This window comes from Passer montanus, unplaced genomic scaffold (genome assembly GCF_014805655.1).
Source record: "Passer montanus isolate IOZ18808 unplaced genomic scaffold, ASM1480565v1 scaffold27, whole genome shotgun sequence".
NCBI classification, from domain to species: Eukaryota; Metazoa; Chordata; class Aves; order Passeriformes; family Passeridae; genus Passer; species Passer montanus.
In genome coordinates, this window is record NW_024367372.1 from 3929 (window position 1) to 74922 (window position 70994).

The 70994-nt window shown below is 45.6% G+C and overlaps 3 protein-coding genes across 8 annotated transcripts; 1 reads left to right on the forward strand and 2 right to left on the reverse strand.

Moving 5' to 3' along the window:
- Positions 1-2527: 2527 nt before the first annotated feature.
- Positions 2528-4114, reverse strand: LOC120503868 (inositol 1,4,5-trisphosphate receptor-interacting protein-like 1). The gene has a single exon (XM_039712905.1). It carries the CDS (start codon positions 4112-4114, stop codon positions 2528-2530), a length of 1587 nt encoding a protein of 528 aa, XP_039568839.1.
- Positions 4115-8876: 4762 nt separating this feature from the next.
- On the reverse strand, positions 8877-10340 carry LOC120503869 (inositol 1,4,5-trisphosphate receptor-interacting protein-like 1). Its single transcript, XM_039712906.1, has one exon. It carries the CDS (start codon positions 10338-10340, stop codon positions 8877-8879), a length of 1464 nt encoding a protein of 487 aa, XP_039568840.1.
- A 5733-nt stretch (positions 10341-16073) lies between these two features.
- Positions 16074-53690, forward strand: LOC120503847 (potassium channel subfamily K member 16-like). 6 transcript variants are annotated; one of them, XR_005627860.1, is made up of 7 exons: positions 16077-16394; positions 18380-18500; positions 20201-20367; positions 21912-22080; positions 25435-25595; positions 33843-33975; positions 49970-53690. XR_005627860.1 is itself a non-coding variant. In XM_039712868.1 (6 exons), the coding sequence occupies exons 1-6, from the start codon at positions 16200-16202 to the stop codon at positions 33876-33878; spliced, it is 849 nt and encodes a 282-aa protein (XP_039568802.1). In that variant the 5' UTR covers positions 16077-16199; the 3' UTR covers positions 33879-34011. The 6 variants fall into 6 exon arrangements, 3 of the variants coding, with proteins under 3 accessions (XP_039568801.1, XP_039568802.1, XP_039568800.1); XR_005627861.1 differs by having other exon boundaries at positions 50013-53690; XR_005627862.1 differs by lacking the exon at positions 49970-53690 and adding an exon at positions 36014-36571.
- The last annotated feature ends 17304 nt before the right edge of the window (positions 53691-70994 follow it).

Below are 70994 nucleotides of genomic sequence, written 5' to 3' on the forward strand. Positions count from 1 at the left end.
CACCCCCCTCTCCTGCCACAGCTTGACTCTGCAAGGGTTCTGCAGTAGGGTAAGGTGGCATGTTGCCAGTGGCTCAGCTGCCGGCACTGGTGCTAGCCAAGGTGGGAGACTCATCTGTGTGGCTGAGTCACCTCACAGCTGCCAGCATCTGGGCTGTGTCCCGCCCCACATTGTGTCTGTCATCAAGTCAGAGGGCACGATACTGACACTGACAAGTCCACCTGTAAGCTATGTCCCCAGGTGCTACCTTCAGACATTCCTGAAGTGCCTCAATCAATGACAATTCCACCAATTCCATGGGCAGCCAGTGCCAGTGCTTGACAACACTTTCAGAGAAGAAATTTTTCCCCAATACCCAATCTAAGCCGACCCCTGGCAGAACTTGAGGCTGTTTCCTCTTGTTCTCTCCCTTGTTTCCTGGGAGCAGAGGCTGACCTGCACCAGGCTCACCCTCCAGTCTGGGAGCTGCAGAGAGTGAGAAGGTTCCTGTCTGATGCTGCCTGTGACTGCAGCCGTGTGTGCCCCGCTCTCACTGTGGCCGGCACTGGCGGCCCTGCTGTCCTGCTCCCGGAGCCCTGTCCCCGGGCAGAGCCGTTCCCGGGCCGGGTACGGCCCCATGGGCTGCTCCCTGCTGCGGCCTGGGCTGGCCCCAGAGCAGGGTCCCCGTGCGAGTGGCCCCAGGCCGGCCGCGTGTCCCCAGCCGGCTGTGCCCGGGCAGCTGCCTCAGCCGTGAGGGCCGCAGAGCTGCGGGAGCCCACGGCTCTCTGCCGGCCGCCCTGCAGAGCTCCCAGCTGCAGCTGGCAGGGCCTGAGCGCCCGCCCTGCGCCCTGCCGCAGGCACGGACGGGCCAGGCCCCGCTTGCTGCCCTCATGGCGGCACTCCTGGCCCCAGCGCTCTCCAGGGCCTTCTCCAGGGGCACCTTCCTGCGGCCTTTGAGTCCCTGCCCGGGAGCCAGCAGAGACCTGCAGAGGGGCTGTTGCCAAGGGCCTGCAGGGACAGCGCCGGGGCCAGCGGCTTCCCAGCGACACAGGAAGGGCGGCCTTAGGCTGGAGATGGGCAAGGAATTCTGGCCGCGGAGGCTGCTTGGGCCTGGCCCACGCTGCCCACAGAAGCTGTGGCTGCCCCATCCCTGGCAGTGTTCCAGGCCAGCTTGGATGGGCCTTGGGGCGATGTGGCCTGGCGGAAGGTGTCCCTGCCCTTGGGAACAGGGCTGGAACAAGACCATTTCAAAGGGCCCTTCCAAGCCAAGCCATTCTGGGATTCTATGATCAGAGGGGCTGGGGGCAGCTCGGCTCAATTTCTGTATAGAGCCAGAGTAGCACTCTCAGGTTGATTTCAAGGAGTCTGTTCATGAGCCCAGGTTAACTGTGTGTGGCATCTACCACTACTATAGGCCTGGCTGAGGTCAATAAAGTCTTGCACACTCCAGATTTTGCAGAATTGCATTTTATTGAAACAAGAGGAAAGCAGTTTCAAGCTTGCCACTCATAAATGCCCTAACTCTAGAGAATTAATATGGGTCGCAACAGATAGCGAGACTAAATATGGCTTTTCATGTGTATAAAAGTTATATCATATATATAATATATTATATGCATTGGGTATATAGTACATATTAAACAAATATATAAATATATAATGTATACAGAATGTATATATTCTATGCATGTTATATACGTTATAAATATATCTTCTTAATGAAAAACCTTCCAGATATAAATGCACAAAGAAATCGAATGTGTCACAACAGGTACTGACACTAAATTGATGTTCTACTGTTACTATTTAAATGTAATTACACTTTCAACTCTTCAAATTTACATTTTAGCATGCCATAAATAACTAAATATTTCATACCTTTGACATTATCCATATTTCTATATTATTTTATGAAAATTAACAAGAACATGTAATTTATAAAACTTATAGTATATAATAATTATACACTAGAAATATATGAAATAAGCATCTAGATTATTATGTCTGGCAAATTTCCGGAGTGCTCCATCACTTTTTCCAATGCACATGCAAAGGTGTTCCGTCCACAAACAAGGAGAAGCTTCATGCATTGACTCATCCCGGCCCAGCAGTATTGATTTGTCCTCTTGGTTGTTTTTGTCCTGTTTGTTTGTTCTTCTTTCGCTCCTACATTCCCACTTCTTCCATGCTCTAAATTTTGCCCCTTTTCAAGGGCCAGGAACAGCTCCATTTTGCAGGTCAGGTTGCATGAATTTGGCCCTGAATGTACGGCACGTCTTCTATTCATATGCTTTTTCAGCACTGGCAGAGTTCACACGTAAGCAGGGGGCTAATGACATCCTTCTCTTGGAAAATGAAACTATAAAAGGAGGTAGAAAAACCCCTCCTGTAGCCCTTCTCTTGCTGACATAGCAGGACATGCTGTGGGACCTTCACCAGAGACTTTGCATGCATCCTCTTCTCCTTAAAGCACCAAATGAGCACTGCAAGGTGGCTCTCTCCTGCCAGTAGCGCGGCTGATGCCAGCAGCACAAGCACAGCTCTGTGCTCATAGCCATGACTCCTCCCCTTCATTCGGTATATCCACACCACGAACGATTCTTTTGAACCACTTTTCTAGAACGTCGTACTCATAGAGCGCATGGGTGTGGGCATCCGGCTGCTGCTCCAGGCGATGGAAGAGATTGTATGGCTCAGCCCTTTGAACATCAGCGGGTAACTTGATGTCCTGAGGAAACCTCTGGTTGCCCACAATGAAGTGCTGGAGGCGTTTTTCTCTCAGACATAAGTGCAGGTGTTTGATGATATCCTGCAGTCGTTCCAGGAGGTTCCTCCTGCGCCACGCTGAGACGGGTGCGACACTGAGCAGGTGCATGACAATGGTCTTCATGGTGTAGGTGGAAAAGCCAAAGCCCAGCGGAAGACGGGTGAAGAACTGCAGGCATTTGAGGTGCAAGCTGTCTGGGGGTGCCTGCCTGGCAAAGTGCTGGAAGAACTCAACCTCTGCCACAGCATACGACTCGGGCCAGGTTGTGCTTGCTGTGTAGGCTTCTCTGGGCTGGCTGCACACAAAGACAGCTGAGTCACCTCTCCGCACCCCGAAGAGCATCTCAATCCGGAAGATTTCCTTGCCGTAGGTCACCTTGAGCTGGCAGGAGCGTGTGGAGGGCAGCAGTGTTAAATGCCAGTTGTGTGACTGAGGCAAAGCTGCCCAGACTGCTCTCACCAGCTGGTGGAACCAGCGGGCAGTTTTCTGCACGTCGAGGTAGGAGCCGGTGCACAGGGTGTCTAGGAGGCTGGGATCCTGATTGCTCCTCAGCTCCTCCTCGGGGTGGTGCAGGAAGCACAGCATGTCCTCAGCCTGCTGCTCCCTGCTGCAGGTGCACTCCAGCTGCACGCGGACACGGAAGTTCCTCACGTGCCTCTGCTCTTCACTCTCCAGCTCCAGGTGGAAGCTGTGGCCTCGGGGAGGAGTCATGGGGATGAGCACGCTGTAGACGACATCCTGCTCACGGGGACTCCAGCCTTCAAAGGCACTGCCCACCCCGATGGCTCGTTGCAGGACTGGGTAGAAGCTGTTGGACAAGACATGCCCAAAGAAAATTGTATAATTATCCATGAGCTGAGTTGTCCATTCACAGCCTCTCTGCAGGTCCTGTACAGGCCACTGGATGCGCTCCATTATAACTTGTCCAACATGATCATGCGAATCATATTCTAGGGCTTCATTTGCAACATTATGGTTGTGTTCTGCAATTGCAGCCGCATTGAAATCTTCATTTCCGATATTGTCTTCTTCATTTGCCCCAATGTTGCCCACTTCCTCTTCGTTGGCACCACGGTTTCCTTCTTCAGCCTCCTCTCTTCTCTGGCTGCTTTTCCACCCAATGAACCACAGGTACAAGACAAGGGCCAGGAGCACAGCAACAGCTAAGAGCTGCAAGAGCTGCACCTGCTTCACCTGCTCCTGGGTGAGCTGTTCCACCTCCCGCTGCAACTGAAGCCTCTCCCATTCCAGGTATTTGGAACGCGCTTCCATGCGTAGACGTGTTTCCTCATCCAAACCGTCAGCCACGGGCTGTGGGTACTGGATGAGGCTTTTCAACACCACGAAAAGGAATGCCATGGGATCCATGGTCTGCAGGAGGAGGGAGAGAAGGCCGTGAGTGGGATGGAAATGCAGAGAGCTACTGGCTGCAGGGGGGAGGAGAGGATCCTCAGGGAGCTGGGCGCAGGAAGGACAGGGCCCCACACAGACAGCATGCAGGCAGCAAGGCCTGTCGCACTGCCCCAGCAGCTCCAGCTCCAGCCCTGTGGCCTGCCCAAGCTTCTCCTAGGAGGGGCTGTCCCTGCATGCAGAGGGAGAAGCCAGACCCAGGTGCAGCGTTTCTGCCCCAGCCCTTGTTCCCAGCCCAGCCTCCCCGCCACGTGTGCACTCACCGCTTGCCAAGGCAATGCAGAGCCACGTTAACCTGCTGGAGCCTATTTTCAGCTGCCCCCATTGTGACACGTCCCCCATGATGTCACACGTGTCACAGCACGTCATAGTCCAACCAACCCCACCCTTTTTTCGCTGAGCTAACTCCTGGCTCAGGCACAAGAGTGGCCCAGGTGTTCTGCTTAGGGCTGTCTGCCTTTGACTGAAGCTTTTCCAAACAACTGCCATTCTTGTCTCTTTTGCCATTATTTTCATCTGCCCTTCCTTGGCAAGCTCACTGATATCCCTGTGGGAAGGCAACGTGGAGGGTCGTTGAATCTAACCTGTGACTCCTAAGTGGTTGAGCTACCCTTAAATCTGGAACTGAGTGTGGTTGGAAAAGTCGCTCACAATCCCACCGTGCAACTGCAAACCTAAAACTTCCTACGCCATTAATCAATTGAGTCCCCAAATATTCCATGCCTTTTCAACCTCTCCAAGGGAGGTGACTCAGCTATTTCCCTAGGCAGCCTGTTTCCCTGCTTGGTTTTAGTTTTCATGAAAGCATTTTTCTGAGATCCAGTCTAAATATCTACATTTGATGCAACTTGAGATCATTTTTCTTGGTCTTATTTGTTGTTTCCTTGAGTCACTGATCTCCAAGGGAGGTGACTCACCTAGTTCCCTAGGCAGCCTGTTGCCATGCTTGATATTATTTTTCATGAAAGTATTTTTCTAAGATCCAATCTAAATATCTGCATTTGATGCAACTTGAGGTCGTCGTTTTCCTAGGTCTTATTTGTTGTTTCCTTGAGTCACTGGACTAGTGGAATCCTCAGACAAGTCCCTCCTTAGCCTAAGGTTTTGTCAACAGCTCATATTTAAGAAATCTCTCTGGCCTGCAAGGTCTAAAGATCAAGTCTATTTCTAAAATGAATTATTTCTTAAACAGACAGGAGATAAGAGATAAACAATCTCCGTCAGAGTTGCTTACTACTCAATATAAAACTAAAAGGAACTAGAAGTTGATTACAGCATAACAAACAATGCACAACATGAAGGTACCTATATTAAAGCTTGGCAAAGAAACAGCATTGATCAGGAGTCAAATGTTACACACCACAGCGTTGATAAGAATGCGGATTCCTTTCACTTAACCTCCACGGCAGTAATTGCAGAACACGTGTCCTTGTCCACAAGGGAAACCCCACCCATTTCCAGAGAAATGTATAGAAAATTTCTGCTTTGTGCAACTTCGATATGGCTTTTAGGAGCTCTAAAGTGAGGTGCCTGTCAGTCAGAAATCCAGCTTCTCTTTCCAGATCTCACTTCAACAGTAAGATGTTTCCTGGCAGCTGGGAGATGCCAGCCCACTGTTAGCCCCACGGCGCCAAAAGAGTTCAAGGCAAGACTGATGGTCCTGTTTGAATTACCCGAGCGGTTAACAAAGCAGGGATCAGCTCTTGAGCGGAATGAGATGCCCCTGCCACACCAGGGAGAATAAATCCACCCCCATCTGGCTACAACCTCCCTTCAGGGAGCTGTAGAGAACCAGAAGGTCCCCTCTGAGGCACTTTTCCTGTCTGCTAAACACCCCACTATTGCAGCGGGCGGTGTTAAGGGTGCCGTGACCTTCCCAAAGAAGCCTCTTAAAAAAGGCACCTGGCCGTCTGTGCACACGCCGGGTGATTTCAGCTCTTTTATGATCCGAGCGACGCAGAAGAAGAGATGGGGTCTTTGTGTGCAGTTCCAAGGGGGGCCTCTATTGAGCTTCTTCCTTGAAATGGTCCAGGGATGAAGAGCCACTCAGGCAGGGAAAGCAGGCATTTCTACAGGGATCTTGAGCAGCGGGACAGAACACTAGGGTCAACAGGACGAGGGCACAGGGGTGGAGCCAGGGGGAAGGGCCAATGGGATACATTGGATCTGCATGTCACAACAAGGCCTGCTGGGAGAAGCCTTTTTCCCCACCCTGACAGCTGGTTATGGCTTTAGGGGGTTTCCCTCCAGGGGAGCACAGTGGATTCTCTCCCTGTTGGCCCAGCAGCCTCCAGACCCCACCTACCTCAGCCCTTCTTCACCAGACTTGCGCTCTTATAGAAACATTTCTGATAACAAGGACTAGCATTTGTGGACATCAATACCCTTGAAACTACATGCTAACGGGCCCTTCTTAATTAGTTCCTTGAGCTTGCTCTCCCACAAGCCTGGGGAGTAGCTCCACAGACAGTTTTTTCCATAACACCTAAGATTGTTTACTCAAGCATTTCTTGATGACTGTGGCCAAGACAGTAGCAATCAGCACTTCACCCACAAGAGCATCCCTGTGGACAAGCAACAGCTCTAGGAGGGCACTTTTCTGGGTCGGCTCCCACATACCCATGGCAAAAAGCTATTTTCAATGTGGACTTCAGGAATTTTCTGGGCTTGTTCAGCTCTTCTCTCGGATGTCTCTATTTGCAGCTGCGAAGGTGAGGTGCACCATGAGTATGACTTTGTGTGACTGATCAAGAGATTTCCTTTCATTGCCTATCGCATCACCCACCAGTGTCATCATGCTGGCTCCGTGATCCATTAGAGACTGGGTGGAGCTCACCGAGGGAATAGATCCTCTCAGAAAAGGGAGGGCAGGCAGTGTCCAAGTGGTCACGGCTCTCTCTCTCACAAGCCCCCTGGCCAGGATCTCTTCAGCTACATCACCTTAGTCACCATGAGAATGCTTTTACTCTAGAGGAAAGGTGTGGCAGCAATTCCCCCTGCCCATTGAGCAGTGCCTTCTCCGTGTCCTGCATTCTCAGATCTGTGTCAGCTTTTCCTCAGGGAGTGTCTAAGGATGCCTAGCTTGTCCACGCAGACCCCAGTGAACACAAGGAGGAATATCAGCAATGCCTCTTGCATGGTCCCTGACCAGCTGGAGCTGCCAGCGAGAATTTCTGGGTGCATCGAAAAGGGTCACCCTGGCTGTGACAGTATGAGAGGAAAGGGGGATGAAAGTCATCTTTGTAGCCACTGTAGTGTGATGACCCATCCTTAAGGGGAAGGAAGCACCAGTGATTTGTAAATGCTTGTGATGGAAAGCAATAAGAAAAGTCAGAGGGTCCCCAAACAATCAGTAAAACTTTATTAACTGCCTACACACTGGGCTTGGGAATGGATATGGTAGTCCCTGGCCTACTATACAAGCACAAGTCAGTTAGGTTTGGATAAAGGGGTAGGATTAAAGGGAAGAGAGGAATTAAAGAGGGAGAGATGAATTAAAGAAAGAGTTAGAAAAAGACAAAGACTAAATGAGAGAGAAAAAGAGAACACCAGTCCTGTTTACAGTGTTGATCTAGTTAATGGGATGTCAGTCCTGGCTGTACTGCCAATCCAGGTGATAATCCTGAGTTCAGCATCAATCCGGCTGTGCCGTTCTCATCTATGAGTTATCCAGGATCCTGAGGGCACTTCCCCGGCTTGGGGGTTACTTTTTATCAACAGGTTTCTCTGCACTAAAGACAGTTTTACCACTTTCTATATTAATTAATTACCATGTACAGTCCTTTCTTTCAGGCCTTCCTCTGGATGGGTCAGAGGTTTTTGGTGGTTTTCGTGGGGTCTTAATTCTACTCTGTTGTCCATGCCCTCTTCTTGGCCCTATTATTGTGCTTATGCTGTACTGTGGTGTGGCTCTTTCTCACAGAAAAGTGCTGTCATATTTCCTCCTGACCCCGCTTCTCCAGCCAAATCTTGGTCTTTCTCACCGCATGTTAATACCAGCAGTCCTTGGCTATTACTAAGAGTCCCTGGTTGGCTCCACTGCCATGCAATTATCAGTGTTAGAGATAAACACATTGGTCCCTTATATTCTGGGAATCAAGCACTCAAATGGTCTCACTTTGGACTGCTTTAAATTCAGAACAGAGTAGGTTTTAGTCACAGGAATTTTCCACCATTCAAGTATTTTCTCTGTAACTTTATTTGAAGGTTTGTCAACAAAAATATTATTGTACTTGGGTTCTTAGTTAGAAAAAGTCAGGAAAGAAAAATAAGTCAGGAAAGGAAAAATAAGTTTCCAAGGCTGTTCCTTGAAAAAAAAAAAATGGTGCTACTTAGACATCTGTTAGTTCCTGGGAGCAAATAATGTTTCTGGTACACTCAGAAGGGGCTTAGTACAAATGAAGTTTGTTAAGGTTAAGGCCTAATGAGCATTTCTCAGACTGTAGTGCAGCCAGGGTCAAGGGGAGTGCATCACCACAATCCACCCTGCAATGGAAGTAAGCTTCTCTGGGCCTTCACACCCTATCATCACTGGATGCTGTGCTGGGGAGGCTGTTGAGACAACACAACTGCTGCTGATGATGGCAGAGTGATGCTGCAGAACATTTTACCTTCTTTCTCTGTATGTCATATTCTCCTGTCTTTTTCTCAGCACTGTGAGGTGGTTTTTTGCTACTGCCTGCAAGGCTGACCAGCACAGCTCTGTACATGAGCACGTCTTTCAGTGACCATGGAGCAGCACACTTGCGAGCCGACGCTGAAGATCCTGGTACTCACTCATTGCCTGGGAGTGGGCAACTGGACACGATGCCAGATGATGGAAGAGATTGGGTGGCTCAGATGATGCAATGTCCAGTGGCAAGCTGATCTCTTGAGGCAATCTCTTGTTGCCAACGATAAAGTGATTAAGGCATTTCTCCTCCAGGCAGCAGCGCAGGTTGTCACTGATATCTCCCAGGCGCCGCAAAAAATACCTCCTGCACCATCGTGACACAGGAATGGTGTTCAGGAGGTGCATGACAATGGTTTTCATTGTATAGGTGGAAAATCCTATGCCCAGCTGAAGATGGGAGAAGAGCTGCAGGCATCTCAGGTGCAAGGTGTCAGCGGGGGCCTGCCTGGCAATGTGCTGGAAGAACTTAATCTCTGCCACATCATAGGTCTCCAGCCACAGAGTGCTTGGGGTTCCAGCATATCCTTGCTGGCTGCTGACAAAGATGTCAGAGTCACCTCTCCGCACCCCGAAGAGCATCTCAATTTGGAAGATTTCTGTGCCATAGGTCACCTTGAGTCGGCAGGAGCGTGTGGAGGGCAGCAGCGTTAAATGCCAGTTGTGCGACTGAGGCAAAGCTGGCCAGACTGCTCTCACCAGCTGGTGGAACCAGCGGGCAGTTTTCTGCACGTCGAGGTAGGAGCCGGTGCACAGGGTGTCTAGGAGGCTGGGATCCTGATTGCTCCTCAGCTCCTCCTCGGGGTGGTGCAGGAAGCACAGCATGTCCTCAGCCTGCTGCTCCCTGCTGCAGGTGCACTCCAGCTGCACGCGGACACGGAAGTTCCTCACGTGCCCCTGCCCTGCACTGTCCAGCTCCAGGTGGAAGCTGTGGCCTCGGGGAGGTGTCATGGGGATGAACACGCTGTACACGACATCCTGCTCACGGGGACTCCAGCCTTCAAAGGCACTGCCCACCCCGATGGCTCGTTGCAGGACTGGGTAGAAGCTGTCTGACAAGACATGCCCAAAGTAAATTGTATAATTGTCCATCAGGTCTAGTGTCCACTCGCAGCCTCTCTGCAGGTCCTGTACTGGCCACTGGATGCGCTCATCTAGAAGCCATCTCAGATCATTGTCAGAAACATGGTCTTCGTCTTCCTCACTACTGTTCTCTGCCTCATCACTCCTTTTCCTCCAAAAAAAATACAGTCCCAAGACAAGGGCCAGGAGCCCAGCAACAGCCCAGACCTGCCAGGGCTTCAAAGCAAACCAGAGCACTTCTCCCCAGACTCCTCCACTCTGCTTCAGGGTGAGTTGCTCCACCTCCCGCTCCAGCCGAATTCTCTTCCGCTCCAAGCGCTTTGCACGCAGCTCCATGCGCAGATGTTTCTCCTCATCCAAAACATCACCCACGGGCTGCAGGTACTGGATGAGACTTTCCAGGAGCATGAAGAAAAATGTTATGGCATCCATGGTCTGCAGGAGGATGAAGAGCAGGGTTAAATGGGGCCAGCAGGGAGAGAATTTACAATGAGGGCAGCAGGGATGGGAATAACAGGGATCTGAGGACAGGAAGGACACAGCTGGCAGGCAGCAAGGGCTGTACTGCTCTCCCAGCAGCAGCAGCAGTAGCAGCACTGTGGCCTGCCCAAGCTTCTCCTAGGAGGGGCTGTCCCTGCATGCAGAGGGAGAAGCCAGCCCCAGGTGCAGCGTTTCTGCCCCAGCCCTTGTTCCCAGCCCAGCCTCCCCGCCACGTGTGCACTCACCGCTTGCCAAGGCAACACAGGGCCAGCGTCAACTGCTGGGGCCTATTTTCAGCTGCCCCCATTGTGACACGTCCCCCGTGATGTCACACGTGTCACAGCACATCACAACCCAGCCAAGCCAGCCCCACCTTTCATCCCCACCCCCACTCAGGCATTCAGTGTAGCCTGAAGCCATCAAAGTCTGGATACACACAAAGTGCACACCAAACTGCAGGTTAAGTTGTGGGACTACAGGTGTGGCTTCTGTGAGAACCTTCTAGAGGGTTATAGGTACAACTTGAGCAGCTCTCGTGCTGACACAATTCACAGTAGAGTGGAAGATCTGACTGTGGTGTGTCCAAGTGTGTGGTACCAGTAAAGGTCCTCTGAACCCTCACTGTTGTTTCGGAGGAGTGTCCACTCATCCTTGACTCCCTGGGGAGTAGGTGCCACATTCCTGAGCACACAGGACATGGGGAAGACGCTGCTTTGTCAGTGTTTGTAATTTTTGCTGCACCATTCTCTGACAGCAAAAGCTCACTCTGGGAGTCAGATCCAAAGATGAAGAGGGTGTGGCAAGGAGCCTGGAACTAGAGACCACATGGACAATGAATGCGGTCTCTTTTTGAGACAGTCCAATCCCTCTGGAAGTTTTACCCTGTGCAAATATGCCAATAAATGGCATCTTGAGCAGATGTTTCCTATGTTGAGTGTCTGTGCCTCACTTTGGTGGGGAATGCAGGCACTCACTGTTGTGGTTGGTTGACCTCAGCTGGACAGAGAGAGAAAATAAGGACCAAAGACTTGTGGGCTGAGACAAGAACAGAGAGATTGTTCAGGCTCATCTGAGGGAAGCATATTTAATTTGCTATCAACTGAATCAGAGTGGGATAATGAAAAATAAAACCAGTTTTCTTAAAATATCTTTGCCTCACCTCTCCCTTCTTCCTGGGCCCAACTGATCACTGTGTCCAATGCTGTGAGCCAGGACTCACACAGCAGTTGGGTAGTTCTACATGCTCGGTTGCCTGACACAGCAGCCCTTACCTCCTGAACACCAGAGGTCTTAGCCAGCTACCAAAGGCAAGTGACCAGCTTCAGCACTCAAGAATATTAGCCCATTTGCTTGACAGCTGATAGCTATCCACAGGAATTTGGCTTTGCAGACCTGAAATAACAAACTAGGAAGTAGGAGGATCTCCGTGGAATCCAGCTTTAGACTAAGTATTTGATAATCTGGCATAAGATCACAGCATAAAAACCAAAATGAGCCATGTTTGAAGACTGAATGTTCTGACCCGCTATGAGGAATAGATATTTATAGGAGAACTGTAAGAAAGTGTAAAAAAATACAGATCATTTAATGGTTTTAGCCCTAAGCACAACAGGAAGTACAACCACAATCACATGGTAATTCCCATGGAAACTGATAATATTTTCCATTAAACTGGAATTTATTTTAGGCTATAATCTTCTTAAGGACACAGAATGTATAATGCTGCAGCAAGATGCAAAAAAAAGAAAATGGCTACACTGTGGGTATGACTGGGGTGTGGAGGAGGAAAGGACACACTGAAGACAGAGGACTCAGTGTAAGAAAACCCTGTCCCAGCACATCATGTTACAGGCAGGAAATGCCCTCTGTTCCCTGCCCTCTGTTACCACTGGATCTCACTGCCTGGGTTTCCTTGCAGTGGACTGGGTAAATAATGCAGGTGAAAAAAGTCAGCATGGCTCCTCCTTCCCTGTCCCTTAACTGTGTCATGGATCTCTCCTGGCTCAGGAACAAAAAGTATTAACTGCCTTACCAGACACACTGCCTCCATGTCTGCCAAGGCTATGTCCAGCCCACCCAAGCTTCCTTTCTATCTTCAGTGGCCCAGAACCCATCTCCAGCCCAAACTAGGGCTGTCAGTCTGTGTTCCAGTGCCATTGCAGGATGCCCATTCCATCTTGCCCAGCCCAGCCATGGGTCCCAAAAAGTCAAGCCCACCAGGAGATCCTGCCTGGCCCAGTCACCACAGCCCTGCTGAGCTGCAGGATGATTTTCTCACTTGAGCTCATCCTGTCTCATCACCATGAACTTGCTCTAAGAACACTCAGCACACCTCGCTGAACCTGCTGAGAACCTCCAGGTCTGCCCTGCTCCCTGGATGGGGGCAGTGGAACAGAGAGACCACAGTGTTAGCATACTCAGCTCCCAGCTCCTGGACCCTGAGGGAGCTGCCAGCCCTCACAGCACCTGAGCACAAGGTTTGCAGGGCCATTATAGCCACGTTCTACCACCACTCCTTGCCAGGGAACTACACCCCAACACACCACAGCCTCGGGCAACCTGGTGGATCTTGTTGCTGTAACTACAAGCCACACATTGGGTGGCAGTGGGGCAGTCCCAAGGGAACTGGACCCACAGAAGTTCTGTCAGTTTATGAGTAGTGGAGATATTCTTGGTAACTGGATCTATTGGTTTCCCACAACTGAAAGCTACAGAGATAAGGCCTCACTTCTATTTCTTCAGCTCCTTCTTGAGAAACAAATGCCATTGAATAGGTCTGTCAGAACTTATGGCACCATAAGGGATTGGGGTGTCAAGAGAAGAGATGCTGCCAGCAGAAGCTTGTTTTGATTTACATAAATAGTTCTATTAGATTGCCTGGCAGTGTTGGATAGGGCCCTGAGCGTGGCTCTTCCTGACATAGTGGGTGGCTTCCTTGCCCACAGCAGCGGTGTTGGAAGTAGACAATTTTTAACATCCTTCTTTCCAACCCAAACTATTATATGACTTCTATGATAACTTGCATCTAGATGGCATGTATTCATGATCTCCCAATGGACAAAGGTAATGGTAGCTGGTTCACCAGGGACAGTGTTCCCCTTTACCTTCCCAGCTCTCTAGACAGGTTATCAGTGTGGTTATGAAGCAGTTGTGAGATGCCAGCATCAGCCTTTGGATGAGGGTGTTGTATCTACAGCAGCTCCCAGCACTTGGGAAGTGCTTTGTTTTCATGACTGGGGTGAATGGTGTCAAGCTAACCCAGTACCCAGACCCCTGTGGGGAAACTGAGTCAGTAATGGTGCTTTGTCTCAAGCCTCTGACACTCAGAAGCTATAACAAGCAGTACAGCTCTAGCAGCCTCCACCAAGAGCATGTTTTTCAGTTTTTAATCTAGGCAAAATAAGGAGAGGAGAGCAGTCAACGCTAATGGAAAGTACTCTTACCTTTACAAGGAATGGCCTCAAGTAAAGCATTCCACTGAGTGAATTCCCCCTTCCTTTCTTCCTCAGAGCAACTTATCTACAAACATCCTAGCAGTGAACTGTGTTTTCCCTCCCTTGTTGCCTGTGGAAGTGTCAACCCAAGTATGAACAAGATGCTGTGTGATGGGACACTCCTCTCACATTCAAACAATCTGTAGTGATTATTAAAGATACACAGGCAGGCTATTAAAGATTCTTTGTATGAAGAAACAGACTGAGAAAAGTTGGTGTGTATTCCCTGTTCCAGACCTAGAGAAAAAACAAGGTCACCAAACTTCCTTGCAATCAAAGGTTTCTGGAGATGCAGGCACAAATAGCCCCTTTGGAGAGGGGCTTAGAGGGAAACCCAACTTATTATATATATATATATACAGACTGGAGGAGACAGCATAAGAAAGATGAGGTTTCTTGACATCTTACGCACACAATCAAACCACTGCAGCTGTCATCAATATTGAAATTCTCATGATCTTCCATGAGTTTCATAATTTTGTCATCCATTTTCCCCTCAGATGAACTGAGGAAATAATCCAGTTGTATTATCTTCCTGTCTGTTGAGAATGATGAACACATGTTGCACTTACACATCTAAAGGTCTTTATCTTATCTTATGGGGCTGGGAGACTGAGAGACACAAAAGGATGGAGCCGTGGTTATCCTTATTTTAGAGCAATAATTTATATCTGAGGAAGAAGCACACCTTTGACGTGTAGCTTCAAAAGAAGTTAAAGGAAATACGGCACATCCTGTTTCAACAAATCCTTTTCCAGTAACCCTAAGGAAGATCTTCAAACGTGCAAGGGTTTTGGAAGCTGCTTACCTTCATTCATAGTCTTCCTGTTTTCCTCTAAGGTCAAACAGATTTATATGTGAAAGGACAACCTGCAGTAGACAGAGTGAAGCCATGTGTCGCTTCTTGTTTACACCAGTTCTGCAAAGCTAATCCCAGAGTCTCTGCCTTTTCTTGGTGTTTTCAAACTCAATAAAACCACAAAGACTTGAAGAACAGAATAGGTGGTACATTTTAAATGCTTTTTCAAAGGATGATTTGCTTCAGTGTGTTCTCATTATTAAAGTAGGGCATCTGCTGAAATAAAAAAGAAATTGTGCACAAAACAAATTAAAATGCTGGGAAATATAAAGTCAAGAAAATTAATGAATCTTAACAATGTCCATGGTGCAGCCAAGCTCAGACCTGTCTGCTGTCTGTTCCAAAACAAACATCTTCATTCAAGAACTTCCCTCTCTCACAAATTCTTCTCAGTGACACCCAAACTCTTCTTGAAGCTAATGGGAACAGGCTCTCACTGTTATATAAATGACTTCTAAATGCATGAGAACCATCTTTCTGAAATCAGCAGAGGCTACATTGCTGTAGGTAGCAGAGAAACAAAGTAATTTAGATTGGAAAAGACCCTTAAGGCCACTGAGTCCAACCATTAACCCAGCACTGCCCACCACTAACCTGTGTCCCTAAGCACCATGTCTGATGATCTTTGAGGTCTTTTCCAACCTAAAGAATTCTGTAATTTTATGACTGCACTGATCTGATGGCATAGCTACTTTTTTTATCCATCTGACTGTGCACCCAGTACCAGTGTAATGTATTCCCTTGGATACACTGCAGAGGAATTGCTGGCAGAAGAACCTGTTCAGATTTGGCACATATGCAACTCACAGCCATTTGCATGTGTGTCCAAGGGCTTGCTCTGAGCTGTTGAAGCTCTGCAGGGCTGCATGACCCTGCCCTGTGCTGCAAGCAGACAAGTGAAGCCCAAAAGATCAGTCCAGCTGCATTTCCCTGAGGCTGCCCCTGAACATGGGGCACAAAGGAGCTCCTGGGATCAGAGGCTTGCCCTGGAGTCCTGTTCTTGGACTCAGCAGGAGACACAGGAGGGCAAACAATGGTTTTCCAAGCAAACTCCCCTGTGAACCCCTTCCAGACTATCCCCACCTGTCCCCAGAGCCTTCTGAGCAGGAGATGGCCACCTGCCAGCTAGCTGCTCAAATCCTGACCGACTTTTCCTGAGAACTCAGCAAGGGAGAGTTTCACGGACAAGAGGAAATCCCTAAACAGCATGCAGCCCAGAGAATGGAAAGTTTTTTCTTGGTGGGGGGGGTTGGGTTTATTGTGGCTCTCCCCCCCACACACCCCTTCCAGCTTCCCAATGAATGCATCTGGCAGCACACTGTCCCTGCCAGTGCGGGATCCCAGCGGAAACCAGAGGTGGGAGGGCTCTTCCTGCCCAGGGGAGGCTTCCCAGGAGTGTGAGGGATTTACAATCGCCTCCTCTCGCTCCCTGTCCTCTGCAGAGCTGCTCTGAAGGCCATGTGCAGTGGCAGGCTGCAGACAGCTTTGCTGGTGGCTGGCTATTTTGTCTACCTGCTGGTGGGTGCTGCCGTGTTCCAGGCCCTGGAGAGGACTGCTGAGAAACAAGAGAAAATGGCAGCTGCCCAGATGAAGGAGGCTTTTCTGCAGAACTTCACGCAGCTCACGGTGGCTGAGATGGAGCAGTTCATGAAGGTGAGTGGAAGTCCTTTCTCCCTCCTGTTTCCCCATCAGATGTTGTTTCCTGCTCGTCCTTGCTGCGCAGGTAACTCTCACTGCTTTCCTTCTGATTGTGGTCACCTGGATGCTTCCAGCAAACCCCTCTCGGGTGTGAGCTGGCAGCTCAGTCTGATGGTAAATACAGCTTGTGTAGCTGGACAAAACTTTGTGTGTGCTAGCTATTAAAAATCCCCATCCCACAATATCCTGGGTTTTTTGGGGTCTTGCCTCCTGTTGATTCTGCTTTTAGTGGGGCTGTGCTCTTACACAATGGGTGACATGGCAAGAAAAATGAGGCTGTCTGAAATGAATAGGTGTGGCTGCCACTCGGAACAGCGTCACGGATTGTGCAATATAGAAACAATAAGGAAAGGTCTGGATGGAGGAAAAAACCCCAAACAAACAAAACTCAAAAAAACTACAAGGAGGGTAGCACGATCAGAGTTTAGTTTTTAGATGCTGAAGAAGAGAAACAAGTGGCTTGGCCAGAGGAAAGTATTTCTGGTCATAGCACAGGAAGGTGAAGATGAATATGGCTGTCTCTTCAACCTGGGTTTCTTAGAGCTCTATCTGCTATAATGCAGGAGAAAATGAGGAGTTAAAGCCTTGCTGGAAGCATTTCCACATGGAAAACTAATGGAGCTCTTAATGGGCCACTTCAGAGAATAAAGAAATGTGGGGAAGAACTGGTGTTTCTAATAGCAGAACCAGCAATTCAGACCCTGTTTCACCCATGCATGCATCCTCTTCACCTTGTTTTTTATGGGTAGGAAAGAAGGTAAAAAAAAAGAGAGCTTTTCAAGAAGGGAAGGGAAAAAAAAGATGAGATTTTAAGACAAACAAATCTTTGTGCAAGGGCTATGGAAATTATTTTTGTTAGCCTCAATTTTCTGAGACATCAGCAAAAAACATAATGAAGGAAGAAGCAGGGAGGAAGATTTTGCTGGTGCAATTTATTCCAGCATGCATCCTGCTTCTGGCAGGGCTCTGTCCTGGATTTTATCTCAGTTGTTTCTGTACAAACCAGCCTGCTTTCCAGATGTCCAGTCTAATGTTCTCTGCTAAACACAGGGGCAACTGGATACTGTTTGTTTTTAAAATTTCCTTTTAACTTAAAAAAAAACAAAGAGATAAAAAATAATGGCACTTAGAATTAAAACCAAGGAAGAGTCTGAAAATGCATAAAGTGATAAATTATAGCACTGGAGAGATGTGGAAGAAATATTTAGTCAAGCCTTGTGTGGCAGGGCAGTCTCAACTCACCCCAAACCATCTCTGACAGATGTTCCTCCATCCTCTTCTCAAAGGCAACTTTGCAAACGTGTGTAAATGTATAAATGTGTATTCATGCACACAGTTTGGAGAAGAATGTGTATGTCAGGCTTTGCAAATCAATGGACCTTTTCTGATTTTAATTCTGTGACACTAATCAAAATACAGACTTGAAATAAAATTCTCGGTGTATCTCATGTGTAGCCTGGCACAACTCACTGATGCACCACTGGGAGGGATCAGAACCACTGCTCATACAAGTGGGTGATCAGATCTTGGATCCACCACTGCCATCTCAACTGCAAGTCCAAATCAAACAATCAGCCACCCCCATCTCTTAAACCAGTGCTCTGCCACATCCTAGTCACTACAGGATTGTGATTTTCCAAACTACTTGGCCTGAAAGAAACAAGGCCCTTGGTCACACTGAAAGAAACAATTTCTCTCCAAACACCCACTGGAGCAGTCAGCACAAACAGGGCAGAAGTTGAACACCCAAACCCACTGGATAATGGCTTCCCAACCTTGGAGGTGAAGGTGTGAATAGTGTCAGACAATCTCTGAAGTGAGGTGAGTGCTACTCGCAGGAGAGGAGCAGTAGTTGGCTAAACCTCTAATGGTTTTGCAGTAATGGTTTTGCACTTGAGAAAAGCAGTCATGATTATACCAAACTTTGCTTTCTCTCCCAGAACCTGATTGAAGCCATTCAAAATGGAGTATACCCTGTTGGGAATGAATCACAGTTTGAAGAGAGCAACTGGGATTTCAGCAACTCCTTCTTCTTTGCAGGCACAGTTGTCTCCACAATAGGTAAGTCTAATGGTTTCTATTTATGTGTGCTTGTGTGTGAGTGATGCTTATTATGTCTGGTTATTAGGACATGAATGGATAATACTTTCCAGGATGAAAACTCCAGCCCTTTGCTGTCATGGGTGACAAGCAGGCAAGGACTAAGTCCTAAGACCTTCCCAGTGCACAGTTTTTCATGCTTTATTTTGGCTTGTCAAATATCAGTGGCCTTTCCTATTATTTCCCACTTGTTTCTTCTTTTCAAATCATCTGTTATAATGGTCACTCTGCTGATATTTGTAGGTGAGAGATAAACTTCACTTTCCTGGTGTTTATTCCAGGCTTTAAATCTGAGAGTGCTGTAAAACATAAAAAATATAAGGAAAAAAGTGAATCCTGCTGGGGCCCATCTCCATAACCTGTTTTGAGTTGCTAATTCATATATTCAATTAGTAACATGCCAGGAGGAAAAAAATGGGAAGGGGTAAAGGCAAATGCTGAGAATTTTACACTGCTGCTTCAAGCTGTTCTGACCTTTACAGGGCCTGCCTGCCCCTACCTGCTTCATCCTTTCTTTCAAATGTACATCTCAAAAAGTGCAGGCCTGCCAAACTTAAGGATAAAATCCATACTGTTGGCACCTTCTTCACAGTCACGCACTGGAAGTCAAATGTGTGTTTTTACAAAGTGGTGCTGAGGCCTCACTCCCACCAGATCCTAAACACATCTGATTTGTGAGTGTGACATGTCCCAAGGGCCCCAGTAGTGTCCCAGCACCACGGGAGCTGTGTAAGTGCTGCCTGAGCCCACAGGAGATCTCCTGCTGTAGAAGGGGAGGGTTCTCACCCATCATTGAAATTGGAATATTTCTGCAACAGGGAGCACAAGACAGCTCATGCATTTAGGAATCTAGTAGCACAAAATTCATTCAGTTGTTTTGTCTTTTCCCCCAAAGAAAACATTGCATTTTCCAGGTAATGGATGCCTTGACATGAAATGTGCATGGCAAATGCAGTTTCCCAGGGTCATTGATAGCATAAGGACATACAAAAAGTTCAGTATTCTTGCACTCAGGCATGTACCTCATAAGGTCCAAGAGTCTTGAGACTAAAGGGCATGTTTGGGGTTGTTCCACTACTTAGATAAATCCTCTCTTAGTAGGACCTTAAGGCTAATGTCTCTCTGTCATTAATAAATCAGCTACCGGCAAGGTCTGGGCTAATGAGCACCATCTATTCTAATGCACACTGCTGCCTTGGGACTGGAGTCAGTATCTGGACATAGCAACTCACTGGGATGAAGCCAGGGAGGTCACTAACACAGGCAGATCAGCAAGAAGCTGGAGATGGCTGCATGTGATCCTGACAGCCTGGGACTCCAGCTCTGATGTCTTCCAGATCCTCAGACTTCTATTTTCTGACTTTCCATGTATTTGTCACAGGACAGAGCATGTTTCCCATAGTTACATCTTGATTGAGGTTTTGTTCCCACTAAGGCTGGGTTGGGAACACACAGTGCTTCTGCATTCCTCCAGACATGCAGGGTGAACCACTTCATCTGCTAACTGCCTTTTTCAGAGGAAAAAATAGTGCATTTGGGCTGAGAAACGCTAGCCACATCTTTTAGGGTCAAAGGCAGGCTGGATTGGAGTAAAGGTGAATATGACTGTGAATTGCTGCAGTTCTTTGGAATATCTCCTCTGACCCATCTTTTTTTTATAGGCTATGGCACATTACATCCTAAAACTGCTGGGGGACAGATCTTTTGTGTGTTTTTTGCTCTTTTTGGAATCCCTCTGAACATTGTTTTTCTGCACCGTGTTGGTAAGATGCTCTCACTGCTCTGTAAAAAGCTGGGGAAATTCCTGTACGAGAAAGGAATGAGAAAGGTAATTGGTTTTACCTACTCAGGCACAATTATATGCTCATTTCTAGTGTTTTTCTCAAGTTTTATGCTGCCTTATCCTCAATTGTATTTGTTTTTGTGCTGGGTTAGATGTTGTTCTAGGGCAGAAAAAGAGGCATTCTTCACTTGCAGAGCTAAGCAGACATGTCAGCCATAGAGGAGATATTCAGACAAAGGCATGCATTTTGTCTTCCCATCTGATGGGAATGGCAGAAATCCAGCCCCCTTCAGCAATCAGTGGAGAGAGTGGGCATCCCACCCCACTTCTTGAGACACATCTCAGGAGCCAACACCCTAGGGAAGTGCATGCATCCCGTTAAAACCAGTAAAAGTGATTAAGCATCACCTTAAGGCAGCAAAAAGCAGGTGAGCTGTGCAAAGCTGTAAAAATTAGGTGAGGTGTAGAGGTTAAAATGGATTTTAACTCAATGCATGGTGGGTTACTCCTCATAGTAGTGGGATTACCCAGTCCTTAAGTCTCTCTCCACCCTTAACTCTGAGAGAAAGGAAGCATCAGGCTGAAGTTGTCCATTTGAGCCTAGTTGCTGAAGGATGAGGAGACACCTGTAACAAGCTACAGACAGGATGTCTTTTATCTGGTTTATGCCCCAATTTATTTTCAGCTCCTCCCCTTCTCTCAGCACTGCTGAGGCAGTGAGAATAGCTTTTCTGTGTCTCCTACTATAATTCTCTTTCAGGACAAGGTATGATTGCTACAGATAACCCTGTTCAGATTGCTGAATTTCCTGTCATATATGGCAAACTTAAACAGAAGATAAGGCTCAATCAGATACAGACTCAAGCATGTACACAATACATGAAAACATGAAAAGTTACCCAGCAGTTGCCATTAATTTCCAGGCAATCTGGATTTGGAAAATTCTATACATAGAAACTATGTATGTCTGGCTGATAAATCTCTACATGTAACAAATCTTCTTCTCTAGTCAAAGCTCCTTCATGACTGCTGGGAAGTAGAACGGCTTAAAAGTCACTGTCCAGGCTCTTCTTTATCAAGATCTCATTAGTTTTTTTCATAGTGAGATATCCACTGGTTAGGAGCCAAGTTGTGGCATTGATGCAATGAAAAATAATCAAGACTCTTAAAGAGTACTGTCAGAAGTGGTGCAATTATTTTTTATTAAAAATACTCTTTTCCCAGGCAAATCTGAATTTAGGTGCCAACCCTAAATACCTAAAAATTAAAAATTAAGCTGTGTGGTGATGAGTGGAAATGGTTTGACTCTGGTAAATGTCATTAGATAGGAATTCTTCCAATAGTCACAGTCATTGATACAATCAGGTAAAAGACTACATCTTCCAGGGCCACTGGACATGAAACACCCATAACACCTGGCTTTCCCCTGCTTCTTAGCAAGACTAAGGTATTTCCAGAGAAAAAGCACTCAGTAGAAATCCTTCAGATCCTCCTGATCCCATATAGCCACCCACTTTGAATAGCCACCACTATATATAGCTTATTTGTGTTTCAAATCATGATTATAATTAAACTGCTTTATTTTTCAGAAGAAGATCAAATTTCTGACCCTTTTGTTCTTCCTGGCGACGGGGATCCTGGTTTTTCTGTTCTTGCCATCAGTCTTCTTCCAGATAACAGAGGGCTGGTCCTACAGTGAAGGAATTTACTTTGCATTTATCACCCTCAGCACCATTGGCTTCGGAGATTATGTAGTAGGTAAGGTTGATTGCAGAGAAGAAACACATCAAAACACCAGGATAATGACTGTAATTCCCAGGGGCTGACTGAATGAACTGTAGATTCAACTCTGTCAAAAGTCTTTGCCTAGTCTTTGCCTTGTACAGTTCTGGGTGAAAATACTCAGTTCTCTGGGGTTGTATGTCCTGATAAAAGCACAAAGTCATCAAAATATAAAAAAATTAGGTGCTTTGGGGTGCAAAGAAGACAAGTATTTTGGTGAGGGAAGTGAAAGTGGAATTTTTATTACCTAGAGGGAACAGTTTATGACAGCTGTACAAAACAAGGTGTGTATCATTGCTTTAGCCATCTCAGATTTAGGTTTCACAGTGCAAAGTGAAGAAATAAGTGATCATGTTTCAGAATATATGACTTCACACAACAGACTAAAAGGTGGAAATCCCAGTCATGGGAAATTGGGGAAATCTACTCACACTATTAGAAATAATCTTTAGTCTCCTGAGTATCTCTGGAAGTTTTCTATCCTCACAAGCCAGAGATTAGGATTTCCCCTGAAGAACACTGTTCAAGCTGCACTCAAGCATGCTGGAATCCTTCTCAAAACATTTCCGTGGATCTGCTGGACAAAATACACTCTCCATGGAATAAGTTTCCAAAGGAGCTGCAAAATAATTACCAGGAGCAAAATCAGTGTCCACAGAAGAAGCAGGAAACGGAACTCCATGGAGCATCCAAGATTCCTCTACAACAGTCTGTCCTGCCATCATCTTGACAGCCTGAACTTCTCCTCAGCAGGGGTATGCAAAGAAAACTGGAGCTAATACTTGCACCAGTGCTGTCCCCACAGAGGGTCTGGAAGGCTCACACACCTTTCTGAGGGACAGACATCCACCACACAGCAAACCCTAGGCTCTCAAGCCTTGCAGAAGTTCCAGACAGGCCTTGGAGCCTCTGAGTTGGAAGGATTTCTTACATAAGGCTGATGCCTTTGGCAGAGGGAGCCCACAAACTTTTCCAGGCATGATGTGTCACTGTTGACTGTAATTTCTCTCAAACTATTCCTTGAAATAGTCTGCTGTACAGAATGGTGGGGAGGGCTGGTGTCATGCAGGAGAAAAACTGAGCATCAAAATGTTGCATTGTCTTTCCTTGTCCAAATCACAGGCGTGTTTTACAATAATGACAGCAAGTCACAGCCTGGAAACCATGACTTTCATAGCACTCCTCTGCAGCCATATTGCTTTACAAAACCAATTAATTGTATTTTAACTTTCTAATTGTTATTTAAAAATAGCAATTTGATAAGCCTCGTGGCTCTATGATTTCATCTTCATTAGGATGACAACTGAAGCTGAAATATTTTTCTGTGCCAGTATTTATCTTATTAAAATTATTCCTTGAAATAGTCTGCTGCACAGAATGGTGAGGAGGGGCTGGTGTCATGCAGGAGAAAAACTGAGCATCAAAATGTTGCATTGTCTTTCCTTGTCCAAATCACAGGTGTGTTTTACAATAATGACAGCAAGTCACAGCCTGGAAACCATGACTTCCATAGCACTCCTCTGCAGCCATATTGCTTTACAAAACCAATTAATTGTATTTTAACTTTCTAATTGTTATTTAAAAATAGCAATTTGATAAGCCTCGTGGCTCTATGATTTCATCTTCATTAGGATGACAACTGAAGCTGAAATATTTTTCTGTGCCAGTATTTATCTTAATTTGCCTTAACAACAGTAATAAAATGTTGATAAGTTTAATGCTTCACATCTTCACAATTAAACAAGCAGAATCAATGACTGCTCTGAGAATTATGCACTGAGAATTGCTTACGGATGATAAATGGTTTTGCACTGGCCAAGTGGAACAGAACAGGTTTGAGTTGATATGCATTTTACTAATTCAAAACTGGTTTGTAGCTGAGCCTGTTTGGGGAAGGCAGACATGCTAGGAAGATGGCTCAGCCTGGAATACATGTGCATACAGGTGGTACCTCTAGGGTGAAACTCCCTGGGGTTGTTAACTGAATATTCCCTGCTCAAGTCCAGTTTTGGTCAACAATACAAAGATATTACTTGTGGCTTTGCTAACCCCACATGAACTCCAGATAAGAGCACAACAAGGAGATACTTTGTACCAAGGCTGAGAATCCCTTTGCCAACTCAATGCCAGCAGCAGAAAAAGAAAGAGCTGTTGGATACCTGTGCATGAGGACAAACCAGCTCACTGCTGCCCCATTTCCAGAGCTCTTGGATAACAAAGAACAAAAATCTTGCCCATTAATCTATGCAGTACAGAGCACTGCAGGACTTGGAAAGAGTTGCCAGCACCCAGGCTCCTTCTGGGCAGGTTCACCACAAGGTTTGTGGTGGTCTCCCTGTCCAAGCACATTGCTGTGTTATCAACCTTGTCAAGTCACCTCTGGCAGTGACTTGGAGCACTCCATAAGCAGTATCACCAAGTGTCCCTGCAGATGCCAGGGCCACATCACCTGTACATGATGATAATATTGTGTGGGGCCAAGCAAATGCTCTCTGGATGTTGGGGGGTGGGTTGCTGACATCTGAAGGATCAAACAAAATGACCCATGCAGAACAGCAGATGTGAGGTCCTGGCTGATGCTAAGAGGATCAGACTGCATGAAATAAGCTTTGGTCCACTGGTTTCCAACATAGAAAGTTCTGTTCTTGGCATGTGTCAGTAAATTCTCATCAGTCATGTAGTTTTTTAATGGGGGAGCTCCTGAAACCATTCAAAAGTGAGGTAGGAATTGCAGCTACTTTCTTTGTGTGCTTGCAGGTACGTGTAATTTAAAGGAATTATTTATTAAGTTATAATCACACTCCATAGAAATACAGGGAGTTACAATTACCCAGATAATAATGGTTGTGTGATTATAGTGGTCCACTGTGCTCTGCTTTTTGTGCTTTGGGAGTTAGGGTGCAATTCCAAGATAATACAATACAATTTAACACTACTTCCCACATTATTTCGTTTACCTGTATGTGCAGCAGTTTTACTGGTGTTGATATGTAGTAAGGGGGAAAAATAACCTGCTGAGGTGATGGTAATTCGCCTCAATCACAGAATCATAGAATCACAGAATGATTAACTTCAATTCCAGTGTGTCATTTGGCAGGCCAGCATATTGGTATCATGTTTATTGCATGTATCAGTTCATTGAAACAATAAGAGAATTGCCCAGCCTTAACCTAATTCTCTGGAGCTGAGAGTCTCCATTACAGTGAAAAAGTCACCTTAAAGTACTCAACATAAAACATATTGATGAATTCATTAGGCTGTTCCACTTTACACTGGCAAGGCAATTTTAACTTTTTCATTTTCTCCTTCTTTCTCCCTCCTTATCTTCAGGCAAACAGTCTGACAGGAAATACTTTTCCTACTATCGAGTGCTTGTGGCCATTTGGATTCTTTTTGGCCTTGCCTGGATTGCTCTGCTGTTTAATTTATTGACAACAGTACTAGAAGATACTGAAAAAATAATTGTCAAGGATCTCCAGCAAATTGGAAAGGTGAGTAAGGACAATGTAGGAAGCCAGCAAAGAAGATGCTGGCCCGTTCAGTTTACTCCTGAAGAGGAACAACAACCACCACGTGCTGGAGGGGATGCAATGAAAATGGAGTCATTAACAGCAAATTCTGAACACACAAAAAATGAAAAAAAGTGTTTTCTAATAGCAAAACTATTGCCATAACATGTTGGGAATTGAGTTCTTCACTGGAGAATTGCTAGTTAATTATTCTAAAGAAATTCCCATAGAAATAAAATTTCTCCTACCTTTTGCTGAGATAAGACCTTTTAGAACTCAATACTTACAATTACACAAAGCCTGGATATTAATGGTAAGAAATTTGCTCCTCAGTTTGCAGCTAGGTTGTGCTAACAGCCTGAGAAGTGCACTTGCTTTGCAAGTTGTTTTTAAGGTGCTTTCACAAAAATGCAGAGGAAGGGCATGGAAGAGCTTGCTGGTTCTGCTTGGATTTTGCAGCTTGCAAGAAATCATGTCTCTTCCAGGAACTGACATGGAGAAGCTTTTCTGGCATTGCACAGCACTTTTGGAAGAAGAAGTAAGGGTATAAAACTTAATAGGTGACTTGAGCCATCATATTGGATCAGGTGTTATGGTCTGAAAGACATGTTTAAATGACAAGACCTGAGCTCAGTTCAGAGACACTTGAAGCATCTAATGGACAGGGTTATGAAAAGATTAGCATGTTAGAAATGACTGATTCTACCTCTTCCTCTTTTATACTAAGATAAATAAAGGCAATTTCAGCTTTTATCCCTGTGGCTCTGAAAAACTTTTCTGATGGTGTTTACAAAAACATTTTTAATATTTAATTCAATTTTTATAATAATTTTATTCTGCGAGTTTTTAGAACAGAGACCAGTTTGAAGGCAGGAGTCCTTGCTGCTATGTTTTGATTCCATATGAACCATGAAGCCATTTAGCAATGATTTGGTGATGCTGTTGGTTTCCAAGGGTGAGTGGTGTCTAAACCTTCAACCAGGTGAAGAAAAAAGGGTGTCATATCCGGGCATGGCTTTTCAGACGTGCTGTCTGGCCTTCAAGCCACTTCTGGGTGAAGACTCTGACCTTCAAAGGGTTGATCTATGTGTCACAGGCCTTCTGTGTGCCAAAAATGCATGGAAACCCAGCCCTGAAAGCTGGCAGAGCAGCTGGGGTAGACACAGTCAAAAAAGTGAAACATCCCATGTGTGTTTATGATCACACCAAAAGTCAGTCCAGCCCAACCTTCTCTGACCTTATCTAACGTGTCCCCCAGCAGTGCAAGGCTCAGGCAGCTCTGCCATGCCCCAGCACAGGGGCCAAGCCCTCTGCCAGCCTGGCACAAGGCTGCCCATGCAGGAGATGGGGTCTGTACATCAAAATCCATGAGCTTGCCCAAATGCTGAACTCACATCAGCACCCACAGGAGCCCCCAAGGCAGTCCACAGCTTTAGTGCACCAAGTCCTCACTCTGACAGTGCTGAACCTGTCACTTGACAGGTTACTGTGAGCCCCTCAAGCTCCTGTTTTGTCAGACTGAATAATTGGGTTTTGCTCACCCTCTGGGTGTTACTTACAGCATGACCAGCCCATGCCAGAGTTATTCCTGTATGAAAAGGAGAATAAATTACACCTGTGAAGCAATTTCAGGTCATAAAGATGCAGTCAGCCTTGAAGCTGGATTCATAACTATCTCAGTCAAACAGAGCCATGCTTCTTGCCAAAGCAATTCTGCTGGTTCAAGACCTGGCTTGTAGACCTGGCCAAACATGTAGTTTCTTTCCCTCCACAAATTATTTTCCAGTGTTACTCTCAAGACTGACTTCTCACCTCATATGTCTCACTGTCAGTAAGTGTTTTTGAGGCAGCAGGAGCAAGACCTGACTGAAATCAAAGGGTAGCAGGCACCAGAGCCAGGCAGAGAAAGCAGCTGGATGCTCCCAGGCAGGGATCTCTTCACCTCTCTGTTTTGCTCTCACTGAGCATTAAACCATATTACTATTTCCCAGGCATCATTCTCTTCTCTATGATCTCTTTTTTTTCTCTCTTTTTTTTTTTTTTCCCCAGCCCTTCCCAGAGTTTTCCAGGCATCATTCTATTCTCTATGATCTCTTTTTTTTCTTTCTTTTTTTTTTTTTTCCCCAGCCCTTCCCAGAAGGATCATTAACCCCACTCCCAGTCTAATGTAGGGACTGTCAGGGCTGGTTTAGGGGGTGTGAGGGTCCTGCCTTGGGGTGCAATAGTCATTTTGCACAGCCTATCATTATTCCTTCCATGCCAGTTCCTGGTGTCTGGAATGGAGGGTTTCTTCAACTTCTTCCCACTTCTCCCTTTTGTGACGAATAACACAACTCAGCCCTGGAACAGGCTGCAGATGTCCCATTGTAACACAGAGTAACCAAAGACGCTTTTTTTAGACATTTCAGGAAGGGCAAGAGAGACATCCCACGGCCTCTGAGTGTAAACAGCAAGCACAGAGCCAGGCAGTGCCTCTTGGAGCAAAATAGGACAAATTCTCCTCCCAGTCTAATGTAGGGACTGTCAGGGCTGGTTTAGGGGGTGTGAGGGTCCTGCCTTGGGGTGCAATAGTCATTTTGCACAGCCTATCATTATTCCTTCCATGCCAGTTCCTGGTGTCTGGAATGGAGGGTTTCTTCAACTTCTTCCCACTTCACTCCCCGTTGTGACGAATAACAACTCAGCCCTGGAACAGGCTGCAGATGTCCCATTGTAACACAGAGTAACCAAAGACGCTTTTTTTAGACATTTCAGGAAGGGCAAGAGAGACATCCCACGGCCTCTGAGTGTAAACAGCAAGCACAGAGCCAGGCAGTGCCTCTTGGAGCAAAATAGGACAAATTCTCATTCCTTTGCCTCGGTGGGTGTTTAAAAATGAGCCTTGAAACCCAAACACTTCCCACTTCCAGGAGTCCATCTGTCCTGTGTAGTCATTGCCACAGGGTGCAGGCATTTTAACTCATTCCTCCTTCCATGCTCCAGGGTAAGGATGTGTTACAGAGGGATTGAAAAAGCCACCCAAGGCCAGAGGAGCCAGCAATGGCCATTGTGGGGCTGCCCACCTTCAGGCAGCAAGATCTGAGGTTCATCTGAAGATGCCAGCCTGGGAGCACAGAAAACACATTCCATTTAAAAAAACATAAAAATAAAACCTCTCAGGAGAAGCTCAGCTGCTCAGAGAAAGAAGGCTGCCCATTCATAAAGCCTTACTCCTGCAGAGGCCTTTTGGAGAAGGGTCTTAGCTTTGCTCCTTGTGCCCTCCAGTGGCTGCGTGCTGCAGACCCTTTCCCTTCACATCCCTGCCAGGTTTGGGGAGCCTTTCTCCACCTCCCACTGTTGCAGCTCTGTTTTGTCAGTGGAACCAGAGGACACGGCCCTTTATTTTTATCCAGTTCACACCAGTTTGTAAAAGTCAAAAAAATGCCTCATTGTCCAGAAAGATGGGGATGAGCACCTCAGACTGGTGCAGCCAAGGTCCCTGCCTTATGCCCACCCTCCAGAAGCTTTCCATGCACAAAATCTGTTTCAGGCATGCATTCCCACACCCTGTCCCAAAAAGGAAAGGGATTGGTCTGGAAAAAAAATGTGCAAAAAGGCAAGTTTGGGTGCAAGCTCTGGGGCCTGGAGGGGCTGGCAGTGCCTCATGCAGCACCAGGGGTGGAGATAGGAGCTGCAGATATGTGGAAGGAAGAAGCAGCACCAAAGGGTGTGTGGTCCTCTCTGCTGGGAAAGGCAAGGGGAAAGCCTGGGAAAGCTGCAAGCCAGGGTGGGAGAAGAACTTTTTTGGATGTGATACTGTTCCTTGTTCTTAAACTGAATGATAAATCTGTTTCCAAAAGGGCTTAGGCACAGTGACAAATCTCTCCAGGGCTGGAGCAAGCAGCCTTTTCCAGCATTATCATCCTCAGAGCATTGCACAACAGCAGCAGAAATTGTCCTCACATCACCCCTGGAAGGGGGAATTGTTGATTCCTGTGCAGGTAACAGGGCCCCGGAGAAAATTCAGTGTATCCCAAACACATGCATCAGACCTCTGGCTGTCTCAGCCAGGACCAGGTGTCCTGGTATTCCTTACTGATAAACTAGACCCAGACAAGTTGGGTGTAGTTGTTGAGGTTAAAAAAATAGACTTGAATTGAGAGCAGAATTAGAGCAGAGATTCTACTCCACATCTGGAGATTTAAAATAATCCCAAGATTTTTAATTCATGAGTGTAAGCCAGGCTTTGCTGTTCTTCTGCACGTTCTCCTTGCCCAAGGGACAGAAACCAGGAATAAATCCATTCTAAAATCCCTGTTCTGCCAAGTGACAGAGTGACAGAAATGCTCTGGAGACCAAGCAGAAGGGTTCTCCACTGGCAGATCTGTACAGCCTGCAGCCTTTTCTGGGAGTTGCTCAAAGCTCTCCCTGTGACCCATTCCCACTGTGCCACACAGGGGAATCCAATTTTCACAGAGCAGCCTCCTGTGCAACTGCCAGCTCTCCCACTGCAGCTTGTTTTCAAATGGGAAACATTTCCAAGGCAAGCCAAGTACTTTCCAATACATTAAACCAGTTGCTGAAAAACTCCAGGAGTAGGATTGTGAAATATATTATCTGGGATTAAATGGCAGCAGCATGTTCCTGCATTCAGTCTGTGCTGCTCCTCATACATCACCCACATCTTCGCTGCCAGCTAGGAAACAGTGTGCACTTCTGCACTTGAAACCAAGGAAAAACCATGAGGAATTATTTTTCCCCTCAGAAATTCAATTGCCTCCAGAGAGAACGGGAGAAACTACACTTTGATCTGTCTTTAATTAGTATATGGGCTGTTAGGGATCGTTTGAGGTCTCCCTCAATTAATAGCCAGTTCATTTGGAGAGATTTTTTTTTTTCTGGAAGCAGAGGCACTGCTCAAAACAGTGGAACACCTTGGCTAATGTAACATCACACAGCCAGTGGGATATTCGTTTTTTACAGCTATTGCTAAGCATGGGCCACACACATGCTGTTTTCCACTCTGTCACACATGGACTTGTGCTTGCTTGCCTGACTCGTGACCAAAAGGCTGGATCCAGCTCAGAACTGGTTTAACAAACATAACTAATCACTCTACAAAGGCTTGCTTGTAATCCATCCCTCATGATCACACCCAAAGAAACAAAACCCCCAGGTTCTGGTGCCAGCCAAGTCCCTCGTACCGTTCCAGTAGGATTCAAAGTGGTGTTGAACATAGATTTGAGACCAGATCTCACACCGTGAGGAAAGGGGATCCTTTGGGATCCCTCACATGGATGTCTGGGGGAAGGTCAGATGGGATGCCTGAGGACCAGCCTGGGCAGCACGGACTTTACTACATCACAGATAAAGTCAACATTTAGCTCTTCTGGGGCTAAAATTTGGGGGGAAGTAAAAATGCTGCTTCCAGAGAGCCTTGTCCATGCTCCTGCATCCCTGCAGCTGGTCTCACCTCCAACCCAGAACAGGAACTCAAATCTGCTCAGGAAATTCAGCATTTACTATCACGAGTGGTTCTGGACTCAATTAGGGTAATTCTCAGTCGTGGGTTTGGAAAGCCTCATTATGCTGAGTTAAAATTAGGGCAATTATTGAATCCATTTGATTACCAGACATGATTTAGGAGATGTGTCTCTTGAATAAACACTTTCCAAATTTCTCTTTCAATTACTCTTACATTTGTGGTTGGAAATTACATATGTACTTTGTGGTATGATGCTGAAACATGAAATAATACATCCCCAGAAAGAGAGATACCCTGATAAGCAGAACAATAATAATAACAAGCATGAGTCATTGAAAAATGAAGGGAAGTACAATTTACAGTTTAAGCTGATGGCTTCCTTGAGAGGGATTAGCCAGAAAGATGCTGATGTTCTCAAAGAACAGATGTGGTTTGAGGTGAATCCAGCTTCTCAAAGTAAAAGATGACTGTTCATCTTTTGGCATGGAGAAAATCATGCATCAAGACCAGAAAAGAGAATAAGTCAGAATTTGTGCTGGAAGTCCCCCAGCAATCACTGTTCCCTTCATTTAAATGACTCATTGAATGCTTTAAGATCAAGGGCAAGGTCTTAAATTTAAAATGGTTTTGGAGACTTACTGGAAACCAAGGATGAAACCTAAGCAAGTTTCATCTGTCTATTCTCAGCTTCAAAAGTCCACGCATTAATCTCAAAATAAAATATGCACTGCCTGAGAATTAGAAAGATGCAAGAAGCCCATTATGGGCACCTTCCAAGTGCTGGAAACCAATTCTCCCTATCCAAGCAGTCTGCCTCTTCACAAAGCATGCAGGAGGTATTCAGCATCTCTGTTGTGCAAGTCTGTCACAAATCAGTGCTGGGGTTGGGACCTGTAAATTGCCCCAAATTAGATATAAATCAATTAGAAGTCAATTCCAATCTCTGCAGAACTTCAGCCAGCTTCCCAGCTGCCAGTATAAAAGTCCAACAATTTTTAAAATATTTTTCTTTCCTTTCTTCCTTTCTTTCCTGATTTCTTTTTTCCTTACAGCCTTCAAGTTGGTGATGGGATGAGGGATGGGTGCAGCAGAGCTCGCTGCAGTCCCAGAAATGCATGGGCAGCTCCTGGAGAACATGGCCCAGCAACAAGGCCTACAATGTGCTTAAAGGCTGAATGTAGTGACAACAGTGGTAGCACAGCTGGGTGGTGCCAAATAGCCAGAAATTGCTAGGGGGAAACAAAAAAGAGGAATTTCCAGCAGTGGTTGTAAAAGTCTGTTCCTTGCTTGCAGCAGGTCTGTGAAAAAACCCTGAATACAAGCTGCCCACACTTTTTGCTCAAACATGGGTCATTTTTTGGGCTGGGGTTTGGTAACAACACTTCCCAGTCATCATCTCACAGGTCTCTGTAGGGGCTGGGCCTGCCTTGGCAAACCAACCAGTGAAGGTGGAAAACATCCTCTAGGGATGTCAAGGGAGCAGCACAGTTTTTGGTGCATGAAATTTGCATACTGGCATTTGTAGAAGTGAACAGTACTCAACCATAGCAGAGTGGAAGGGCTTTGGTGTGGCAGCCAGGGTGCCTTCCAGCTACTCTGCTGGGAAGTTAAAACATGACAGGAACTTTCCACAGAGACCCCTGCTTTGGCACGTGGTTTTCTCAGTGATCATGGTTCAAGGACAAAACCAGAGAACGGCAACTCATGCTGAAACCCCTGAAGCCCACACTTACTTCACACATGCCAAAAAGCAGAGCAGTGAGTTACAGAAATGAGAAATGTTGTCACTCTCCCAGCAAGGCCATCTGTCTTACGTGGTGACAGCAGGGTGAGGAGAGGTGGAGTAAAGAAGGACAGGCAGAGCACTCTCCCTTCTGGGATTATGGATAGTGGCTGATTTTTGGGATCTGCCTACATGATAGGTAAACCCCCTTTATGCACAGGTGTCCCTCAGCTGAGACAAAAAGCGTGTTGTGGTTGAAGAGGGACTTTTTACATGTACATGGAGGGACAGGACAGGGGGAAATGGGCTTCAAACTGACAGAGGGCAGGGTCAGGTTAGATATTAGAAAGAAATATTTCCCTGAAAAGGTGTGAGGTCCTGGCACCGGTGCCCAGAGGATCTGTGAGTGCCCCATCCCAGCCGTTTTCCAGGTCAAGCTGGATGGATGGGGCTTGCATCAACAGTGGGTGTCCCTGTCCATGGCAGAGGTTTGGAACAAGGTGGTCTTTTAGGTCCTTCCCAGTCCAAATCATTCCGTGCTTCTAGCATTCTGTAAAGTCACTGTGCACACACACGACAGAGCCTCCAGATGTCACCATCAACCCAAGCAAGAAAGAGGCACAGCACAAACCGAGCAGAATAACCCCACTCTCAGACTTCTCCTTCAGTCCCTGCTCCCCTGCCTGGGACAGACTGACAGGAGGGTTTCCAGTCCACCTGGATTAAGTGCTTGAATCACAGACAAAATTAAGGAATGTGGTTTATAGCTGTGCATGAAAGCATTTTGTATGCACATTACACTGATGTAGGCCACATGGGTGCTTCCCTGTGTGTAGGTGCTCATTATTTTACACATACATGTGTATATAAAATCATCTATGTGTATATATATATATATGTATGTATATAAAGTTATATATATGACTTCATAACCTTTGGTCTGAAGAATCACAGGTTCTTTGCCAGCAACTTCACCTGAAGGTAAAAGCAAGGCGTGTTCTCCAGTGCCTTTTCTAACCATATAAATATTCATCTCTTCCAGTACACATTCCTTTGTCCCATCCAGCTGATGAGCTGAGAAATGGAGCAATCAGCCCTGTATAAAGGATCTGAGAGCATAGGCACAGGTGTTCCCAGAGAAAGAAGACAATGTGCCCTCAAGTCTGTGTAGTAAGGTCAGTGTTGACTTTTCAAGGAATTGGTTGTCTCCTCTATTTCCCTCGGCTTGTTAAATTCGTTTTATGGCTCTCTTTCAGCAATCTAAATCTGCCTGTTAAGAAAAAAAAAAGGCTTAAAAAATCTCAACTCTGCCTCTTCTTCCCTTGAACTCTGCCCTCTCCTTACTGCCCACAAGATTGAGTGCATTCAGCATTTATGGGGAAGGAAAAGGCCCTCAGCTCTGCTCAAAGCTGGCATTTACATTGTCCCTGTCACGTCGTGGAGCTGTGACGCAGAATGAAGTCACAAGCAGAGCCAAGCACTGAGGCAGCAGAGGTGTGGGACCCAAGGGTGGTCACCCTTCCAGGGCTGCAGAGGGGTGTGCAGGGCGGCAGAGCACCCTCCAACCCAACTCTGTACCTGCAGAAAACTGGCAGGATATCTGGGGGCTGTTTGTTTAGACACACCCTTCCCCTGAACCTGACATTAAAAAAAAATATCACAAAAGGGAATGCCAGACTGGGTTGGGGAATGCTTGTAGGGTACAGAGGTGTTGTTTTTACATGAAAAGACCCTCAGGGTTCTCCTGCACCAAAGTTTTCATCCTCACAAAGTTTGAGCAGGGCCTGGAGGGAGGGTGACACAGAAGATTAATGGATCTCTCCCTGCCATCGGTTGTCAGTTAAGTCAAGCACTGCTAATGCAGGATGCTGTCCCGAGACCTCTGTTAGCCCAATGACAAAGCTTTTTTTAAGTCCTCTGTGTAAAAGGCATAATCCTTGTATGCCAATGGATCATATCCTCGAGATCCCTAGGGAGCAAGGCAAATGTGGAAAGAAAGGGAAAGGAAATCCCTTATTTCATAATGGTGCAAACAGACATGTCAGGAGAATTACATCAATATGCAGCACATGTGAAATTTAATACTCCTCCTAATGCATTTAGATGAGGCAAAACGTAAGGTCTGTACTGCCTCTGGGAATAATTCTGGTAGGAAGCTTTCACCACTAGGAACCAAGGTCTTTCTACTTACTCTGGAATTTGAGCCTTTGTTTTCAAAGCCTTCCTGAGAGACTTCAAAATCAAGTTTGTTACGTGTGCATTACTCTTTGAAGATCTGTCTCCCAGAATGAAGCACCAGTGCTCTTCCCAGCCATGCTGGTGTAAATGAAGAGCAGCACGGTTGAAAATCAGTCAAATATTCACAAAGGCCCATCCAACCTGCTAAAGAGGAGAGGCTTTGCACTGCAGAAAACCAAGCTAAGCAAACACAACAGAGCTCTTATCCTTTGCCTGGTATCAGTTGGCATTGCTGCAAGAGTCCATCAGACCTGCATGGATTTCCACCAGTTTTGACTGTGGCCCATAAGGCTCTCAAAGGTTTATAAACACAATATTTGATTTGGAGTCCTTGCAGACAGGAGGAGCCTGAAGTTTTCTTGCTGGTTTCCCTCCCTTTTATCAAACCATGGATATGGAATTCAGCAAAGGATACAGCTCAGATGTGGCTTGAATTCAGACAAGTGACTTGAAGTGATGATTTTCCCCCCCACCAGGCTGCAGATGATCGATGTATTATGCATGAAAATAGTGCCAGGCACAGATGGGGTGGGAGTAGAAGGTGTGAGCTGATAATGACAGCAGCCAAGTTCTGCTAGAAAAGACTCTACAACACACTTGCATGTTGGGCAGAAAAAGGATGCAACATGCATGAGAAGCTAGCCATGGTTTAAAGGGTCAAACAGATTAATTACAGTCAAAACTGAGATTTATGCAAAGATTTGAGTAGCATGGTTGCCAGAGGAACAGGGGATTAGCCTTGATGGTTCAAGGAATCATCTTCCAATTTTGTGTTCTTGAATAACCATTAGGGAGCTGAGTAAAACACGTTTTTTGGGGTTTAAAAGCTGAAGACAGGGAATCCAAAGGGGTGACATAGTACTGCATCAGATATTGCCTACAGCAGGATCCTGGCTCGTGCTCAGCACAGTGCTGAGAACTTGGCACCAGGTCCAAAGCTGAAACAAACAGGAATTTCTTCATGGACATTTCTAGGGTTTGGATCCAAGCCACTGAAGACCAGCATGCGAGGCCTAATCCCGTAAAAACAGTCAGTGTTTGGATGGGAAACATGTCACTGAGTTGGAGCCAGGTGGGTGCAGACTTCCGTGGGAGGATGAGTCAAGAGAGCTCTGGCATCATCTGCAAAAGGACCTGATGCTGTGGGAGAGAGCTTAGCAAGTGTAAAAAACCACGAGGATGCAGGGATGGTCCAAAGAAAAGCCCACAATTTCCCTGGTCGTCCTTGGAGCATTCTGGAGATCATTGCAAGACCAGGCAGTTGAAATGAGCTGTTTCCCTTCTACCTCTGAGTCGTGAGACAGGGATGGTCTGTTCCTCACACAGCTCCTCTGGAGAAACTCCAGCCTTGAGCACAGAACTGACAGCTGGCAAGATGCCATTGGCTTTGCCAAATCTGACCACAGCTGGTCCCTGATGCAATAAAATGTTGAATCACCAGAATCTGAGAATGTGATTGTCTGGAGGGTCACCAAGAAAAATAAACAAAGACTTGCTGGCAACTTGCAATGCATTTGCCAGTTCCAGGCTCCGTGGAAACCTGACCTGTCAAATTCCCTCCAAACAGGTCTCAGATGCTTGAATTTGCCAGTGGGGAAAAGTATTTCTGATAAAGCTCCCCAACTTAAGCTTGCAAAGGAACCTCAAGAGGTTTAAGGAATATGGGATTGTCTCACAAAATTCCCATGTTGCAACCAAAAACCAAGAGCATGTTGCAACCACTCACCAAAAACCAAGAGCAAATGTGTGACAGAAAGGATGCATTGGGATACTGGGAGTAGCTCAGCTCAGCATCCATGATGGTTCATGAGTGACCCATCAGCTCTGCCAGCCACTGGACTGGGTTTTTTCTGCTTCCCCTCCATCTGCCAGCTCAGCAAGACATCTCCACAGGGATCCACACATATCCTGAGACCCTTCAAACAGGCTTCCCTGTCACTGTAGCCCAACACAGTTTCCCTAAAGTACAGTTTCACAGCCCCAACAGTTTCCCTAAAGTACAGGAGAACCTGAAGGCCTTCAGTCAGATCAGCTTCACTGGTTGCCCAGAAAAAAGCTGTGGCTGCCCCATCCTTGGAAGAGCTGGATGGGGCTTGGAGTAGCCTGGTGTCATGGAAGGTGTCCCTGCCATGGAACTGGCAGGGAATGGAACAGGGTGATCTGTAAGGTCCCTTCCAACCCCAGCTATTCAGTGCTTTCTATGGTTATTATGATTTCACTAGTTTTACACCCAGTCAAGACCTGCCACAGTGAAAAGCCCCTTCATTCCCACTCTAGTTGTCCTTAGGGTCACATTTTGTGGTGCTAGCACCATCGAGACCTGGATCTGTTTGGATCTGTCCTCCATCTGTCCTGCATCCTTATCTCATCTGTTTTCAAGGAGCTCAGCAGAAATTTATGGATCAAAGCTAATCGATAATACCAGAGCCCTTTCACCATATTGCTTTCACTACATTACTGCATCCTTTAAAAACAGAAATCTTAGCAGACCGCAGTACAATGCCAGACAGACTGTCACTTCCAAATTATGTTTATTTATTCTCCCTCTGCCTCTTGGCTGGCCCCATTACCAGCATATCTCAGTGTCTCTCAGCCATCAGCATATTTGCCTCCCCTCCCTTCCCCCTACCCCGAGGTACATCTCCTCTCAAGTACAAAGTGGACTGACACGGCAAGTTTTTGAGCCTATTTAACACCAGCTTTATCTGAGGAGAACTAGATTCAGTGACAGAGCCTCAGAATTAATTACACGAAGGTGAATTCCCGTCACAGAGCCTGGCACAGTGTCACTGCAAACATTTTAACAGCCAGTCCCTGGCCCTCGACTGCCTTTGTGCAGTGTAAAGCAATTATTTGTACCTGCTTGGTGAAACGTGTCAGCCCCTTCAGAGGTGCTGCCACACAGCAAACATGCTTCAACCCTTGTTATTCACCAGGAAAAGAAGGGTGTGTGGTGGATCTTGGCTCTGCACAAAGCCACTGGTGCTCAAGCTCAAGCTCTTCAGGGATCTGAATGCAGCAGTTTGTGTATTATCTACACAGAGAATACCTTGCAGATGAGGCCCAGTGATGTTTCCAAAATCAGAAATGGGACTTGAGGCCAAGGAAACAAACTGTGAATCTCAAACAAGCACGTCCTTGCTGAGCCCCACCAGCAGGGAGGAATGGAAGACTGAACCCCCTCTTTCATCTCCCTTTTGTCAAGTATTTTCAGTCCTTTTCTCTCCCTTTTCACGTCCTGCATCCCAAGGGTACCCCTGGTACCCCTCACCCCAGGTCCAACTGCTTCCCCTTGCTTCAGCTGTTACAGCTGACACATTCCTACCACATTCCTTCTTTATTCTAACCACAAAAAAAAAAAAAAAAAAAAAAAAAAAAGGACATGTTCTGGGGTTTTCTTTACATATCTTTATTACAAATTTGCACAGAGCTGAGCTGACACTGGGGTTAGCCCGTAAAGTCCATTCGAGATGATCCTAGGAGACCAGAGGGAAAATAAGGAAAGTTGCATTACAGCCTGGAGCAAAGAAGGGAAACTGTTCATCCCTTCCACTGCAGAATGCTCCAGGGCAAGGAAGGAGGGATGGAGGGATGAGATGAGGTTTGTTAGTGGAGAGCAAAGGGAATTGATTGCATAAAGGAGAGATTGGGGCACAGGGCATTGGAGGGGACATCTCTGTCTTTCCTGGAGGAAAGGACCTGTCTGCACATCCCAAATTCTCCCTCCATTGGGACTAGCAGAGACTGTGAGGCTCTTTTAAGATCAGAGGCAGATCAGATTTACCCAAGGCCTTTGGGGTTTAGTCAGAGCCCCTGGACCTCTCCAAACTGAAGATCAGCTGTGGAGCACCTTGAGATCACCTGGGGAAGAAGTGCTGAGGATGATATTGCTCCTGGGCAGAAGGTTCCACTGGGGGGGATGTGGTTGCCTCCCCATGCAGAGGGGGACAGGATGAGCCATCAGGCCAGCCCCAAGGAGGAAGTTTTCCAGCTGATGGGCAGGAAAATGGGGCTATTCTCAGTGACCTCCTCTGTGGTGCAGAAACAAAGTCCTTTCTCATGAGGGAGGAATTCAATGGGCCTCTCTGGGAATCAGCATCACAGCACGCAAAAGGTCAGATCTCATTCTGGAAGCCTATTTTCCTTCTGCCAGCAGGAAAAATATTTTAAATTATCACCTGAAGAACCCTGTTCCCCTGTACTCCCTTCCAAATACAAAGAGGAGGAAATTGCCTCAATGTGGGGAGCAGTGCTGCAGTGGGGATGGCAAATCTCCCTGTCCAGCCCATGGGAGCCACATTCCCCTTGCACCTGACAGCTTTGTTATTAAAAGACCGTGGCTAATTAAGAGGGGAAGGAACAATGGGAACATCCTATTCCCTCCACAGGGCACGGTGCAGAGATTGCCACATCTGTGGAGACCCTGCCAGCATCAGCTGTCACGGTGTGGCTCTTTGATGTGAGACTTTCTTACAGGAAATTCCGCCTGTTTGGTTGTCCCAGCTGCACCTCTGGTGTTGTCACTGGCCAGGGTCTGCCTGCCCCAGCCAGTGTGAATTCTCCCAGGGCTCCACTAACCTACAGAAATGTGCTTTCCACTCTCATCTTGGGGTGAAGTCACATGGAGTCTACTCTGGCAATCAGAGCCATGTCAACACAAAGGTTTCTCACTTTGATGACAAGTTACCATCACTCAATTCCTGCCTGCCCCAGTCAGTGTGAATTCTCCCAGGGCTCCACTAACCTACAGAAATGTGCTTTCCTCTCTCATCTTGGGTGAAGTCACATGGAGTCTACTCTGGCAATCAGAGCCATGTCAACACAAAGGTTTCTCACTTTGATGACAAGTTACCATCACTCAATTCTGCTTTTGTAGCCTCTGAAAAATCAGATTCCTCAAGACCCATGGAGGTCCATCTTCATGTCCCATAGCCCAGCACATCCAACCTTTGCTGAAATCATTTTGAGTCCATGTTACATGGGAAAACTGAAAATGGTACGCTGTCTTTTGTAAACTTTCTGTGCCAGTCCCCTTTGATTCTCAAATTGTTTGTGAATATAAAATTCCACTTCTGTGATCAAGGCAAATTATTTGCTTAAGATAATTTATGGTTATTCTAAACTCAGCATGTTGACTAGGTAGTCATTTATGGATTTTCAAATGGACTTGTAGAGAGCTTTAATCACACATTGTCCAAACCCCAGGACCTGAACTGAAGGAGTTTTGTTTCAGCTCCCATCAGCTACAGAGGTCACAGTTAAGTAAAATCGGCTTAAGCTGGGATTGGAAAGCTGTGTCTGCTACATTAGCAGAGAGATCAGATGACAGATTTGGTCTGGCCTCATTATCTAGCCATAAAAATGTAAGGGCCTGAAGTATTTAGGGAGTAGGAATGCAGAGAGCAGGAGGGATTTCTGGAGGATCTCTATGCAGTATTTGCTGTCTGGGAAAATGAGACCAAAGGACCCCCCCACCCAAACTGTCTGATGTGAGCTCTTATCTCCAACAACAAACTGAAAGCAGGAGAATCAGTCTCTTCCTTTTGCAAACAGTTCAGGGAACAGGGGCTCCTGTATGTCTACAACATCTTGCATTTATTTTTAGCTTCATCTGTTTGGTTAGTGAGGTCACTGGAGCCCAGGCTTAAACGTGTTCCCCTGACCTGCCCAAGCTCTGGCTTGCCTGTAGCTATACAGACCCCAAAGAAACAGAGCTAATGTGCAAGAGAATTTTATGTCAGTATTTTATGCTAGAGCTCGAATCACTGTGTCCTCATTTATTGCAACACTTCTTCTTTGGGTATGAAAATTGCAAAATGCACTTTGAGCAGTTTTGATCCAAAAACCCCATTTAATGGGGCTATTTCCTGGCTGAAGTAACCCCCATGACTCTTCCAGTCATTCTGCATATAGGACTTAATTTACACAGTTCAAGGACTAAATCATAATTTCCAGTCTTTGGTATAAAAACAAAAAACAAACAACAAACAAACAAACATAGCCAGCCTTCCTTCCCCCCAGAGTTGGGAAGCATTATCCAAATCACTGCTAGGAAATAAATGTCAGGGTACCTGGAGCCAGCACCTTCCATCATTTCCATCCTCATCTAAGCTAGAAAATTAGTTTGTAGGGGAAAACTTTCTCATGGAGCTGCAGAGGAATTAGCAAATAATGCTTTTTGGAGTGATAGCTTGTGCTGCAAATGCAATAAATTCCTGATGGAGTCCCCAAGCCCAGGGCTGGAAGCATGCCAGGACAGAGGTGCTGGAGAGCAGGCAAAATTCATCAGTGCTCCACAAGTGAGGTGAAGCTGAGGAGCTTGCAGGAAACCCAGCAGGTGAGAGGGGAGGCAGCACAGCCCTGGGTCTTGCAGGGTGAACTCGTGTCCTGACAAGCTTTTTGAGTGCTCTGCTGGGAACCATGAGCACACTGGCTTAAACCTCGCCTCCACAGCTCCTGCTCAGAGAAAAGATGTCCCCCAAGGAGAAAAACACCTCCAGAAGTGTGCATCTATCTTTATTTTCACTCCTTGAGTCATTCTGGGAAAAGCCCTTTTCTAAATGCTGACATAACCCTCTCTTCCCTAGGGAAATATTCATGTAGCTGCAGGTGACTGAATTAGGGAAGCTCAGAAAAACTTCCTGTTAAAATAAGCCACAGGGACTGCCCATGTGCAGATTTTAGAGCTCCTGCAAATGCAAAACAGAATGTCCCTGCAGGGTGACTGGAGCTAATGTGCTTTTCTTTACATTTGCATTTGGCTCAGAGTCACACAGAGTCTTCTTGCTGGGGCAAAAGTGATAAAGAATTAAGCTCCTGTTACTCAGCTGCTTGCAAGTATTTTCTATACCTCTGGTGGAAAAAGTGTTGCAGAAAAAACATGCCTTTTCCTCATATGCAACCAGAAAATGTTAAAGATTTGGTTCAGCTCTCCTCCTCTCTGCTCGGTGTGTCTGGAATTCACACACCAAGAAGAAATTCCTGCTTTTCTATTACCAGAATAATTAATATTTCTGCAATCACATTATTTATCTAGAGAAGGCATAGTCACTGCCATAGCAGATTATATGAATCAAGGTACTTAACTCTAGAAAATGACATTTTGTTGACTTTCATTAAGACCTTCAGTTGTTTTGGGTTTTTTTTTTTCATTGTTTCTGTCTCCTATCCTAAATTGTTAAGAAATATCACCTGCTTCCCAGAATGCCAAGAGAATGACTTATCATGGAATCACAGAATCATTGAATGGTTTGGGTTTGAAGGGGCCTTAAAGATCTTTTCATTCCAACCCCCTGCCATGGGCAGGGACACCTTCTACTAGTTCAGGATACTTAGAGCCCCATCCAAGCTGGCTTTGAACACTTCCAGGGATGAAGCCTTATTAGGGGTGCAGATATGGATATCCCCATGGATCCACTCCCTATTTTTTAATCACTGGTCAGAACTTCAGATAATTTGTCATTTATTTAATTGTTAAAAAGTTTTGATAATCAGATTAGCCAGTGGGTGACATCATAAATGGCACATACCTGAGGGGAAATTGTTCAGGAAAACTCACTGTAAACTGCTTGGAGACCTGTGCTGTGGAAAAAAAAATAATTTAAAATTTCCAGCCACACAGACCTGAGTATCCAGGCTCATTTTGAGTTGTTTGAGAATGGGCAGGAAAAAAATAGAAGAAAATCCCCTGATAATTTATCTGTGGAGGCTAATTTACTGGGTCTAATCAGAGCAAACATCTCTATGGCTGGAATGCTGAAATAAATTAAATATAAAGCCTTCAAGGTCATAGCTTCCCAAGCTAATAATGCAGCACTGCTGTGCTCAGGTGGAGATGCTTTGTGCTCCACTGTGAAAAATCTCCATCAGCTGGATGGAATGGGAATATTTCAAGCAGTGATCAGACCTTCCTGAAAGAAAATGGAGTGAAGAGAGGATATAGAGGATTCAATCTTCAGACTTGAGCAGCTCAATAAACGAAGTTTAGACACTCAGATTAGAAATAAAATACCTAAAGAAAGACATTTACATTTGGGGTGGGGGAGAGGTAGTGAGGAGTGTTTGGAGAATGCTGCTAGCAAGTGTAAGCTGTAAGATGCAAATCTTGCTGTTCTGCTTCCAAATGCTGATGCAGAAGCAATTAGATTTATTATTATTATTATACATATTATTATAAGTATATATTTTGGGAGTTACACATCCCAACTCCTGCAGGATCAGAGGTTTATAACCCTCAGGCAGCCCCAGGTGCCCCCTCCAGCTGACCAGAGGTTGCCACCCCACCAGATGTGCAGCACAGCCATTTCTCTGCCTTTCCAATCCCAGCCCTGAAGAAATGGGGCTGCAGGAACAGCAAATATCACCTTAACATGGAGCAGGTCTCAGCTAAAGGCAGCCAGGAGGAGATGGATCAGGCAGGGGCAGATGAGGCAGGAAGCAGTGAGACCCCAGACACGGGCACACAGCAGTGCAGGAGGTCTCCTGGCCCATGTCTGGGTGGGTGGACACCCTGGAAGGGTCCTGGTTTCTGGTGAAGTCCTGAACCTTTGAGGTCAGCCATAGCAGCTCTGGTTATTGTCATCCTGAAATTCCTGGGAGGATGCCCTGAGATTTCTGTGCTACCACAGGTTTGCTGTTCTGTTGATTTTGATGTCAGCAGAGGATCTTTACATAGCGGGATTGGAAATGTCTGTGGTTTTATTATTTTATTTTATTTTATTTTATTTTATTTTATTTTATTTTATTTTATTTTATTTTATTATATTTTTAAATTATTTTATTTTATTTTATTTTGATAAATATGCATTTCACAGCCACCTCAACTTCACACACTCATGCCTGCGAATCTCACCATTCAAAATGACTGCTTCACCCTAGCTGTTAATTTAAAATTAGATCCTGTGCCTATATATGCACACACACACACAGTGCCATCCACTTTGGTTTAGTCTCCTCTGCATACATTATTATGACACAGTCTTGAAAGATGTGACCACAGAGCTATTTGTCTGCCCTCCATCAGCCCCTGATTTGCTCCATCCATAATGATCCAGACCCCCACACTGGGTGGTTGCTGGGTATTTCTCCCCCTGTTCATCACTCAGCCTCTGGTTCTGGTTCCCTCTGCACACCTTTCTAACCCTGGGCTCAGCATTCCTCTGAAGTGCTCTCTCTTTGAGTCTGAAAACCTCACCAGCACTAATGGGTGTATCCTCAGCAGAGCCCTGTGCCACAAAATGATACCATTATCCCTGTTTTTGGAGATGGGGAGCAGAGCTGCAGAGATAGGAAGGTCAACAGCATTAAAAGCATCTGCTAATTTGAGAAAGCACAAGGCAGGGGTTTTCAGAGTGCATTTTTCCACAGCACTTTACTTGGTGACAGCACAGATGGCCTTTGACTGCGTCTGCAATCGTGAGAGCCTCACCCTGGTGTCTGGCAGAATGGGGTCACAATCTGGGGACCAAAGCCACCAGCAGCATGTAATTAGTGCCCATCTCTGAGGGGTCTGACCCGACCAGAGACACACAGTAAAATCCCCATCTGAAGCAGGCTGGGCTGGCAAAGCTCTTCAAAAACAAACACTGCATCTCCTGATGGAAAATATCACATCTCTCAGCTGTGGCTGAATGGTTTCCAACTTGTGGCTTGTTTCTCTGTGAATTCAAGCCTGCCAGGAAGGTGCTTAGATTGCTGGGAAGGCATTCATGCCTCCACTGGAAAAACCTGGGTGTGAAAAGCAAAACTGTGAAAACCACCAAATTTGCACAGATGCCATGATAATAAGAAATAAAGAGCAGGCAAGAGTCTTTTCAATGAGCTGGGAGACTCATCAGCTGAGTTGGCAGCTGGAAAACAGGCATTCCCTTTTTTCCAAAACAGGAAGTTCTTTTGCCAGTACCTATCTAGGTTGAGATCCAGGGGATGCTGCTTCTTCCTCTTTGTTTTTTTTTTTTTTTTTTTCCCAGCACAGCCACAAAATCTGATGGTTTAAGCACAGTTGTGGTTACCTTCAATATCTAGACACCCTGTCAGAAAAACCCAAGCTGTTCTACATGTTCAGAAAAAAAGAACAAATGGATTGAAAATCCAAGGGATTGGGAGGGGTACCTTCTCCCTCTGCTTCCTGTGGTTACACAAATTCAAGTCTTTTAATAAAAGTATGTAATTCCCCATTTTCTGCCAAACTTCCCATTGTTTCTTTAACCTGAGGTAAGATTCCATGGCTCTTTTTTTTGTGTGCTTTCCTTTTTTGCTTATGCACAGCAATAACTGTACCAGCACAGGTTTCAGCTGGTGCTTACATAAAATTCCACCTGATCACATTTATGATCCAGGTTTGTTAAAAAAAATCTAGTTTCATCAGGCTCAGTACCAGATAAGGGCATGTGCTGGCCAAAATGTGAAAGGCTGTTGAAGAATTTGGTTTTAATGCTTTCCAATGCTATTTTTGAATTTGCCGGGGAAGAAATAAAAATTATAGAAAGCAAATTAGTTTTAATATTCTCTAAGTTTCACCCTTTTAATTTAGAAAATGGTGGGGTTTCCCCCCGAATGTTCAAAACAAAAAGAATAAATTTTGATGAAAAACTCATGAAATTTCTGTTTCTGAACCTTATGCAGATGTTCTTCTTTAGGGCAGAGGTTTTGTCCTTTGTGCTGCTCAGACTTCAGGGACGTGTCCTGAATTTTGGCAGGGTGTCAGCCTTGCTTCTCACCTTTATTTGGCTCCATGTCCATTCGCTTTGAGCCCCTACAGCCTTTTTCAAAGCCCAGCAGAGCCAAGAGAGGGATTTCTCAATAATCCAAGGAGCCTCAGGTGTGGATGCCAGTTTATAAAGCTGTGGTGGAGGAGAGAGATCTGCTCTGGCACCCCAGGGTTAAGTTTAGGTAAATTGTGCTCACAAAGTGTAGGAAATTAGGAGAAGTGACAGATTGGCTCCAAAAGCACCCGTTTAGGTTAAAACAGACTGTTGATGCAGCTGCACCCATCAGGAGCCACCTCGCCTTGGAAATGCAGCTCTGAGAGCTCCCCTTGGCAAAAAACCAAGTGGTTTCAAGGAGAAAACTCTCCTTCAGGGTGATGTGGTCCCCACCTGTGTTTCATCAACCCCCTCAACAAAATCTAGCAAAAGCAGCAGAATGACCAGTTTTTGCCTCGTCTGCTCATTCCAGCACCAGCCTGGTCCCAGAAATGAGGATCTGGTGAGGCAGAACCAGGAAGAAAAACCTGTTTTTAAGGACCTAATGAGAAAACCACCTTACAGATTTTGGCACACATATTGCTCAAACCACCAGAAAAGAGTAAGGACTTTGTTCCACTCTCATCGTCATTCGTATCTAGTAAATTGGCAAGGATTTAGGACATTGCCAGTATTTCCACATATGCAAAAAAAAACCCACTACCCCCTCAAAAAAAGCTCTGTAGCCCATTACTCACATCCCCAGAGAAATCATAATAAGAGACACAGAGTTTACCACCTTCAAGCAGGAAATAGCTGCCTTTCTAATGCTTGCTAATTGCTTCACTTAAAACTAGTTTGATTACTTGGCACCGAGACAGTATTTTAAACCTGAATTATTACTTGGAACTTTCCTTTCACCTACCAAGAGCCCAGGCCATTAAAAATGTGTAGCAAAGGTCTCCCTGCGAGGTGTAAGATTGCCTGTTAACTCTTTCATGAATTATAAGAGATGTTTGGCTTCTGGGATGTCTTTTTCTCTTGTTATGTTTTATTAATAAGAGGTGCTATTTATTACTACTGGGTGCTGAAGGAAGTCATACTATGGAGTTATCAGGCATATTCCAAAAAGCTTTTACCTGGAGTGGGATCACATTTTCATGTTCTGAAACCAATAGGATAAATTAATCACTCAAAGATTCATGTGAAAATAAATTATTTTTAATTTGGCTTAACTTTTCCCAGTCGAGCTGTGCTACTTTTAGGGGGTGAAAGACATCAGGAGGATGAGCTGCACATACTGACCTGGAGAAGCACAGTGGCTTGGTTGTACCAAACATTGTCATTAAAAATCTCTTTGTCACAGCACTTCTTTAGGATCAGAAATTAGCTTGCATTTTGTGCTTGACAGGAAGTCATTAAGAAATCTCTGCTGCTACAATAACACTGATGTGTAAATTGCAATCTTTCAAAAAAGAATTTGAATCTCAATGCCAAGCATCAATAAGGTAGCAGCAGCTCTGGAGTTGGCACATCCCTGAAGTGTGTGTTCCTGGAAGTCTCCCTTCAGGTGTGGAGGAAAAGGAAAAAAATCCACGGCCAGGGATGAGCAAGGCAGCAGCAATCCACCTCCCCAAACCCTGTCCAAACCCACCAATTGTTTCCCACCAAATTCAGTATGAAGTTCCTCTATCCTCTTAGCAAATTAAGATTTTACACCTACAGGAGCTGCTCTGTAGGATAGGGAACAGTTGTGACTTTCTCCACTCTCACTCCACTCAGGAGCATCCAGCTCTGACCTCTGATTTATCTCTGAGGATTTGGGCAGCTTTGGCAGCTTCAGAAAACCAGTGGGGAAAAAAAAATGTATGAAAAAATGGTGGTGACATGGGTGTAGAACACAGCCTGACTCTAACACAGGATGTTTAGAGGCAATTAGTCAAAATATGTGGAAGAGGGTGGGCTTTGCTATCGTGCCATCACTTTTTTAGGCAGCAGGCATCCAGAATAAAATTGACACATGAAAAAGTGTGTCTCAAAAATGCACATTAAAAAAAAATCATCCTAAGTGCTACTCAGCCACTGAGAAAGTGCTTCCAATGGGCGACTACACGTAGATCTACACCCAGAAGAAACAGGGAATTATGTATCTAGCCCATGCATATGCACTGCACAGGGCTGGGGTCATGCTGCCTGTTTCTGCTCTCAGCAGGGCAATTTTTGAGCAAATTAGAGAATCTCTAGGGGCCAAGAGAACATTCTGTAAAGGGTCACTAGCTAAAATTGGCCTATTGATCAGGAAGCACTCAAAAGGAACAAAAATATCTGGGCTTTTGTGCAGAGTGAGGAAAATAACACATTTTCTTTTCATCTTAGGAAGCCACTTGCAAAGCTTTCCATGGGAAGCAGGCAGATAAAATGGGCATATCTAAGGGAAGAAATGCTTATTGCACCAGACATGGCCGTGACTGGGAGATGTCTCATCTGATCTCCAGTCAGCAATGAGTTTTAGTGAGAAAAGGCACTGGCAGGACTGCAGGGGACTCTGGCATGGAAAACACCAGTTTCAGCTTCTTCAACAGCAACTTTGGCATGACAGTAATGGGTGCAGGATTGATTGAGAACATTGAGATGTTATTGGAAGAGCCCCTTCACTTGCTAGGTAGAAAAGGCCACCCCGTACCTCCAGGATAAATATTTGTGTTCCTATGATCTTTTCTCCTCTTCAGCCCACTTCCTGCATCCCTTACCAGTTCCCCATACACTTGATGAAAGACTTACCAAGATCATGGCAGGAACTGAAACTTAACATTTTTGTTTTCAAGCTTCAAAAATATTTCCCAAACATCTCTTATTTCTCTGCAGGAAATCCCTTTAAAAACATTCTCCAGTGAGCAGTTAAGAAGTTAAACCAACACACATCTCATCTCAGGTTTCTGCTGGTAATTAATAAACCAACTGAATATCTGGCAGGATGGCAACTTTTATCATTCCTAGATAAATGTTAATGCATCTGGTTATTTCCAGACCTCCGCTGATGTGATCAAAAAAGCAAATTAGACAGTGTTGTAGCAGTCTGCCTGACATTTCTTCTTTTGTGCTATTACTGTTAATTTATTCCTTTAAGCCAATTTTTGCTCTGTCACTACTGTGAAGGTTTTCTCAGAAATTTAATTACAAATAAGAACCCTCCAACATGAAACTGCTACAGGATAAAAATCCATATTTAAGGTGTCATCTTAAAAGTAGCTCATACCTTCTGTGTATGTGTGAGAGAGGGAACATGTGCACACACACCCATCAAGCTTATTTGAATGTGTAAATTTATAAACTCTCCTCTTTTCTTTTGTAAGCAAAACATTTGCCTTGATGTTCTTTCATCCTTAGAACTAAATGTTTCTTGGTTAACTTAATACACATTTTTGCTCTGCAGAAAATGAAAAGATTTTATTATCCCTTAAAAAATCCCGTGCATCTGAGGAGGTCCAAGATTTTCTGAGAACCCAACATTTTATAAAGATTTTTGAGCATGCATAATTTTTTTGCCCATAAATGCCACCCACTCAGAAACAAAGGAACCAAAGTAGGCTGTAATTACTTCCCTACACAATGGATTCCAATTGCCTCTATCAAGAAATATTACATAATTATTATAACTTAGGGCTGTGATTATATATTTGCTCAAAGAAGAATCACACATAATAGCAAGCAGTGGGACTTAGGGCTCTTTGCCTATTGTGTCAACTCATATATTTAAATTATTTTATTAGAAAACTAAATAAAGACCTTGAGTCCTAAACACTTCCTCATCAGTTGTCAGGATTGAAGGAAGTGATAAGTGATGGGACGGGCATATTTGTGTAGGAAAAGTGGAGAAGCAGGAGAGGAGAAGCTGTGTTTCTGCTTGTGTCCTTACATCCATCCATGTCCATCCCTCCACCCATCAGAGTCTTGGGCATCCTCTTTGTGTACATCTCACAAGGAATTTGCAAGGAACTGATAAGAAAGATAATTTCTCCATAGAAGACAATGACAAAGGTCAGCCTGTGGAAGATATCAAGAAAAATCAACTCCTCCTCCTCATTTTCTTCTTCATGTTCTTGCAGCCTTATCCTCTCCCCTCCCTCACACCAGCTGGATTCCTGGCTATTTGTACATTTCCCAATGGAAGCAGGAGCTGCCCGTGCTGGGATGTGGGAGGATGAGGAGGAGGCAAGGCTTCACAGGGGCTTGTCCTGCTTCCCAACAGTTCTGCACGTTGGATTGAGATGGTTCATTTCTGATGCTCACAGCTCACGCCTCAGATAACCCACGCATCCCGGGTGCCACCAGCACTTTGGAGGAGTCCTCCAGCTCTGTATCCTTGGATAACCTGCACAAGATAAGAGCCAGATGGCCATCAAAACCAGGACAAACCATCAGCTAAAGAGGGCAGACTCTGAGGATGAGATGCTGAAGTAGAAGGTGAATTTGATTCTGCCTGAAGGTGAGTTCCCCTTGCACTCCATGTCCCTTGGTGCTGAAGTGCAGATCTCTGTGCAGTCACCTGCTGCACTTAAGACAGCAACAGTTTGCATTTTCTGAAAACCAATAAACAGAATTTAATAAAGAAATAAAAGGAGGATCCCTTTGGGGCCTGCAAAACACCACGCTGGTCATAGTAGTCTGAGAGAAAGGAGGGCACAGATTCAAATTTTGGCAGCAAGTCCAGAGTCTCTGTTAGCACAAAGGGTCCAGCAAGGCAGCTGCAGATGAGTCTGTGACTTCTCACTGGCACTGAGCCACAGCAGCTTCAAAGAGAAATGCCATAAGAAGCTGATTTTTCATGTGTGAGTGTGTGTGTTCTTTTATTAGGAATTTTTGTATTTCTGCCTCGTAATAGCAGAAGGAATATCACGATTTCCCAAGTGTAACAAATTCAATGTGTCATACATGCTGGATGGAAGTAATTTAACACGAGTGCTCTTTAATTTCATCGATCTCTGGCAAATGGGTCCTGGTTAATGATTGGGGGTTTGCTGTTTTTCCTTTTTAAACTCAAATCTTTTAAAGTCCAGATGGAGAGGGTTTGCTACAGCTGTGCAAGAACAGTGACACTGATACATGCTGAACTCTGCGGGTGGTATTAAAAATCTGTCATCTACTTTAAAAGGATTTTTTGAAAGTCATTTTAAAGGGACATCATCAATTTGAAGATCACTCTGGATCTCATAATATTACAAGTAATATTTCAGACTATCACATGAAGCCAGCTGTGGGGACAGAAATCGATGCTATGTGCCAAGCAAGCCTCTTTGTATTTTTATGATATTTTACACTGGATTTTTAAAGTCTTCCAGGGAGAAGTTGCAACCCTGTGAACTGCTACTGAATGGACAGGTAAGCCCCAGCACTGGTCACAGGCTGTTACACCAAGCCCAGCACTTCCAGCAGCAAATAAGGGCTGGGACTGGACTCATCCTGTGCTGAGGGGGACATTCTTGGCAGCAGCCAGAAGCAGAGAAATGCTGGTGTTGATTTCCAGAAAAGAACATTTGTTTTTTGCAACACTCCTCAGCATTAGGACAACATTTAGAGATGCAAGGAAGCCTCCTGGTCCCAGCTGCTTTGGCTCCTGCTGTGACCTCCTTTGGTTTTCATTAAATTGTGGTTAGGACTGTTCCTTGTTCAAGGTGAGGGCTCTGATTTACAAGGGGCTGAGGCTGCACTTTATCTGCAGAGAGCAAAAATGCTTCAGAGAGGGAAAGCTCTCCCCATCTGAGAAGTTTCTGGAGTGGAAACAATGACCAAATCACTTGGAAAGGTAAGTCCCAGCACAGGGAAACATGAGCCAGGTTGTGATCTAGGAGGGGATCAAGGAAACTAAACACTTTACAACTGCAAGTGTATTTTAGACCTGGGGCAGGCAGCACCTTTTTGTGCCTTTTCACAACCACCTCTGTTGGCTCACCACAAAACCTGCTCCATTTCAAAGCTCAGGGGTTTTATGAGATTAATCCATCTCATGTCATCTTGCAGAAGAAATGAGGGACATCTGGGCCTGATGGTCTCCAGTGGGACTGAGATGGTCTAGGACAGGGCTGGATCAATCTTCTCTTGGCACCCTCACTTCCAACCCAAACCATTCTGTGATTCAATGATCCAAGCCAAGAGCTGAGGTCTAGAACTGAAGTTCTGTGTTATCTGGGCTTTTTTTCCTCTTCAGAGCATGTGGTACCTCCAGAGGTCATGAGGCTAAATTAATTAGGGGACTGGGAAGCCAACCGGTGCTACAGGAATATGGTGATGGAAATCCCTATCCATCATTTTCTGCAGTCCTCTGGATTGATACATATTGATCAGCTGGATCCCAGCAGCTGATAACTAGTGCTCAGTATCTGCATTTTCTGTAGAATCATTGTGTGACATGCATTTTTTAAAAAAACCCCTCCATTTATCGCAGCCTTTTTGCATAAATTTAAATAACTGGATTCCATTTATTTAGTTGAAAGCATTCTGCACGACACATCTTGCTTGGCGTTACAGCTACAAGTGCTAAAAGCCCCCAGGAAGAACCAGTGCTTATGGAAAGCCTCCCCAGCACCCCATAAACACGGAGAGGACCGTGGGGATGATGGTCTGTGCTGTGGCAGGGAAAGGAGCCCCTGCCAGGCACCAAACCCAGCCTCCAGCTGTCTCCTGGGGACACCAGAAGTGCCCTGGGGAGGATCTCATTTCCCTGACTGGAACACGGTGATTGCAGAGATCTCTGCTGCAGGCACACAGAGCAGAGGGAGAGGAGGCTGGAGGCTGATGCAGCAGCCAGGACAGAGCAGTGGGAGCTGAAGGTGTGGGCAGAAATCTGGGAGTGAGCAGAGAGGGCTCCCAGCTGGGTGGTGTGGTCAGAGCTCCCTCTCCTGACGGGCCAGCACCGTCCCTTCAGGATTTGACCTCGGTTTTTACCCTCTCTGAGGGATGGAAGCAGAGTCAGGACTTTTCCTGGTGTCCCTCAGCTCTCTAGGAAGCACCCGACTTTACACCCCAACTCCTCTCTGGTCAAACAGCGAGCAAGAATATAAAGCAAATACATGTATCTTTAATTAAATTCCAGGCAGCACTGGTGCTGCTTAATCTTCTGAAAAGAGCCAACACTGCTATTTCCCTCATAAGCTGGAGTTTCCTTCCAGCCTGACAAGGTGATACACTGCAGCCCTTTATCTGAGGAATGGCACATTTTATTTTTCTTTTCCTTGCCCTGGTGATCCGTGTGTAATTTCATTTAGCAACACCAGTGTGCTAGGCTGCCTGGAAGGGAAAATCCTCACACTTAAAGGGCTGATCCAGAGAACCAGTTCCTGAGGAGCAGCCAAACATCTTTTGCAGCATCTTGGCATATTGAGACTTTTCTAATTTGGCTTTACATTTCCTAGAAATTGTTGAAGAAATGTGTTTGTCAGTGAGGCTGCAGACCCAGAGGGAGCACCCAGCTTGTCACCATTTATTTTAGCCTCTGATTTCTTTTGGACTTCAACTAAACTCGTCATGGGGGTAGAGAAACAAACCAAAAAATCCCCACTAAATAACAAAAGCCATAGATACATTATGCAGCCATTGCATTTTGCAATCTAATTACTTTAACATGTAGGGATGGAGGAGGGGGTTATTGCTCATAATACCGGAAAGCTTTCACAGAATAACACAGAATTATTAAACTTTTCAGAAAGGATCCAGTTTGCAGTTCCCACTGCACGTTTACCTGGGCGATTTTCCCTTTTCCTGTGGCCGAGAATCACTTTGTATTACACTTCCCTGCCTATAAAAGAAGCCCTTGTTCATAGCTGCCCTGAGGTGCTCATAATGTTATTGGTTCTGTGCTAAGAAGTTGGGGTTGCTGTGAATTCCTGCCTTGTGGCTCTCCAGCTCACAAAAGTAAACACATTTGCTGAGTTAGCTCGGCTTCATGGTGCCCAAGATCCCACAGGGAATGAAACGTCCTATCGAAGGAAGCTTTGAAACCCTAGTTGCTCTACACCACTTTTCTCAGGCAGGAGAGCACACAAAGCATGCTTCTGTGCTGTGTTTACTGCTTTTTTTGCTTTTTTTCTTTTTTTTTTCTTTTTTTTTTTTTTGTGGATCCAGTGCATAAGAGCTGCATTGAACCTTGGCAGAGGGGAAAGGGCTCCCCTTGAAAACGTGCAGGATGCAATGGAAAAAAAAAATAAAAAAATCCGTGCTTTTCAGTCCTTACTGAGTCCCTTGTGCTCAACACACAGGTGGCTGCCTGGAGATGAAAAAATCACTCACGGGTGAAGGGAGAAGCAGCCAAAACAGTAATTTTCCTGGCTGAGATGCACTTACTAAGAAATAAATAGGTAAAGCCAAGGCCAGTCAAGGCAGGGGATGCCTGGGGCATGTGTATCCCTGCTGCCACAGCAGCTGAGTGCTGTAGGAACCCCTCTCTGTGATGCCTAGACAGGGGACACACTGGGGATGGATCTGTCCCCTGACACATGCAGCCTGCTCTTCTTGCTTCGTGGCTGCCTTCAATGTACACCCATAGGCAAAAGAACCTCTGAAAAAATGCCTGCTCCAGACACAGCTTCTCAAAAATCTTCATTTTCTTCCAGCTCTAATTAGATCCAGGTGGATGCTAGTCTGGGATATGGGTGGGGGAGTGTGCAGCAGGAAGAACCAGATGAGCACTAGTTAATTTAGCTGAGAGGGGGCTGCCCAATTAAAAATCACAAGCACTAATATGAGATTTGATGTGGAGGGAGGATGTCTTTTGTTGACCCAGATTTTCTCCAGCACAGCTCCTGCAAGAAATGAAAGCACCTGGGAAAAGTTTCTTGGAGAAAGAAACTCCCTAGAGTTCTCCCTCCCTAGAACGACATCCACCTACCCTGGAGCCCTGTCCCTCTGTTGAAAACACACGGGACAAGCTCCTGGGATGGGGAGAACCAGAAGGAATGCTGATTGCCAGGGACGTGGCTGAAGGTGACAGCATCCTACAGTGCAAGCTGGCACCCCAAAGGACAGACCGTCCTCTCCTTCCTTGCACGTGCTGGGGTGGTGTGGACAGCTGGCATGGGATTATCCTGGGAAGAAGGGCATTACCAGGGATGTCCCCATGCCATCCCTGCTGTGGCAAAGCTGTAACACGTGTGACAGCTCACCCTGACTCCAGGAATGGTGCATGAGCTCAGGACACCTCCCAGCAGCTCATCCCTTTGGATTGTGTTGGATGGCTTGTGTGTGCTCACACTCCCAAGGCACAGGGCAGCATTAACTGGCACACTATTCCCTCTCTTCTCGTGAAATGCCCTTTCTGCATCAGGCTCCTTAATCTGAAATTAAATTCCAGCTGGGCTGTGGCTCATGGCTGAGCGGGGCATGGGGAGGCTGAGGAGCAAATCGCAGCTCAGCGCTCCAGACACTCACTCCCGACGCCCATGTCGTGTTGCCATCAGACACATTCCAGAAGTCTTCATTTTCTAGGCATGAAAACATTTTAACAATAAACAGAAATTCTTCTGATTACATGGTTATATTCGGCTGCTGAAAGCAGACTCTTATTGAGTGAGGCAGAGAGCAATTAATGTCATGTAGAGAGCAGTCTTCCACATGGCAAAAAGCGGGACTAATATATCTTTCCCACATCCAGCAGCTGGGACCATGAGTTAAGGCTTCAAGTTTGCAAAAGCTTATTAAGATGCTTGTTGTAAGGATGTGAGCAGCTCCACTTAAATTGGAGCCTGGTGAAAATCTGTCTGTAATGAGATCCATGGAAGACTTAGCATTGACTTTAGTAGCAACAATCTTTTGCATGCACTCTTGAAAGGAGTTTTTAACTCAGTTTCACTCCTTCCCTCCATCAGCAGCCTGGATGGATCATTCTTCATTTACATGCTGGACATTAAAATGATGCAGAAAACATAATTGAGCTGGAAGATCTTCACCAAAAGAGTCTTGAGGCTATTCCTATGTGTCTGCAGCTCCTAAAGGAAAGAAAAAAACAACATAATGAAACTGAGCCGCAAATTGCTTCACAATTATTTTTACCACCTAATTTGGTGCACGAGGCTGGAGGCTTGCTCTTTGCATAGAGCACTCCTGCTGCAAACTCAGGAAGAGCCCGAAAGGCCACGGAACAGACGAGATATTCATTATCATCTCTTTCATGTTGCAGCTGCGACAGAAGCCCTGGAGAATTTGCCCAGCATGATATTTGCAAATGCCTGCTTGCCTCTTTATTAGCTCAACTTGAGAATGGCTGCTGAGGATGATGTTCCTCCTCCTGTCCTACTCCATCCAGCCAGCACAGCCCGGCCACCTGGGAAGGGCAATCTGGACCAATTTCCAGGGGAGTTTCCACTCAGTCTCTCTCCTGATTGCATGCTTTGGGGACGTGGAGCAATGATCCCACCACAGCTCAGGCTGAAGTCACTCATGCTCAGCAAGCCAGAGGCTCTGGATGCTGCAGGAGTTACAGATTTTTGCAGTGAATTATGGTGCTCCTTGATGAGACAGGGAAGCTACAGTAAAACCACCAACTCCACAATGAAAGGGCTTTTATACGCTCTGCTGCAGTGGTGGTTGTGGCTGCCAACTTCGCACAATTCACTTTCAAGCACAAGAGCAGCACAAACTGGTTTAAGACGATTTCTGAATGATGAATGCTGACTTGAAAGGTTTCCAGAACGACATAATTACCCTGCATTAATGTGCAATACACAATGGTCTATATGTATCTCAATGGGAATCTCAGTGGGACTCGTGGGCTCTGTTCCAAGTAACCTCTGCTGGGAGTCACGCTGGAGTTCTACAGGCTGACCTACAAATAGATCCCATATTCATCCCTGAACTATTCCTGTGCAGAATCAGACTTGAGAGAGATCCAGGGCCATATGCAGTGGTGTGTGGCAGCACACAACTGTGCTCAGCTGTAGTGCTGAGCCTGGGTTATTTTGTCTCCGTGGCCTGATGTGTTTTCCTTGGGCTAATGTATGCACACCTTAATCTTTAGTGGCTCAGAGACAGACAACTCTAATGAACTCCCCACAGCTTGAAAGATAAGTGAGATCAGGGAGAGGAGACTCAACCACTTGTCCTGAGCAAAGGCCAAATTGAATGAAAAATTCATTTGCTTATTCCCAGTTAACCAGCACACACTTTGAGATTTCACCTAACCCTCAAAATGCACTGTAATCCTCTATAATGATCATTCTTCTACTGGCACAGTAGATTTAGATTTGATATTAGGAATAGATTCTTGACTATGAGGGTGGCAAGGTTGTCACAACCTGGCAGAGGTTGTCCAGAGAAGCTGTGAATGCCCCATCCCTGGATGAGTTCAAGGGCAGGCTGGATGGAGCAAAAGCTGATCAGGATGGGATCCTGCTTAGCTTTTGAATATCCCAACATCTGGCTTGTTTTGCCACTGCCAGAGGCCTGGGGATCCTGGCGATGAGCAGAGGATAAATTCATTCAGGAAAAAAAACCCCACTCACTAATCAGTTCTTGGTCCTGGGCTAAAACTTCCCTCCAAAGCTCAGAGCTGTTTGAAGCCGGGATTTTCCCCTGGGCTGATTTCCAAGCAGCATGATGGCTGTACTGGTTTAGTCCCACTGTGCTGCTCTCAGCCCTGGAGCTGTGACAGACTCCTGCAGTTCTCCTGGTGGGAAAGAACCAGTGGGACACTGGGCAAAGGAAAGCATCCCTCAGCCCTGGTCCCAGAGCCACGGGGTGGAGGAGGATATTTAATTAACTGTATGGGTGATTCCACTTCCCTGTTTGGTTTTGCACTGCCAAATGCTGGTGGTGGAGGCAAAGGCAGCTGTGAAGGGGCTGTTAAAAGGACTTGGAGAAGTAAAAACAGCGGCGCAGGGAAGTGCACTGCAGCTAGGCAGCTTCAAAGGCACGGGGATAACAATGGCTGGACACATCCCAGGTGGAGAGAGCTGCTCTTCACAGAGATCAAAGGAGATCTCAAACCTCCAAGACCCTGGAAGGCAGAGCAGGTTTGGGTGGTGGGTGGTGGCAAAAAGAGTTGGAGAATGAAGGAGGATTCCCTTTGACTTAGTCAGGGCAAGCTGTGAACAGACGAGTTATTAACCACAATTAGCTGCCTGGTACACAGCAAGAGAAGGTGAAGTTTGTGCAGAAGGAGTAGGAGCCATTTTTACCTCAGGAAACAAGGTTTACATGAGGATACAGCCTGTTGGTTCCTCTCCACCCTCAAACTTTTGAACCAGCTCGCCAGTTTTAACCACATTCAAAAGTGGGGTAGATGCCTCCCAGATAACCTCCCACAGATTTGTTTCTCAGTTAACAGACAAAGAGAAACGCATCACCTGCACAAAAGGGAGGAAAACCCAACCAAGCACCCCTGAAAGAGGAGGAATGTCTCCATCTGTTCCCATTAGCACCTGGATGGCTGGCAGATCACCTCCTCCTCATCTCCCACCCAGCCAGGACAAAGAGGTGAAAAGAATTATGACTTAAAGTGGTTTCTGAGTAATTTTTCATCAGTTGATGCCCTAGGCTTTAATGCAAAGTCTTTTCACAGGCTCAAAACATACTAAATTCACATCAGGGGTAAGGCAAGGGCGGCTGGTACTCTAAGCTTGTTGCCAAGTTGAGTAGGTGAGGAATGGTGCCTGGGAGGGGAAAGTTCTGAATCAAGCACTTAGAGAGACCTCGAGGATGATTCACTCCATACTGAAATAGCAAACCATGTGAAACAAATAAATGAAATGGGATAAGGAACAGATGAAGCTGAACTGTTTGGCTCCTGCAGCAGCCCTAGTACAGAAGGAACACGGACTTGAGACCTCTTGCAGAGCAAAAGGATGTTCTGGCAATTAGGATGTTCACTTGGAGTTTAAGATATCCAAGAGCAGCTCTCTGACGCAGATTTCCCAGATAGAAATGTGCATGTTGCCTGCCCTCTGCCAGTTTCCCACCTGTTGAACTCCCCACCTCAAAATCACAAATAAATCACTACAACCCTTTCTGATCTCATGATATTTGAGGTCTTTGGGTTTGTTTCTGTTAATACACCAATACTGTAAGTGCAGGAAGATACATTGATACAGTTGTACTTTTATTGAAAACATGCTGCTGTAACCCCAAGACTGACTCAAAATCTCTTTGCCCAGAAATATTATCCTCTTCCAGACATCTTAAACCCACAGGACTCTTCCCTGGTTTTGGGGTTTTTTCCCAGAGCTGTGGGGCCAATGCACTTTCATCTGCATCCCTGGCTTCCTGATGGGTCTCTATATCTGCTTTCAGGGATTGGTTTTAATTACTCCTTCCTTATCAGCCCAGTCCCTAAAGGTCATATGTAGCCATGCCATCACCAGAAATCTGTTTAAACAAACAACACCTGGTGAAAGCCCTTCTGACAACGCACATTACACATGGAGAGAGGTCAGGACCATCTCAAATACTCTGCTCTCTTGGGGAACACTTAATCTTTCCAGGCCAGGTTTATGGGAAACAAATGATATAATTTGAAAAAGCTTATTATTTCAAAAGTTCATTCTTGAAAATGTTGGGTTTTTGGTTTTTTTTTTCAGGAACAAGCATTTCCTCAGGCTTGAAATATTATCCTTACAAACCACAACAGCTAAGCACTTCTTGATTTTTATACTGGCAGGGTGATGAGCCAGGAAGAAGAGAGCTCTTCTGTGGCTAAGAGCTTGTCTTTGTCTTCATTTTGTCAGAGACAGATATCTTGGGGTACAGCCCAGTTTCCAATTCCTGGGTGTGGTGCAGAGAGCTGCAGCCCCACTGAGGATATGTGAAAATGCAGCTGGGGCTTGTTTAACCCCATTTGCAGAGGACAGGTCTCCTTTCTGGAGACCAGAAATGCCTGTGCCCAGATGCCTGAGAACCCCACGGATGCAGTGGGGTTGTTTGCACAGACCAGCAGGAAGCCCTCTTTGGCCAGTGAGAGGAAATATTGCCATTCTCTAAGGACCTTTGCAGTGTGGTGTCTGGCCTGTCTCTGCTCTGCTTTTTAGTTTCAAGTGCTGTCCTTTGGCACTTGCTTTCCATCCTCTCTCCAAGCACCACATCCAGCACGTGCAGATGTGCAACAGCCCCCTCAGCATCTCAGTGATGGTGCCCCAGCCCTTCCCATCCCATCCCATCCCATCCCATCCCATCCCATCCCATCCCATCCCATCCCATCCCATCCCATCCCATCCCATCCCATCCCACTGGATTCAAAGCACAGCAGTGGAATGCCATGCACATGTGATTTAAAAGTATGCCTCTTAGAATAATGCAAACCATTACTAACTGCAAACCACTAGCAGTGCCACTTTTACCAACTCCAAGGCCAGGAAAAGGAATGGATGTGTCTCTTCTCCCCTTTGTTTGTGGAGGAGGCTGTGTGAGTTTGACTCAGGTGGAACCTGGCCAAGTCTTGCAGCTCCTTCCCAAAGCCCAAAGGACCTTTGGGTCTCCAAATGGCATATTCCAGCTCCTCCATAACCTTCACCCTGCTACCAAGACAGCACCCTCCAGACTGAGTCATTTTGGTAGGATTAGCCCTGGAAGGGTTCCAGGCCAGGCTGGATGGGCCAAGCTGGTCTAGTGGAATGTGTCCCTGCCTGTGTCTGGGGATTGGGACTGGATGGGCTTCAAGGCACCCTCCACCTCAACCATCCTGTGATGCTGTGATTATCTGATATGTGTTTCAGGATGCAGGAAAATTCAAAAGTGGGTCAGTGCACTTAAAGCCCTCCTCAAGCTTGAGTGGCCACAGCCTCCAGCCTGCCTGAGTTCAAGAAGAATTTGGATAACACTCTTGGGCACATGGTGAGGTTCTTGCTGCTGTCAGGTGCAATGACCTTTGTGAGTCCCTTCCAACTCAGGATGTGCTGTGATTCTGTGAGATTCAGGTCCAGCTCCACCTGAAAATTTGCCCAAGGCAGTGTGGTGAAGGTGAGCAGGGAAACAGCAAATTTGGCCAGGGATGGTTTGCTCTGGCTGTCCCAAGTGCCTTCCTGCAGGAGCTGCTCTCCAGAGTTAAAGGCAACAGGATCTGCACTTTATTTTAAACTCTGACAATACAACCAAACTTTCTGTCAGCTCTCCAAAGACTTGTCTTCACTAGTGAAAAACAGTTCTATTTTCACTGGAAGGTAACTAATGGCCAGCAGCTCTCTTCAGGTAAACAACACAGCCAAGACAGAGGACTTGGGTTTTACTGTGGATAAACTCACCAAGGTCAATGCTGTGATCTCACTTGAAGTTGACCTCTGCAAATTTATCTCACAGGGCGCTTCAGTTTTACTGCCTTGTTTGTGTTTTTACCTCAGGATATTGGATGAGCACTTGTTCCCCTGGGGTTGAGAGAAAAAAAAAAAAGAGATTAAAAAAATTTAGCAGTAAAGACAAGACCAAACAATCCTCTTGGAGGGAAAAATATCTCTACAGGGGCTAAAACAGCTGTTCTTTGTATAAGTCAACTGACACAGATGTATATGCCTTCCCCACTGGCAGAAAACAGTGTAAACCAAAGAGACAAGCCTGCACCCTCTGGGAAACATGATCACCAGGAAAAAAAAAAGTGTCACTAGGAAAGTGTGTTCAGCTTATATAAATCTACCAGCAAAACTATGGAGGAGGAAACTCTTACAGTGCCAGCGAGTTAACAGCACTTTTACAGGAAATACTCCTGGTTAAAGCCCAAACACAAAAAACACAGCCCTGGATTTGGGGCCAATAAAATTAATGTGAAATTGGAAAAAAACAAAGCTCTTGCTGTTTGCAAAATTACATTATGCTTTGTTATGAGTAATTACACAATGAGAGAGGGTTTTTTATATAAGAAGCATGTCTCCAACACAAGACTGCTTAAAATCATTTAAGCATTGTGTCTTAGCATACACAAGGTTGAAAAGTGAATTAAATCACATTTTGCCCTCTGCCATGCACATGGAAATACCAAATGATACAGCTGAGCCCAGGAACCTGCTTAAAATAATTTAAGCATTGTGTCTTAGAAGCATACACAAGGTTCAAAAGTGATTTAAATCACATTTTGGCCTCTGCCATGCACATGGAAATACCAAATGATACAGCTGAGCCCAGGAAGCTGTTGGTTGCTTTCCAAAGCAGTTCTGGAGACTTTGGCCCACCAATATTTTAAGACTGATTCAGAAAGGGGAATGTGCATGTCTGGTCTGTGCCCTGGCTTTTTGAAACACTGGTGGAGAGTTCTGGAAGAAGTCGTAGGGATTGTCTCTACCATCATCAATTATACTGCTCCTTCCAAAAAATGATCAAACAAACAAAAAGTTTAGATAATAGTGTCTTTAACCCAATGACTCTTGAATTTTCATCAAGACATTTCCAAGTTTAAATAATATATTCATTTGACCCAAGCAAAAGAAGTAAAAGTTAAGGAGAGTGCAGAACTCCCAGCATAGTTTTCCCTTTCTTTGCCCTTTCTTGTATAATAAAACTACTCTTAATCACAGATATTTTCAAGTTACAGAGCAGTACATACACAGCCTGTATCTCTGATGTAGGTGGGGCAGGAAATTATTGCCAGCTAATATAAATGAGCATGAAATATAAATGAGTATAAAATAACATCAATCCTTGTGTATTTACATAGCTGCATATCTACCCTCTGACCATCCATGCCCTCCTCTCCTCTGGAAAATCCCCTTGGGCTCAGAATGTACATCATCAAGACACAGGGACAGCACAAGCCCATTATTTAGTTTGTGTGTCATGTGAGGAATGAGGATACTTTCTTTAAGAGGGCGTTTGCTGGCTGTTTGCTGAAGAAATTGTCTCTCGCTGGAGGTCATTTTCAGCTGTGCTGTGAGAACAGCCTTAAGGAAACTCTTTAGTGCAACCAGAGCAACATCAGGAAGGTCTGAAAAAATAGTTTTCCAAAGGTTTGGGGGTTTTTTTAAATTTTTTTTTAATAGAGGAAGTTGCTTTAACCTACATATCTACTCAGAAAATATATTTTTGGTTCCTAGGTTATTTGACTTTAGTAGAACAATAAATTCACAAGAGTTCTTAAAAAGATCAGTCATGCCTCTTTGTTTTAATGGCATATTTTGAAGTTTTGCCTCCAGAATATTGATAAGAATCAAAGTAACTTTTGATATATGGCATTAGATATGCTCCAGGAATAAGATCCCTCTCAAGTTAGACTGTCTGCAGACAACTCAGACCACCCACTTTCAGCTTAAACACAGCCTGTTCAAAGTCTGCAGCGACTCAGATCAGAGCAGTAGCTGTCTGCTCAAACTGTGGGATCTTGGCATTCATCAGACTTGTCCAGCACACATCTGATAACACAGCTTAAACTGCCCAGGGCCATTGCAAGGCAGGTGAGGGAAAGCTAGGAAATATCAAAGTTGGAAACAGCCTAATCTTCAACTCAGCACAGTACACATTTTGAATTTCACACGCATTCCACAAAATTCCCCAAGTCCCAGAAGCTTTAATCCAGTCACTTTGCAACATATGTGTGTTTTATTTAAAAATAAATTATTCAGTATTACTTTTCCTTTCTTGTATCCAGCTGGCAACATTTTCAGTTAGTTCTACAGGAGCCAACATAACCTCCTATTAGCTACAGTATTGTCCATTTGTCTACATCTCCAACCAATTTTCTGCAAAGCCTTTAGACAATGCACTCAGTTGACTTTTCAGGCAGTTAACAGTGCTCCAGGGACTTCACAGTGACACTTTTCCCAGAGAAGCTGTGGCTGCCCCATGCCTGGAAGTGTCCAAGGCCAGGTTGGATGGGGCTTGGAGCAACCTGGGACAGTGGAAGGTGTCCCTGGCCGTGGCAGGGGGTGGAATGAGATGGTCTTAAAGGTCCCTTCCAACCCAAACCTTAATCTGATTTTATGGTTCTGTAAAACTTCAGCATGGAGGTTGGTAACCTTTGACAAGGGGAACTGTGAAATGTTCCATCAGGTATGGAGAATTAGCCAGAAATCCTTGCTGGATAGATGTATAAGGCTATGATTGGCCTCCACCTTGAACATTGTGTTTCTTTGCCTTTCACCATCTCAGCCAGATGAAGCAGATATGGCACAGAGGAGGGTACAGAGCTGCTCAGCACCAGGAGATTGAGACACCCCAGAAAAGGGAAAAAGGGAGAAACCAAAGATGATAAATGACTCAAAGGATGTTTATGAGGAGGTACCCCTCAATACCACACATATTGCAAAAACTGAGGGTCAGCCTGTGAAATTATCAGTGGCAGATAAAAACAGCAGCAACAAATGGCTACAAATTAAAAAAAAAAAAAAAAAAAAAAAACCACACAAACAAAAAAACCCCTCCAAGAGTTGCTCCATCACATTTTGTGGGTTTAAATGTGCTGCTCTCCACTCTGGGGCACAGTGACAGCTGGAAGTTTCCTTTGCTTAAGCAATTTTGAGCCACATTTATATGGAAAAAAGCCCCTCTGGGTCTTTTACAAAGATACCCACTTTGACCTGTGAACTCTCTGCATTGCAGCACAGTGGAGGAGTCTATCAGAGAATTATCACTACATGCAAGTTTTGTCCTGCTGCTTTTCCCCAGGCATGTGCTGCTGGCTTGCTGGCTATGGCTGAAGGTAAATCAAAGTGTGCTTTTTTACAGCTCAGTGTGCTTTTCACCCAGCACAGCACAGCTGCTACACCTGCAAGTAGGACCTGACCCCCCCCAGGTAGGAGACCCTTTCTGCACCCACTGTGATCCGTAACTTTTACTTCTTCAGCTACTTCTGGAGTTTTTCCTGTCCTGGCAGAAAATCACCATTGAGCTGGAGCAACTTTTGCCACACAGGTTTTCCTTGTTGCCTGTGCAGGGATTTTCTGCGAGGAAGCTGGAGGTGGTTTTACAAAATGCACATTTGTGATGTTTGAGAAAGGCAGGGAGAGATCTCAGAGGGTTTAGGCATGGCTGACACGATGTGAGCATTTGAATTGATGCAGATGTGTGCAGACAAGGCTGGTGGTGTCACTGGGAGGAGAGGGACTCCTGGGGTGTGCTGGGGGACTGAACAGAGGCTGTGATGTACAAGACAGCACAGCAGCAGCAGGAAAGGGTGATGGGCTTTGTGTTGCCATTTCAGGAGGTGCCAGAAGTCCATCTGGGGTCATGAAGCAGCTGTGTGGCCCTGGGGAAGAGTGTTCCTCCTGCAAGGAAAGGCCATTGAGGGGCTGCCAGAGCTGGACCCTGTGCCTGAGCCAGACAGAACCACCAAGGTCAATCTTCCCACCCCATACTACTGTCTCTACAGATCCTCCAGGAGTTTAGGACGTTGCTGGGGTGTCTGTGGAAGAGTGGAGGCGAATGGCTATGCCATAGTTCCCTCCCCAGGTCCTGCCATGGGGGCCTCTCCAGTTTTCCAGGCAATGACTCTTCTGCTCTGTAGCCTGCCCCGACCTCCCTTGCTCAGTGGGAACAAAACCACCACAGGCCAGTGGGGTGGACCTGGGTGACACCTTCTGTCAGAGAGGATTATTTTCTCTATCCAGCAGGAGACAGCATTATTCTGCAGAAACAGGTGCCTTCCCAAAGCCAGAATCGTGATCTGTCATGGTATTTGCCTTGCTTTTCACAGTCAAGAAGGTTGGCCAGCAGCCTGGTGCCTGCTCAGGCTGTGCCCCCTCCAGAGCCCTGAGCAGGCAGGACAGAGGCTGGAGGGTTTTTTCCTGCCCACATCATTGCTTGAGGGTCACCATGTGTGCCTGCAGCTCGCGTGGTGGGAAACTCTTCTGCCTGTGGGCCAGGCTGAGCCGAGATCCCGGAGGTGAAAACGTGTGGAAATGCTGCAGAGTGCAAAAGGGAGGGGAGGGGGGAAGCTGGAAGGAAAAACCTGAACTTCCTCACTCCTAGTGGGGAAAGCAAGAGGTGGAAGGAGGTGGTGTTGTGAAGCCAGGTACAGACGAGAACCAGGACCCAAGAGAACACTACATTTGACCTAAAACCATAAAGAAAACTTCTAAAACTAATTAATAACACTAAGATTACAAATATAGAATTAATTAAAAATATATAATATCACAAAAGAAAAACCTTAAAATTAAAAAAATTTAAACTTAAAATTTAAAATTTAAAAATATAGTAATATACATCAAACACAACAAAAATTTTAAAACAAAAACTAATCCTTCTTCTTTACCTTCTTCTTTCTTCTTCTTCTTCATAAGTTTAAATAATATTTTATAATTTTAAAAAATCCACATTACAAGCTTCAAATAATTATTAAGTTAAATTCAAATAATTAATTATTAAGTTAAAAATAATTTAAGTGTCATTTCTTAATTAAATAATTTAACCTTTAAAAACCTTATAACAAAAAATTATTGACCCTTTTATACCTTATTAATGAGAAACGACAAAATTCACTACCTATAAAACTATAACATAAATAAAAAATAATAAACACTTCAATCTAAACACAACGTACAATCTCAAATACCTTCAATACCAATTTCAACTTCAACAAATACAAAAACAAAAACAACAAAAAAACCCATGCGAAACCAACTTTTAATGTTGGTTAACACAATTAACTCAGAATGGGACAGAGCTGCGGTGGGCATGGGACAGTCTGTCCCTGTCACCACAACCAGCTTGAACACCCTGCCCATGCCTGCAAGGTGAGGTTTGCTTGAAAACCAATTTTTCCTCCCATTTCACACCCTTGACTTTCACCCCAGACCGTCTGCCTCTCACATCCTGCCCGCCCAGGGCTCCTTTTCCAGCCCTTTCTGTCTGCAAAGGTGAGGAGACACCCGGCAGGACGGTGATGAAATGGCTGTTTCAAGAGGCCAGAGGCAGCCCTGAGAGTTATTGCAGGTCCAGCCCATTTATTTTCTGCAGCTTCACATATTTTCAATAGCTGCTCAGCCACATCCTTACCTGTGTAACACAGGGCTGCTTTGAGCTCATGGGAGGGAGGGGTTGCAAATCAAATGTTGTTTCTGAGGGAGCTCTCTTTGCTCCAGGGTAGCCTGGCTTTCACTTAATTTAACAAGTTTTCTAAGAGGGTTTCCAGCTGTGCATGGAAGGAGCTGCAGGACAGATCAGAGCTGGAGGGCTCCAGGCTGTCACCAGTAGCTGAGGACACCACCAGGCCAAGACTGTGGAACTATGAATGATCCTGGAGAAGAAAGGCTCTGCAAGGTCCTGCCCCAAAATTTCCTTGGTCTGACTCACAGGACCATCCAGGATGCTCCATGCCTGTTTTATGTCAGCTCTTACAGTTGTTCACGAGCATGAACAGGAGTGTCAGACACTTGAAGCATAGTGTAGAAATATTTTTGGCCTTCTACACTCTGGAGGAAAAAACCCCAAAACTTATAAACTCACTACCATAGAAACAGGATTCAGCTGCACTCAAGAGTGTAGAGAAGGTGGCCAGAAATTAAAAAAAAAATTTAAAAAATCATATATTACACTAAGCTTTTGATCTTTTGGCTCCTGAAAATCAGGTTTTGGGAGTTATTCTATATATGCACCAAAATTCCTAGCCTGAATATTGGCTAGAATTTAAAAGTGACCAGCAACAATGTGGAGGGGCCTCAGGAGTCCCAGGAGTCCCTCAAGTTGTGTCAACTGTAGTGGTGACTCCTGGGCTGGGGATGTGCACAGAGGGATCTGCTGATGGCCCATGGGGAGGAATCCCCTCCCTGGACCAGTCATTCTGCAGAAACTCAAAGTCCACAGAAGACTCAGACTCCACTCATTCCCCACCTCTGTCATGCCAACATCTCCTCCGCTCTTCAACTTTTTGTTCTCCCCAGTACAGAGCAAGAGTTGTCATTGCTGGAAGACAAACTATTAAATATGAGAATGGGATTTAAAAATGGTATTATTGATTTTGCATAATAGAAAGCAGTTTCCACGTTCTGGTTAGAAAGAAAGAAATCCAAATTAGACAGCCCCTTATTAAAATCCCTCCACTCTATTTCTTGGTCTAGTGAAAATCCCCAGTGTGATTTTTTTTATTCTGCTGTCTTAAATGATTGTCTCCTTTTAATCATCAGCGAGAAAATTAACCTGCTGAACAAAGACACTTCCAGCATTTTCATATTCAGTTGCATAATAAAAGACAAACTTATTCTAAAACATCAAAATTGCTGCAAAACCGAAGGAGAGACAAAGACATTCCACAGGGAAAGGAGGGAAAAAAGCTGTGTCCCTGAAGTGCAGCAATGCACTAAACTCCTCCGAATCCCCACCTGCACATCCCTTCACTTGTCATGTCCCATCCCCACCTCAAGTTAATTTATCACTGCATCACTTCATTACTCCGTCAGGCATAGACACAGCAAAGCCCACGCCTCTAAAAAACACGTTTAGGTGGGTAATTAAAGCAGGATAATCGACCAGCTTGAGGCTGCGGGAGGGAGCAGGGTGCCAATCTGGCATTTTTGTTAATCAGGCATCGCCCAGGCGCGGTAAGGAGGGCGGCGGGGCTGGAGGGGCTGCGTGAGCTGAATTCAGGTGCTGGCCGGGAGCTCTTTAATCTGCAGGTCCCCGGAGAGGTGAGGTGGCTGGAGTTTAATCAGAGCCATCTCTTTGTTGCCGAGGGCCCCTGAGCAAGGTCACTGTGTGCTGCCCGAGTGCGGGTGCTCATCAGTATTCCCCGCATTACACCGCCTAAATTTGCCATTTCATTTGCAAGGCTCCTGTTTGCATTTTTCTTCCCTATCTCAGGCCTCATCAGAAGAAACAGGTGCTACTGGGCAAGCTCCAATAAGCATTTATACATATTTACAGCAAATGCTGGACATGGCGCTTTTTTTTTGTTTAATATTCTGAATATTCAATGAGCAGTTCTTTCTTATGCATTACAAAAGGCAGAAAGGCTAATTTGGAATCAGTGCTGTAAATATTTGCAGGGAATGAAGGATAAAAATCACAGCAGAAAGAAATTGTGCTGTAAGCCAGGGAGGGAAATAATGGCCCTGAGACACACTGGTTCACAGAATCCTGGAATATCCTGAGTTGGAAGGGACCCATGAGGATATTCCAGTCTGAGCCCTGACCAGAGCCAGCCTGGATTTGGTTCAGGGCCCGTTTCAGGAGGGTGTGGGCTGCACCTCGAGGTGCAAAGCACCACATCCTGCTTTAGACCCCTGGTAAATCCATTTCCCAATTCTTCACCAGCATTTATTCCAAATGCCTGATGAAACACGGCATAATGAGTTAATGCACTTATGCATTGAGTGCAGTGCTCTCAGAGCAGACTCTAAGTGGGTATTTTATTTCTGTTGCAGCTCCTGTGGTTCCTTGAGGTCCCACTTCCATAAAACAGCATTTGCAGGTAATTTGGTGACAGGGCAAAAACACACTTTAAGGGGTTGCTGGGTCCAGGCAGATCAGCCCTGGATCTGCTCCAGATTACCCCCAAAACTGACAGTTTGGCCCATTTTCCATCTTTTTTTCTGCCACAGCTGCCAGAACAAATGGTCACCAGGCAGGAGGATTCCTGCCCAGGCTGGCACGAGCAGGGGACACTTGCTGAAACCTCTCTGCTCCACAAACTCAAGACAGAGGTAGAGCTGTCACAGTGATTGAGATTTCTGCAGTGCAGCTGATCGAGCTGCAAGCTCTTCTTTCTTTCTTTTTTTTTTTTCTTAATAATTCCAGAGGTGCTTTTTGCCAATATCTATTTCTAAGTCTAATTCATTACAAACCCCACCCTGTGCCTTTGAGGGTGTCAGCCATTCTTGCGTTTAATTGCCTATTCCAATCATTAATGTGTGCCCATGTTCTTATGGAGGCTGTTAAAAGGTAAACTCTTAAATTTCCCAGGCTCTCGTAATAACACAGAAAATGCAGTTTTTCACACTGGCTAGACTGGTGCCACAATTACACATTGACTGGCTTGGCTTTAACATTATATCTCTTCCTGGTATTTGAAATATTCAGTTTTTTTTTAAAAAAGGTAAATAAATAAAAAATCTAGTCCCACCAGGAAAGAAAGTCCCAGAGCCTCTGGGACTCCTTACAAAGAGCTCCCTTAGAATTCTTCCATGAAAAAAAAAAGGGGGAAACTCGGCTAATAATACTTTTCCACATAAATAATGTAGATTATAACTGGCCTTTGGAGAAGCCTGAGCATAACAGAGGTCTCTTTGTAAGGCTGAGCAGTGATTACATGCTGCTGAGCCCTTTCATGATGATAGCTTTGCAAACTACAGCATCTCAAGCACACTTAAAATTAACAGGCCAGGCTGCCTCCTCTGGGGCTTCACCATCCCAGAAGATGTGTCTTGGGATGGATGTAGCCCTGGCAGATGTCCTGCAAAGGGACCATGGGCCTTTCCCAGTGCCATTTCCAGGCTGCACGAGCTCAGGTCCCTGCTGATGTTTGCCTCTGCCCTTGTACAATAATAAAGGGATTAACAGCATGCCTACCTGCAGTGGCAGGAGACAGGATTTGGTGACCCCTGAGGTTGCCCCTGCTCCTATTCCTTAATGAAGCAGCGAGATAAGCCCTAAGGCATACATGTCTTTGGGAGGGGAGATTGCTATTGGAGCCACTTGTGAGGGCTTTAATCCCAGAGGTGACTCTGCCGTGGCCGTGAGCAGCCCAGACAGCAAAGATACCCCTTCCAAAATAATCAGCATGCCCCTGTCCTCCTTCCCCTCCATATTACACATGCAAAAATAGCCTCTTTTTTTTCCACAGTTCCCAGTGGGAAGATGTGGATGCAAAGTGGCACCAAGACCTCAGCCCTGGTGGGAGCTGCAGTCAGGAGCAAAGCTGACCTTGTGCAAATCTTTGTTGTTGCACCATCCAAGTTCATCACTCAGTTTTTGAGGTGCTGGCCATTCCATCTCTTGTGTGAGATGAACAGAACCAGATTGGTTTAGGAGGTCTGCACCTGGATCCTCTCCTAACAGGAGATGTTTTCCTGGTCTTTAAGAATATGATGCTCAGCATTATATACCAGCTTGAGAGATTTTGGTCCACTTGGCTGACCCTACAACAAGGTGGCAAAGAGTTTGCCTCTTTTAAACACATAAAAATTCAAAGAAAACCACATTTCCTATCATAAATGGGAAACAGAATGTCTAAATGAGAAGCTGGGGGCTGAAAGGCACCCAAGGGCCCAGGCTTGAGGACTTGGCTTGCAGCTGCATTTGAAAGGGGAAAAAATGAAAATTCTCGTGTCCTTTCATAGCAAGAAATCCTTGGCAGAAATCATCAAAGTTTTCAGACAAAGGCAGATCAGACACTTAGATGTGTGCTGAATTGATAGCTTATTGCTGTGAAGAAACTCCAAACC

Bases quoted from the DNA above. Each gene is read 5' to 3' on its own strand.
- LOC120503868 (XM_039712905.1), bottom strand. From the start codon at position 4,114: ATGGATCCCATGGCATTCCTTTTCGTGGTGTTGAAAAGCCTCATCCAG.
- LOC120503869 (XM_039712906.1), bottom strand. From the start codon at position 10,340: ATGGATGCCATAACATTTTTCTTCATGCTCCTGGAAAGTCTCATCCAG.
- LOC120503847 (XM_039712866.1), top strand. From the start codon at position 16,200: ATGTGCAGTGGCAGGCTGCAGACAGCTTTGCTGGTGGCTGGCTATTTT. The intron at 16,395-18,379 runs GTGAGTGGAAGT...TTTCTCTCCCAG, and splicing joins AGATGGAGCAGTTCATGAAG to AACCTGATTGAAGCCATTCA. The intron at 22,081-25,434 runs GTAAGGTTGATT...CCTTATCTTCAG, and splicing joins CTTCGGAGATTATGTAGTAG to GCAAACAGTCTGACAGGAAA.